The 72,089-nt window shown below is 38.9% G+C and overlaps 3 protein-coding genes and 4 pseudogenes across 4 annotated transcripts; 1 reads left to right on the plus strand and 6 right to left on the minus strand.

The window, feature by feature from the left end:
* Positions 1–12,958: 12,958 nt before the first annotated feature.
* Positions 12,959–15,649, minus strand: LOC125220095 (gallate 1-beta-glucosyltransferase-like). The gene is made up of 2 exons (XM_048122230.2): positions 14,668–15,649; positions 12,959–13,629 (listed from the first exon to the last, which is right to left on the minus strand). The coding sequence occupies exons 1-2, from the start codon at positions 15,568–15,570 to the stop codon at positions 13,078–13,080; spliced, it is 1,455 nt and encodes a 484-aa protein (XP_047978187.1). The 5' UTR covers positions 15,571–15,649; the 3' UTR covers positions 12,959–13,077.
* Positions 15,650–17,295: 1,646 nt separating this feature from the next.
* On the minus strand, positions 17,296–19,485 carry LOC125217803 (gallate 1-beta-glucosyltransferase-like). Its single transcript, XM_048119346.2, has 2 exons — positions 18,552–19,485; positions 17,296–17,983 (listed from the first exon to the last, which is right to left on the minus strand). Exons 1-2 carry the CDS (start codon positions 19,443–19,445, stop codon positions 17,429–17,431), a joined length of 1,449 nt encoding a protein of 482 aa, XP_047975303.2. The 5' UTR covers positions 19,446–19,485; the 3' UTR covers positions 17,296–17,428.
* A 12,635-nt stretch (positions 19,486–32,120) lies between these two features.
* On the minus strand, positions 32,121–32,753 carry LOC148933897 (uncharacterized). Its single transcript, XM_089061964.1, has one exon. It carries the CDS (start codon positions 32,751–32,753, stop codon positions 32,121–32,123), a length of 633 nt encoding a protein of 210 aa, XP_088918090.1.
* Positions 32,754–39,843: 7,090 nt separating this feature from the next.
* Positions 39,844–44,650, minus strand: LOC148933898 (uncharacterized; annotated as a pseudogene).
* Positions 44,651–50,239: 5,589 nt separating this feature from the next.
* Positions 50,240–50,756, minus strand: LOC148933899 (uncharacterized; annotated as a pseudogene).
* Positions 50,757–59,167: 8,411 nt separating this feature from the next.
* On the plus strand, positions 59,168–59,482 carry LOC148933900 (zeatin O-glucosyltransferase pseudogene; annotated as a pseudogene).
* A 678-nt stretch (positions 59,483–60,160) lies between these two features.
* LOC125220118 (gallate 1-beta-glucosyltransferase-like) lies at positions 60,161–62,762 on the minus strand (annotated as a pseudogene). The gene is made up of 2 exons (XR_016128981.1): positions 61,668–62,762; positions 60,161–60,842 (listed from the first exon to the last, which is right to left on the minus strand). The product of XR_016128981.1 is annotated as a gallate 1-beta-glucosyltransferase-like (transcript).
* Between the last annotated feature and the right edge of the window lie 9,327 nt (positions 62,763–72,089).

The following is a 72,089-nucleotide window of genomic DNA, read 5'->3' on the forward strand; positions in this document are numbered from 1 at the left end:
TGTAGTTAGCTTCCTTTAAAATGACACTGTTAATTGAGAGTGGGGACTTTTCAAGGGTCTTAGGAGCTTTTTGGAGTTACGTGTTAGGTTTGACAACCCTAATCTTGTAATCAGCGTTTATATCGCATGAGCATAAGCTAGGTGACTCATTCTATCAAAGTAATAACTGTGCTAGGGTATTGTAGTTGGAATTTTGTATAACCATAACTGTGAACACACATCCATCTCTCCAAATTTGTGGAGATCTCAAACACTCTCAAGTTGAATGGTGTCGATGACGATGCTATAAGGGTAAGACTCTTTCCCTTTTCATTAACTGATTCGAGTGGTTTGAATGTATGCCAAGAGAAAAGGTCTCCACATGGAAGGACATTGTAGCTGCCTTCCTCGACAAGTACTATCCGCCGGGCACAATTTTGAAGCTCAAAAGCGAGATCTTCCAATTCATACAAGGTCATGACGAACCCCTCTATGAGGCAAAGCCCTTCTCCAAAAGTGCCCTAACCATGGTTTTACCGTGGACCATCAGGTAGGAATTCTCTATAATGGGTTTAACGAGAAAATTTGTGCTATGCTTGATTCAGGTGCAAATGGAGGGTTCTTAAGGAAGTCAGGTGAGGAAGCCATGGTGGTGATAGAGTAATTCACCACCAACAACAGGGGGTGGTCGAAAGAAAGGCATAACCTAAAAAGGATAGCTGCAGTTGAAGAAGCCGAGGAAAGCTCTTTTGCAAAGGAATTGGCCGAGCTTCGAGTTAGGGTAGACCAAATGGATTCATCAAGGAAGGAGGACCCGATTCCACCAACCTCTATTATAGCAGTCTCTAAACCCGAAACTCCTACCCCGACAGTGGAGGAAATCAACTACATGCAAGGAGGCGGTTCCAATAGAAATTACAACAATAATTATCGCCCTAACCAGGGGGGTGGTAATTTCAATAATTATAATGGAAACCGACCTCATCCTAATCTCTCTTATTCTAACAATAATTACTTGCAACCCCCCGCAGAATTTAATGTTAGCAAGGGAGGAGTAGTTGAGACACTCAAGAAGGAGGAAAATTATGAACAAGGGATCACAAGGATCTTGGAGATAATCGCGCAAGACAGGAAGGTTAATGACACCAAGATCGGAGTGGTCGAAGCTAGAATAAACAACCTCGAGCAGGAAATGAACACGATCTCAACTGCCATAGCCAACATCAACACGCAAATGGAGCAAATCCAAAAGAAGTTAGATGAGGACAGGGCAAAGGCAGCCGCAGCAGTGGACGGCGTCAACAAAAAGTGGGTGGGAAAGCAGAAAATTGGAGACTGCCCAGTCGCCGGCGGACCACCGCACACCACGCGGCGGACCGCCACTGAAGCACAGAATGAAGTCTGCCCAGCCGCCACAGAGAAGGCAGAAGCACCCGCTCAGCAGGGACTCGTGCGCAAAATGGGATTGTGCTACCTTTCCAGCCAAAGAGGAAGTTTAAGCTCGAAGAGCAGTTCAAACATTTTTTGAACATGTTTTGTAAAATTCATACTAACATTCCTTTAGTTGAATCGTTGCAGGAAATATCCAGGTACGCAAAGCTACTAAGGGAGGCGGTGATGAGGAAGAGAAAGCCAACAAAAGCCGACCTTAAGTTACCACATCATTGCAGCGAGATCATCCAAAAGGAGAAGGCATTGAAGCAGAGAGATCCAAGCCAAATCATTATCCGATGCCGGATTGGAGAGGGAAAGGTTGACAAGCCCCTATGCGATCTAGGATCTTCCATCAATCTCATGCCGCTGAAGTACTACGAAAAGCTCAACATCGGGCCACTCAAAACTTCAGACGTAACACTCAGGTTGGCTGATAACTCGACCATAAAAACTTTTGGTATGATTGAGGATGTCTTAGTGAAAATAGATGATTTCATTTTCCCCGCCGATTTTATTGTGCTTGACATGGAAGTAGACAAGAACGTCCCTCTATTCTTAAGGAGACTTGCCACTTGCAAAGCTTTGATTGATGTAGGTCGTGGCGAGATCACAATTAGCGACAACCATAGTCAATCCACCTATAAGATCGAAAGCGAGATGCTCAAGTTTGAGGAAGCAAAGCGGGCAAAGATGGAACAACAGTGTAGGGCAGTCATGATCACGGATTTGACCAAACCTCAAGACCCCTTTGAAGTGAAGGATCCTACTACCTCCACTATTTACAATGTCAACAAGGTAAGACGTTCTCCAAAAAAGGACGATACTAATCCCTCCACCTCTATCCCGCAGAAAAAGAAGCAAAAGAGGAAGAAGGCAACCAAGGAGGACCCCGAGATTTATGTTATCAAAACAAATAAGGGGAAATACAAGTGCTGGAAGAAACTAGGGACCAAGTTGCTCCCTATGCCCATTTTCAACACTCGGGTCGCTGATCCGCCCAATTAGTGGGCCACTTCAAGTCGAGCTAACGACTAAAAACAAAAGCGTTTGTTGGGAGGCAACCCAATTTTTCGTTGATTTAGTTATTTTCTTTATTTTCGTTTTTTGTTTTTGTTTAAAAAAATATATATATTTTACGCGTGGCGGTCGCCGCACTAAACACGGCGGTCGCCACACGTGTTTTCACATGTGCAGGATAGGTCGGGCTTAGGGCAGGCTTAGGGCGGGCCGGATAAACCGCTGAACGGCCCGCCACGAACCGCTGTTTTAAACGCCCGTGCAGCGGCCCACTGCGCGCAGTCCAGAAACAGGAATGCAGTTATAGAAGGTATGTTTTCCATTCATTCTCCCATTCCTTCTCAAATTCCTTCCTTGCACACAACCCCCACCTTTATAAACCACCAATTTCACACACCCACACCATAATTCTCTCAATTCTCTTCAAGTTTAGAGTTCTTCATCTCCAATTCTCAACCAACACAAGGTATGCATCCTACCTAAATTTCTGGGTTTTGTTCTACTTCTTCCATGGATATTAAGCATGTTTTGGATGAATTGTTCGGTGAAAACTCTTATTTTATGATGGGGGATGATTGTGTATGCTTATTTGTGGATTTCCATGGTGATATTGTGTTTTGGTGATAGTTTTGAAGCTTTGTGAATAGTGATTCCTTCTTGTTTCTACTTGTTTTAATGTTGCAATCATGTTCATAGCATTGTGAGGCTATTATTATTTCCATGAATTGCAATAATTTAGTATCCTATAGAGATTGTTGATATGTATTGATCTATTGTTGATACGTCTCTGCATGGGGGATGAATTCACGTTGGGGGATGGATTTGTGTTTCCTAGTTTGGGTGTTTATGTCCTACATGTTTCTATGCTACCATCTAGGAAGTTTTATTCAGATAAGCTTGCACTTACATGTCTTACATTTTGATACGTTGGTTTTGTCTATAAGAGTGCAAGTTTGGGGGAACCTTTGATTTTCCCATTATTGGTACACCATCTAATTGTTGTACTTTCCGTTTGTAGGAAAATGGGATCAAAGGAAAAGACCGAGAACGCGAAGAACTATGGCATTAGCCTTGCCTCGGACGAGCAAAAGGCTATGTAGAAGAAGTTGTCAGCGCGAGAGACGGCGCCCTCAAGATACCCCCACGATTTCCCTCTTCAAACTTTGGGGATCGCGGAGGACTTTTGGGCGTTAGGTGATGTAGGTGACGGGAACGGCCTTCGATACATGTTCGAGAGGAAGTGGCCGTCGTTTAGAAAGTAAACTCTCGAGTTCCTAAGCTCTTTGAAAGTCACAAAGGATCGCCGGCAAAACTTTCCGCTTAGCATTGATTTCCGCCTAGGCAACCGATGGCACTCGCTCACCATGGAGGATCTTTGCGGAATCTTCTATTGCTTCAACCCCAACCCCGACACCGACAATGAATATGACTTTGATGAGGTTTGGGGTGCGATGACGAATGAGCACGAGCACGCCGCGGGCTATGTCAAGTCTTCCTCAATCCGTAACCCAGTTTTGCAGTACCTCCACCGAGCCATGACCCAACTTATGTTTGCTAGGGTCGACGGGGGAAGTGTCTCCCAAACAGAGTTAAATGTGATTTGGTGCCTCCTCAACGAGAAGGGATTCGACTATGGAACCCTTTTTACTCTCTATGTGGATCGGATCACGAAGAAGGATGGCGGTGTCATATGTTGTGGTGGTTTGATCACGACAATCGCCGAGCATTTGGAGGTGTCTTTCGCGGGTTTGACCGAAGATGGCGGGGAGCGCTTCATCACTTATGAGGTGTTATTTTCGGTGGGGCTCTTGAGGACTGACTCTTGGGGGCAAGGATATTTCCTACAAGTGGCGGGGGATCACTTCCCCGTTCCCATCCCGCAGTTGACGAAGGTCGACGTTTGGGCGAACCAAGCCAATTAGAAGCTCAACACCCCGGCTCACCGGAGAGCCATTGAGGCTAACCCCGTCAATGGGGAGTTTAGGAAGAGGAATGTCCGGGCTCGCTTCCCCATTTTTGAGGCCGATGAGGACTCCGCCTTCGATGCTATCGATCACTATACCGAAGAAGGGGAGCACTCGCACACCCAAGAGAGTCAAGTGCCGCCGCCACCGCCACCCCAACGCCGCCAAGAAGAAGAAGAAGAGGAGGAAGTCGAGGGGCATCGCCGCCGGACTAGAGCAAACCGCCACCGCGGAAGGCCGAACCCCGATGAAGAGTTTCAAGCAAACACCTCCGCCCAACTAGGAGATATCTACTCCTACATGCAAAACGTGTCCAACACTTGGGACACCCGTTGGGCGGAGCAACAAAGGGAGAACGCCTACAACCGCCAAGGATGGACGGCTCAAGGCGATTGGCGCACGGCGGTGCAACAATTTTGGGAGCAACAAAGGCTTGAAGACGTGCATCGCTGTCGTGAGATTGAAGAGCTCCACCGGATGGCCACCGAGGCTCGACAAGAGCGCCAAACAATGAGTGGTGACATCGCCTATCTTATTGGTGCGTTCGACGACCTCAACGCCCGTTTCCCTCCTTCTCCTCAAGATTGAAGAAGTTAAGCTCAATGATTTTAAATGAGCATTTGTATCATGTTTTTGGATGTTTTTAAGACAATTTATTTTCTTGTTTTGACAATTTTTGCTTTAAGTTAAGTATTTTTTTAGTTTTAGTTTAATTTTGTGCATTGAAATTTTTTTTTTTTTTCGCAGGCTCTGACCTCTCCACGGCCGCCACCTGCTCGCTAGAACATTCTGTTGTCGCGCGGCGACTGCCGGACATGCTGCGGCGGGCCGCCGCCTGGGCGTAATTTCCAGCGCGATTTTTTCGAAGTTTCTCAACTTTCACCCGGTCAAGCCTCGACGCAAGAATTTTCAAGGTACGTTGTTTTTTTTCAGTAGCTCACTCACGTCCCTAACGACTCTGCAAACTTATTTTACACTTTGTTGTAAATAAGTTTGGGGGGATGAAGTGGTGGACCATGAGTTTAGGATTTTTGTTTTAAAGTTTTTGTGTTTTTGTTTTCAAAACCCGGTAGGTGAATTTTGTGTTCTAAAAGTGTTTTCTTGAATCCATGTCGTGAACTTAACATGAAGAACTTAGAAACACGCATGCTTAGGGACACACTTTAGATCGAGTTGCCAATGATATTACATTTCATCTATGTTTAAGTGTGGCTTAACGTTTTGATTTCATGGTTTGGTGAAAAGGTGCATAATTAGTGAATTGCTTGTTCGCCTTAAATCATGCTTTATACCTTGTGAGGATTTGAGCCTTAAATTCATTCTTGTGTGATTTATCTGCATTCATGTATATGTTTCTAGAACTTGCTCCTAGTCTTGCCTAAGTTTACATAGTGTTTAAGTTGATTTAGGAGGATGATTGGTCATCTTTTCTTAGCCTACTTTTGTCCAAAGTTTTGACCCTCTCAAAAATTTTAAATAATTTTTCCCTTTGCAGCCAATTTTGAGCCTTTAAGCCTTTTCTTTGGAAGCCAACATAATGGGGACAATTTCTTGGGTTAGTTAGTTTTTGCTATCTTATTTTGTAAAGGAATTGGAGAGATAAGGAGAAAGTATAAAAAGTGGTGTGCTTAATGTAAAGAAAAGTACAAGTTGTGAAATTGAGAAAATTTCCAAATATGTGCTTGATCTTAGAAAAAAAAAATGTGTGAAAGGTTGTGAAAAGAAAAGAAAATCAAAGGATTGGAAAGTGAGTTGGAGGAGAAATAAATAAAGTGTTAATAGTGTCTTGGGTTTAGAAAAGTGGAGTTATTTTTACTGTACTTGGGATATTTTTATTTTTAAGTCACTTTTTAGCCAAATATTCCTCACCTACCAAAGCGCCTACATTACAACCAAAGATAAAGACCTTTCGGACTTTTGATGCTTAATCACATTTAGTAGATGAGGGGTTAGACTTTGAGCAAGCATATGGTAAACTTTGCATGATGCATGATTTGAGTGCTAATATACACATTATCCTTATACACTTTGAGAGTGAGAGAACACTTCCCATCTTTGGAAGTTTGTCACATGCGAGGGCTTGAATTCAAGGTGTTCCACGAGTTAGTAATGAAAGTGCACTAATATGCCTTGCTTGATTTGATTGCGTTAATACATGTTTAAACTGTTCTTCCATCTTTTGAGGAAATTATGACATCTAGTCCTTATGCATTCCGTGCGTCTATTCTTGTGTCTTTATTGTTTTGTTCGAGGATAAACAAAAATGTAAGTTTGGGGGAGTTGATACGCTCGGATTTTGCACTGTTTTAAGGCCATTATTTGGTCCGTTTTTTATGTCAAAGTCACTCTACACGTCCATTATTTGCATATTTTGTCTATTTTGGTATTTTAACGTGTTTTGTGAGAAATGTGCATAATTGGGTCGAAAAGGGGAGCCAAAACACCAAGTTTGGACATCTGGAGTCAGACAGCGACCGGCGACCGCCGCGGATGTGTGCGGCGACCGCCGGCGCCCGGCGGGCAGATCAATGCAGCGGTCCGCCTCGAAAAAATGTGCTTGGAAGAGAAGTCTCATCTGGCGACCGCCGGAAGACGTGCGGCGGTCTGCCGCCGAGGGAACAGACTCTCCGGACTCCAACACGGCGACCGCCGGCCAAGGTGCGGCGGCCCGCCGGAGAAAGGCGGCGAATTCGAGAAGCCCTAGATTTGCGCCAAGATTTACCATATTTTGGAGATCTTTTCCTTCTACAACAAGGAATGGCTTTCCCCTATAAATAAGACCTCAAGCTTCATCAAAAAAGGAGAGAACTTTTACTTGCAAAATACTTCATAGAGATCAAGACCTAGAGTACTTCATTGGTGCAAGGAATTGGAGGAGGATTTCAAGAACATCAAGAACGACAAGGATTCAACCTACGGGTTTTATTTGCTTTAGTTTTATGTTCAAATTTTCTTCCCTTCAATCTATGTTTTTAGTTTATTCAATTATGTTTAACTAAACTCATAGGATTCTAGGGATGTGTTAGTAACGACTTTGGTTATACAAATTCCTTTTTCTATTTAATATCCGTTTTGTTTTTACTTTGTTTCTTCCCTAAGTAGTTTTGATGCTGCAAGATTGAGTGACACAATCGTGTATGATTTAATATAACTTGCTTCATAACCGTGACAGAGTTCTAGCGAGTTAGATTCACTTAGTAGACACTACAGTTAGCTTCCCTTAAAACGGCATTGTTAATTGAGAGTGAGGACTTTTCAAGGGTCTTAGGAGCTTTTTGGAGTTACGTGTTAGGTTTGACAACCCTAATCTTGTAATCAACGTTTGTATCGCATGAGCATAAGCTAGGTGAATCGTTCTATCAAAGTAATAACTGTGCTAGGGTATTGTAGTTGGAATTTTGTATAACCATAACTGTGAACACACATCCCTGGGATTCCCTTATCTCTATCGTCTTTCTTCGTGTTTTTTTCGCTTTTAGTTGGTCTATGCTTTCTATTTTTTTAGTTTTCCAAAAGTTTTCAAAACCCACTTGTTTTTCCAGATAGTATTTGATTCTTAGTAGAGGATAGACACTTTGCGTTCGTCTTCCCCGTGTTCGATATCCGGTACTAACCTTTAGCTATACTATATATACTCTGTATGCTTACAGCTTTATTTAGTGCTAATAAAAAGTGCATCACCAAGTCGGCGAGGCGGCAACCGAGGCGGAGGAGGGGGTTGGCGTGGCCTTGTCCCGGGAAGGAGACCATGAATGCATGGATGTTTTTCCCGCTGTTTCCTGCCATATCTTCTTCTTCTTCTTCTTGGGACCAACAACACAACCACTAAAATAAATTATTGAAAATTCATATTTTTCTACTGAGGTGGCGATTTTTCCATATCCAGCTCGATCCTAAAGGATATTTAGGCTCTCCGGACGGCCATGAGGATGCGGTCGCCCCCTATTGCCCACTACCACCCCCATCCGCCAGTTGCTTGGTGGAATTTGCAAGGCCGAGAATTTAGGGATATGTATAGTCTACGAAAATATGGGATTCAGTTTTACCTCTAGTCGTAGAAGAGAAGATAGTTTCATATTTTCAACTACCTTCGGCACATGTGGAAAATTGTCACAACACACTGTCCGTGAATAGAACTCACATTTGAGTTTGATGCGGATTTTAAGAAATAAACAACGATATCTTCTCTATCGACACACTAATTCAAGAAAAAAAACATTATCTTTACTTGGCAAATTAACCCCTTTTTAGATATTATATAAATATTTACTCGATCATAATAATTATAGTAGAAAATTAGTTACATCCAGGATGTTAACATGTTCACATGATTCTAACGGAAACTGTTTTTAATCTCTATAGTGTGTGGGCAATGATCTTTTACTGTACACAACAGGTTTGTCCTAAATATGCACAAACAACAATTTAAAATAATAAGAAAAAAAGATAATATTAAAAAAATACTTTCTCTATCCCACTTAAGATGATTCACTTTCCTTTCTAAATTGTCCCAACCAATATGACTCGTTACTAAAACTGGAAACATCTTTAATTTCTACTTTAATCCATCTCTCTTACTTTACTCTCTCCACTTAATAAACAAAATTGCATAAAATCTCGTGCCGCCCGAGAAAGGAATCTTCTTACTTGGAACATGAAGGAGTATTACCTTATATATACAGGTGGAGCATATTTATCGTGAAGTGAATGTCGTCGCAGATTTCTTGGTGAAACAAATGGCCTTAGGTCTCTCATTCAAATACAACCGTGCTTTTATGCTCCCCCACACTGCAATAGGTTTGCCACATCTTGATAATATTTCCCACCCATACTTGCGAGAAAAAAGGGGCAACGGCTCTAGTGTGACCTCCCAACATAGAAGATAATGGTGTGAAGATACTCAAGTTGGATTTTCCCCTTTGCATCAGGGAGTGGAGCTGGGGAAGGAGAGGTGATGGTGATGGTTAATGATAGCATGATTATGATGAGTTTTACCATTTGAATGTTGGTATGCAACCGAAAATAAGGATCGATAGTTTAATAAAAGGAAGGTTAGAAGTAAGTTGAAAAGTTGAATCGCTATCTTTTATTTGAAACTATTAATGAAAATGGATATTGTGTTAAAAAATAATACTCCATTCGTTCTATAGTAGATGTCTACTTTTCTTTTTAGTTTGTCCCACAAAAGATGTCACATTTCCTCTTTTAGAAAAAGTTCCTTCCCACTTCAATTATAAAATTATATTTTCTCTCACCACTTAAGAGCATCCCCATCTGTGCTCTTATTTAAGAGCATGGAGGTGGGCCCGGACCCACTTTTATTCCTTATTAGCTAAGAGCAACACCCACATCCGTGCTCTTAGCTAAGGACAAGCTCAAGGGTCCCACCATTCCACTATTTAATTTAAATAAAAACATTTCCACAATATTAAAATTCATTAAAAAAAATCGCAATACTATTACAAATTATAAAAAAAATTAAAATTACATAATTCAAATCCTAAAAATTAAAAAATACATAATTAAATTCATAAAATTAAAAGTTCCGAATTTCGCCCAAAGATGATTGATTAGATCTTTTTGTAGCTCAATGTGGGCTCTTGTATCGCACATTGTGTGTCTTCTTTCGATCTGCTCGTTCACCATCGTATGCACACCTCGGCGTGGGGGAGACCTCGCGGTTGAGCTTCCGGCTTCATCCTCGTCGTAAAAGTTAGCCGCCCTTGGTCCTTCTTCGGCTATAATCATGTTGTGCAAGATAATACACGTATACATTATGTCGGCGATATTCTTAACGTACCACAGCCGAGACGAGGCCTTCACAATACTAAATCGGCCTTGAAGGACCCCAAAAGCTCTTTCGACGTCTTTCCGAGCAGACTCTTGACGCTCCTAAAAAAAAGGATCCGTCTCGGGTCTTGCGGATTGCTGAATGTCTTCACGAAAGTCGACCACCTTGGACAGATACTATCGGCGAGATAGTAACCCATGTGGTACGCATTTTCGTTGATGGTGAAGTCGATCGTCAGTGCTACACCATTCAAAACATCATCGAAGAGTGGTGAAGAATAGAGCACGTCCAAGTCATTGTTGGATCCGGCAACACCGAAATAAGCATGCCAAATCCATAGGCGGTAGTCGACGACCGCTTCAAGGATAAGCGTTGGGCCGCCGCCTTTGTGGCCGCTTAAGTATTGCCCCCTCCAAGCAGTCGGGTAATTCTTCCACTTCCAATGCATGCAGTCAATGCTGCCTAGCATACTGTGAAAACCGTGGACTGTTTCTTGAAGATGAAGCAACCGTTGACAATCTTCGGTGGAGGGTGCTCGAAGGAATTCGTCACCGAAAGCAGAACGAACGTCGTCGCAAAAATATTTTAGGCATAGGATTCCAGTTGACTCACCTACATGCAAATACTCGTCGAATAGGTCAGCCGTTTTTTCCAGTAACAATTTGTCGGATGGCATAAGTACACTTTTGCAACGCCGAGAGACTTTGTCGACCGGTTGCGTCTACACCTGATTGAAAGTATTCAACATGGGTGGACAATGTGTTGACAATACGCATAAACAAATATTTTGACATGCGAAAACGGCGCTGAAAGTAATCTTCTGGATACCGTTGCTGGTCGGAAAAATAGTCGGCAACGAGCCTTTCGCGGGCTCCCTCCCGATCACGATGGATGTAGCAACGTTTTGATCTAGTTGGTTGAGGAGGAGGGGCGGGGGTATTGGTGGCGACACAGGCTTCATAGGCGGCACGATATTGTTCCTGGTATGCTTGTTCTTCGCGCTCCACTTCCGCAATGAGATCGGTGAAATCCATTTTTGAATTTTTTTAGAGAGGGTTTGAGTGAGAGAGGAAGATGAAGATGATTTAGTATGAAAAAGTATGAATGGGAGATAATTTGATGTGAAAAGTGGATGATGAATGCGTGTATTTATAAATGATTTTGGGATTAAAAAATCAAAAAAATCCAAAAAAAATCCAAAAAAAACGTCCGTAAATGGCTCTATTTTTTGGGAATCCAATTTTTTTTTTTTTATTTTTGGTATTATTTCGAATTATTTCTGAAATTTAAAAAAGAAAGAAAAATCAATTTTGCCAACGGCTTAGTCGTGACACGTAGGGCTGCTCAGCGGCACGAACGTGCTTTAGCTAAGCGCAGCGCCGTGCCGCTGGCACGGACGGACGGACGGCTTTTTCCCTACCGCTGCGGATGTTCTAACATAGAAAATAACATCTCCTAAAATCTCGTGTTATCTTCCAAGTGTGACATCTACTATAGGATGGAGGGAGTAATAAAGAGTGAAAGTAAAAATACAATTAATAGAGTTTTATTTTTTAAAAAAAGAAAAATAAACACCCTGCATTTTATCGTCTGAAGGCAGCATTCAAAGCACAACACCTGCTGCGTAGCAGGGATCTCATGCCATAGTTTGGATAGGCACGCAATTCATGGAAAGGTACAAATGTAATTTTCTAAGCCATCTTATAAAATAAATAAATAGTTTGCATTTCACGTAAATGACTCGGGAAAACAATGAATCAGTGAAAGCATTATAGCTGGAAAATGACTTGCACAAAAATGAACATTTTGGTAAATAATTAGGCCCCTAAGATTTTACTTACAGAGAGTTAGTTTATTGACTGACAATCTATCAGTCCTCAACATATATGATTTTCTTGAAAATTGATTGATTTTATGAAGAAAGATAAGTACTACAAAAGTTAGTGCAGTGTGAATAATACTTTTATATAGCATTATTTGAATGAGATTCATCCAAATAACCAAATAAGAAAATATGAGTCAAGTATTTAATAGAAAAGTATATATAACAATCATTTGAATGATTGATTTCCTTACTCTAAGTTATTTCAAAAAATGTAGTTTTTTCCAAATTTTATTATCGACGGCTCCGTAGAGTCACATCGTAGTAGAAACATTATTAATCAATGTTTATATATGTCTCTCGAAAATATTTATCGTTATCGGTTGTGGTTGTTACTCTCTCTGTTTCTCAAATATTGCCCCACTTTGACTCGGTACGAGTTTTAAGAAATGTAATGAAAAGTAACTTGAAAAAGTTAGAGCAGTGCGTGTCCTTCCTTTATATATTAGTTATATAATAAAATGTGAGTAAGAATGAATTAGTGGAATATGAAGTACACTATCGAAAATAGTAAAAATAAAATGAGACAAATTTTGTGGGACGAACGGAAATAGAAAACTGGGACTAACTTTCAGGGACTGAGAGAGTATTAAAACTGAGTCCTTCTCACCTTAAAAGGCACCATAAGGGGATAGGATTATTCACTCGAATATAGATGAGATTAGATCAATATTAAGTCGATGTGGGATAAGATTTGAGATATTTAATACATCACCAAATCTTTATTCTCAACTAAAATTAGAAAACCGAAATGAAAGCGTCCTAAAAAGCAAAAGATTAAATTAATTTGTCACTCATTTAGAAAAGCCAATAATTAGGAGTACTACTGTCATTAATTTTAAAACCAAACGATGCTGAAATCGTTAACATGCACACATTAATACACACAAAAAATGAAATCAATTACTCCATAAACGAAATTAATTAAGTAGTACAATAATAATCAATAACAACACATACGATCAATAACAACACTTCCAACATAGTACTACTAGTATTTACCTTTCATTTTAATTTGGCACCAAATCAAAGCTTGCAACCTCCTCAACAAAACACTGCATATTCATATAAGACGAGCCTCTCTCCGCCACCGCCGTCTCCGCCGCCTTCTTCCACTTAAGCGCATTCGCCCTAATCTCCTTCGCCCGGGGCCCACGGACCACCGCCTCCAGAACGCTCGCCACCTCATCCCGGGGAACCACCCTCCCCTCCACCTCCCCTCTACACATCCTCAACCCGACCTTGAAAACATCAACCATAAACTTGGCATTGGTCACTTGATCCCCCCACTGAGGGAACGCCATCACCGGCACCCCACTCGCCAGCACCTCCATAGTCGAGTTCCATCCACAGTGCGTCATGAAGCATGCCATGGAGAGGTGGGCCAGCACCTCCTCCTGCGGGCTCCACTGCACGATCCTCCCCCTCTCCCCCACCATGTCCAAAAAGCCATCCGGTAGAACATGCGGCTTCCAGTTCTTCTCCCGCGGCAGCGGCCTCACCACCCACAGAAACGACACCTCCGACTCCGCTAGCCCGTTTGCTATCTCGTCCACCTGCTCCTGCAAAGCAATTGGGGACCCACAAATATAATTTGGACTACAGAGCTCTGTCCCATTAAATATAGTAAAACGTATGTTTTTTCAGCATGACATTTTTTATATAGTGTTGTTAATTAATTGAGAATAAAGTTTGAGGAAAAAATTTCATTTTTAATATGACAATCCAAAAGTGAAAATATTTCATTTTTAATACTTCTATACCAGTAGAATTGTTTTTCTATTTCAGACATTTCAGGGTAGTAGAGTTATTTTCCTTTTTAGTAAAATATAAAACATTTTCTTACTCTTTTTTTCCCTCTTCTTATTTTATTCTATCTATCTTTTCCTCTCTCTTTTTTTAGGAGTACATTACCTATTATTTTTCTTTAATTTCCATGGAGAAAAAAAATATGTCCACAGCTATAGAAAGGATGGATCAGTAGACGGTAGGACATAGAGGAATAAGATAGGGGTCCAGAAATTAATGAACAGTGGTCCAGAGGTACAGTCACAAAATTAAATTAAAATTCTTTTTATGTCATTCTTTTCACATGTTTATAATAATTCCTCCGTCTACGAAAAATAGTCTCATTTGCAAATACAATGAGTTTTAATGAAAAATATTACTTCCTCCATCCATGAAAAATAGGACACATTGTGAATGATACGGATTTTAATGTGGAATTGGTAAAGAGAGCGACAGAAAAAAGTAAGAGAGAAGTAGTGTTAGAGAAATGTGATATCCATATTATTAGTGAGAGAGAAATAGTTTTAGTGGAATGTAGGGTCCATATTATTAATAAGAGAGAAAAAAAGTAAGAGAGAAGTTGTTGAAAACTTTCCTAAATCAGACCTACTTTTGTTTCACGCAAAAAACCTAAAAATGCCATATCCCTACTACTCCCAATCACTTGGACTTATCGATCGGCCACAATCAAACACCAATCGACACAGAGAGATAAAATGGAGAGAAAGGACAAGGAGGAAGAGAGAATCTCACCAAAATAGTGATACGTACGTATAAAAATACTAGAATTTGTAATAGTATAAAAAATCAACCTGCCGCAAGTGCACGACGCTCCCGAACGAAATGTAGACGACCAACCGCGGCGGCTTCGAATCAAGCCACTCGATGCAATCCTCCGCCTTAAAGAAGTCCGCGCGCAACGCCTTACATTCTGATTCCAAATCCAGCTCCTTACACAGCGGGCCCACAGTTCGGATGGGGCGGCCGATAACTCGCGACATGTACTCAATGTTGTCACGTTCTATCTCGTCCAAAGTATCCATCAATACGCAGGAGGGTATCGTCAAATTACGAAACTGCCCCAAGATTGCATCCCGTAGAAAAACGTACGGACTCCTCGGATGCAAGAAGTCAGGAAACTCATCGTGCCTGAGCAGCGGCATGCGCGGGAGCTGAACGTCCATCTCTGGCTCCTGCGCGGTCGGGAAAGGCACGAGGCCGTTGTGGTAATGGTAGTATGCGGAGAAGCATGCGCACGACTGAATCCAGAGGACGGCGTTGGGGATGGAGAGGCTCTCTGCCACGTCGGACACCCACGGGATGAATGGGTTGTTGATGAGGCACGAGACGGGACGGCCTGCTTCGGCCTCTTTATGGATCAGTTCCGGGAGCTTCTCCCTCCCGGCTGCCTCCATCTGGGCGAGGTAGGCGCGGAAGTCGTCGCAACTGGGACTGTTGAAGTCCCAGTCATCGTCGAAGAACTGGAAGCGGATGGCGCCGCGGCCGCAGGGGGTAGGGCGGCTGTCGTCAGTGATGCTGTTGTTCTTGCGGATGCTGGCGCCGGCGGCTTCGGGGGCGCAGAAGGTGACGAGGGCGCCCAAGGCGGCCAGGCGGCGGCCGAGGCGGAGGAGGGGGTTGACGTGGCCTTGTCCCGGGAAGGAGACCATGAATGTATGGATGTTTTTCCCCCTGAGTGTGTTGTTGTTTCCAGCCATATCTATTGTCGGTTTTGTTCTTTTTCTTTTGTTTTTATTCTTGTTATTATTCAGTAAGTGCTTGTGTGATAACACAATATGGGGAGCGAATAGGGGAATCATTGTCAAGAAAGTTAAAATGGTCCACGCATCCTATTCAATGCTGCAATACATATCGGAATAATTAGGAATAAGACATATTTATGTAAGGGTGGGAATACGGATATCAGGTATTGGATTTACCCATACCCGACCCGATATTCGCAGGATTTAGATACCCAATATCCAATTTTATGGGATTGGGTATAGAATTGGGTATTGAAATATAAGATAAATCGGGTATTGGATAACCCGAATGGGTATCGGGTATAACCCGAATATCCAATTTATTATTTAAAGCATATTTAAATTAGGTTTAGCCATTTTGCATTAAATATAATCTTATAGATGAATTTCACAACCTAGATGGAATTTGATTATCCATCGAGAAAGGTTGCAATGTCAGTCCGCATATTTCTAAGCCTTACTGAAATAAGATGACATTGGTGTGGTATAGCACTGAACGGATCTAACAGCAAGACTTGTCCTTGGGCTATCTACTGAAAAGTGAGGTCTTGATAATATTTGTTTCTTAATCAATATAGGTTAGCATTGAGCATACGGTATTGATTATGCACTACTTTGACTTATCAAATGGTGCGGGTTTTTCGTAACCCAATTATCCTGATATATTGGGTAGTGGTGATCAATATCTAGCGAGTGCTAGGATTGCTATTATATTGAATCGTGCACGAGGAGAGTCTCGTTTGATAATGTCCTCAAGAGGAGCGCGAAACAAGGTTTTATTATTCGGAACCTAGCTAGTTGGAGTTTAATTACTCTATGAATAATAAATAAGTTTTTCATGTTAAGTCCACTCTTGGAATTAATAAGAAGTTAATTAATTACGTCAGTAGCAGACATTAATTAATTAATGGACATTTTAATCTTAAGCACGGGAAATGAAAGTTAAACGGAAACCTGAATTACTTGTAATTTCGGATTTGGATGGGGAGAGTTCAATATTACTTCTGTAGTGGCTGCTCGTAATATTCCAATTATAACTTATATTAAATTGTGGGTTCAATTTAATTAGTAAAAAGTAAATTGGATGAGCCCATATCCAAAACCTTCCATAGATCCTTGTCTGGGCCCAAAATGAACTTAATATAAATAGGAGAATAAAGGAGACAGAAATAACACAATTTTCATTACTGAAATTTTTGAAAATATCAGCCCCATTAGCTGTAGGAATTTTTGAATTGCTCTCTTATTCCCAAAAGGATTTCTTCTGTCTTCTTTATTTAAGTCCTAGTATTCTAGTAAGATCAGCCAACACTGATATTGTGATACAGTTCGGGAACCAGAGAGAAGATTTGAGGTCTAGTACTCAAAGCATCACGTGGAGAAGAAGCTAGCCATATTCAATTCTTTGGAGAATTAATTAGGCATTTTTCTGCTCCATAGAAAAGCATGTTTTAGGTTTCAATATTCTTAAAGCATGATTAATTCAAGTTATGAGTATGATACATGTGATAATTACGAGAATAGATTTTGTCTAAATAATCTGCTAAATAGATCTGATTATTATGTAATTGATTTATGTGAGCGCTTCCGCTGCCAGTTCCATCAAATTTGTCATTCGCAATCGCTCTATAATTAATTTTGAAACCAAACGTGCTGAAATCGTTTAAATGCACACGTTAATACACACAGAAAATGAAATCAATTATTCCATAAACGAAATTAATTAAATACAATAATAATCAATTACAACACATGCGATTTTATTTAATATTCCAACACTTCCAACATAGTACTACTACTATTTCCCTTCATTTTAGTTTGGCACCAAATTAAAGCGTGCAATCTCCTCAACAAAACACTGCATATTCATATAAGACGAGCCTCCCTCCGCCACCGCCGCTTCCGCCGCCTTCTTCCACTTAAGCGCATTCGCCCTAATCTCCTCCGCCCGGGGCCCACGGACCACTTCCTCCAGCAAGCTCGCTACCTCATCTCGGGGAACCACCCTCCCCTCTGCCTCCCCCCCTTTACACATCCTAACCCCGACCTTAAAAACATCAACCATAAACTTGGCATTGGTCACTTGATCTCCCCAATGCGGGAACGCCACCACCGGCACTCCACTCGCTAACGCCTCCATTGTCGAGTTCCATCCACAGTGCGTCATGAAGCAGGCCGTGGAGGGGTGGGCCAGAACCTCCTCCTGCGGGCTCCACTGCACGATCCTCCCCCTATCCCCCACCTTGTCCAAAAAGCCCCCCGGTAGAACATGCGGCTTCGAGTTCATCTCCCGCGCCGGTGGCCTCACCACCCACAGAAACGCCACCTCCGACTCTGCTAGCGCGTTTGCTATCTCGTCCACCTGCTCCTGCAAAGCAATTGGGGACCCACAAATATAATTTGGACTAGAGCCAGCTTGACTCAAATTTTTTATATAGATTTTATGTAGTGTTGTTAATGAAGAAAAAATAAAGTAAAAGAAAGAAAAAAATTAGAAATTGTGTTGTTTCTATTTTATTAAATATTTCATTTTTAGTGACACATCCAAAAGAGAAAATATTTTTCATTTTTAATACTCCCTTCGTCCTATAGAAAAAATGCCTTTTGGAGTTGGCACGGGTTTTAATGTGTAATTAATAAAATAAGAGAGAATGAGAAAAAGTAGTTAAAATTGTGTAGTGGATGATGGGTCCATAAGTGAAAAAGTAAAAAAGAAGGAGAAAAAGGTTGCCACAAATGAATATGTGACTATTTGTATGGGACGGACGAAAAAGGAAATCACAAAATTGAACTGAAATTTGATTTTATGTCATTGATTGACTGTAGTATTGCATATATATGTTAATAATAACTCCTCCATCTATGAAAAATAGTCTTATCTGTGCACGTTTCAGTGAGAAATAGTAAACTAAGAGAGAAGAAAGAAAAAGCAGTACCTGCTGCAGGTGCACAACGCTCCCGAACGATATGTAGACCACCGACCGCGGCGGCTTCGAATCTAGCCACTCGATACAATCCTCCGCCTTAAAGAAGTCCGCGCGCAACGCCTTAGATTCCTTTTTCGATTCCGATTCCGATTCAAGGTCCTTAAACAGCGGGCCCAGAGTTCTGATGGGACGGCCTAGAATTCGAGACATGTATTCAATGTTTTCACCTTCCAACTCTTCAAAAGTATCCATCAACACGCAGAAGGGTATCGACAAATTACGAAACAGCGCCAAGATGACGTCCCGTATATAAACGTGCGTATTATGAGGATGCAAGTTTGCAGGGAGCTCATCGTGCCTGAGCAGCGGCACGTGCGGGAGCTGGACTTCCATCTCCGGCTCCCGCTCCGTGGGGAACGGCACGAGGCCGTTGTGGTAGTGGTAGAAGGCGGAGAAGCACGCGCACGACAGAGTCCAGAGGACCGCGTTGGGGATGGAGAAGCTCTCCGCCACGTCGGATACCCACGTGACGAATGGGCTGTTGATGAGGCAGGAGATGGGGCGGCCCGCTTCGGCCTCTTTGTGGATCAGTTGCGGGAGTTTCACCCTCCCGGCTACCTCGATCTGGGAGAAGTAGGCGGGGAGGTCGTCGCGGTTGGGACTGTCGAAGTCCCAGCCGTCGTCGAAGAACTGGAAGCGGATGGCGCCGCGGCCGTAAGGGGTGGGGCGGCCGTCGTCGGTGATGCTGTTGGCCTTGCGGATGCTGACGCCGGCGGCTTCGGGGGTGCAGAAGGTGACGAGGGCGCCCAAGGCAGCGAGGCGGCGGCCGAGGCGGAGGAGGGGGTTGACGTGGCCTTGGCATGGGAAGGAGACCAGGAATGCATGGATGTTTTTCCCTGCCATATCTATTGTCGGTGTTGTTCTTCTTCTTTTCTTCTTATTTAGTAAGTGTATTTGTTTGATTTAAATAGGGGAGAGAATAGGGGAATCATTACCAAGAAAGTTAAAATGGTCCCACGCATCATCTCAAGGGATGTCCGTGTTAGGTAAATCTGAGGAGCGAAATTTGAAATGGTCCCACGCATCATACAAAGGATGTCAGAATTAGGTAAATCCGACGATGACTCGCTGCCTTCGGGTAGGTAGATTAACAAAGTCACCTGGCCTTTTGAATAATTGATGCTTGGTGAATTTAATTATTATTTGAATATTTGGAATTTTTGGTACAAGGCATGAGAACGTGTTTTACGAGTTGAAATCGGTGAAATCACAAATTCGAATACTATTATGACTAGTGTAATACATGTGCTACTATGCACGGACCATTAATTTATATAGTACTTTGTCTAAATTTTAAAAAGTTAAGCATTACCTACATGCTATAAGAAATTAATACAAATAATAGTAATAAATTCAAGAAATTCATCAGTAATATAAGACACAAATATTGTGTATGAGTATTAAACCTAAAATTAAATTAAATTAAATTTTGTATATTAATTACATAAAATTAAAAATTTAAATTTCATAAACTCATATTCAATTTGTCAGTAGAATTGAAATATAAATTATAGTTTAATTCAATTATCACTATAAATAATGTACACATATTTGTCCTTAAAGTTTATCAGATTGATAATTCTAATCACAGGTTAGGCAATGTCCCAATCCATTTGTATAATAAAAATTTGAGATTTTATTCTCTTTCTTATGTTATATATTTATAATTCTATTTTTTATTATATAATTTATTTTTAATTGATTTCTCATTAGTCACCTATATAAATAGGTCATTCTATATTTATTTTGCATTAACTTATTTTTTTAATTTTTCTATATTGCTCCAACATTATTTTGATATATTTCTTATGCGTGAATAAGATATCCATACAATATGTACTTTATTTTTAGTATACGTCACATAGAAATACACTGAATAAGATATTTAGTAAATGATTTAATTATATATATTTATGTATTTTATGTGATTTTAATATATAGTAATATTTAAAAGTAATATTACCTTTTATTACACCTAGACTCCTATTTTTTCCAAAATATTATAATTGGGTTCCATATGATAAAACTCAAAACTTAAATCTATATAGAAAATTATGGAAACCCAAAACTCTAAGACCTAATCCTTCTACAATAATTTCTTAGCATTAAATAATTTAGCCGAATACAGTTATACAAATATAAATTGAATTGAATAAATTGAGCCAATTTATATTGAAACCCACTAATTGAATTAAGTTAACTATCAAATTGACCTATTTCTATTTAATAGAGTCAATCAGGTTAAAAAAAATGATAGCTTCCTTTCTTCACGCTCGTAGCGCCTTCATCTTCTGCTTCACGTTGAATTTTCTACAATTTTCAAACGAAACATGAAATAGCCTAAATAAGATTATGATAGAATTTGCAAATAATAGAAAGCTATATAAGATTTTCAAACATATAATGGGTTGATAGCAAAGGGAAACACAATAAAATATGAGCACCATATCGACATCATGGATCCATGAATACATTGCACAAATCTTGTTCGTGTTGTTATCCCAACTACTGACCTTGCAAGACCTTGCCGTTAAATGCTCATTTTTCATTATTGTCTACATGGAGTGCATTAATGATAAAGTTGAATTTAATGATTAAGGTATTAGTGTATAATGATTAAGTTGAATTTAATTTTAAAGTTAATGTAGTGTATAAAGAAGTTTTAAAAATGATGAGTAATACTTTATTGTGATAGATTTTTATCTTCTGCTCTATGATTTAATGTTTATACATTATATTATGTGAAATATATGATTTGTTTCAAATTTATTATTTGATTTGTATAGATTCTTTTTCTTATATAACTAAAATTGTTACTCATTGTTTATTGTTAATATTGATTCTAATTTTATTTAATTAATTTAAAATTAAAAATTAATGTGTTAAAAAATATATTAATCTGTGCATAGCACAAGTGTGATACTAGTTTTAATTAGTAGGGGAGTAATTTTTTTTTCCATAAACGGCTAATTTGAGGTGGGACAAATTATGTGGGACGGACCGAAAAGGAATATTGGGACGAATTATCCAGGACGAAGGGAGAAATTAAAATTCCCTCCATCCCACTTTAGGAGTCCCGGTTTATCATTTTTGGGTGTCCCACTTTAGGAGTCCCGGTTGGAATATTCCATAAATGGTATTAGGCCCCACATTCCACTAATATTTTTCCACTCACATTTTATTACTCCCTCCGTCCCGCTTAAGATGACACGTTTTCCTTTTTAGTTTGTCCCAACTAAGATGACACATTTCCTTTTTTGGTAACTTTTTCTCTCCAATTAATACACTCAACTACTTTTTCTCACTCCTATTAAAATATCCATCTTTCTTCATCTCTCTACTTTAATACCTACACTCACCTTCTCTCTCTCCAATTAAACATTTAAATCAATAACTCATAAAATCCCGTGCCGGCTAAGCAATGTGTCATCTTAGCCGGGACGGAGGGAGTATAAAACTAATATAAAAAAGTAGGACTCACATTCCACTATTTTTTTTCAGCAACTTTCCTTTACATTTCTTAAAACACGTGTCGAACTCAACCAAAACTCCTAAATGGGACGGAGGGAGTAATTAATATGCAATTTATATCTGATTGAATTGGGCATTACTACTACATAATATTAATACAAATTCCTAAATGCATGATTGAGATTAATTTTTTTTACATTGTGGATTAGTGCATATGAAACTGCCGTATGTGATTTTAAATTTCTAAATGCATTATATTCATATTAATTGCAATAACACTCAACACAAATATATATTTAAAATTATGCCCCAAAACTCGTCTTTTATATATACTAGTATCACACCCGTGCGTTGAACGATCCATTCTATTTTCCTCAACTTATTTTACACATTGAAATAATTTTATGAAATGATAAACAATATTATCATACGAAATCTAAAAGCATAAAAATATATAATAAAAAATCATTATACAAATGTTAAATCAAATGACATTCAAAATCAATAAATTTGTTAAAATATATTGCTTGGTAAATTCTGAAATAAATTCTCAATAAAATAATATGACCAACTAATTGTAATAAATAAAAATTTTCATTAATTAAGAATTAATCTGTCTTCGTCTCTTCTATTCCAAGTACTGTTCCATCTTACTTCTAATCTCTCCCAGCCTTTTTTTATCCGCTTGTCTCTATCTCCAATAGCCCAACCTTTTTCAGTCATAATCTTCAACACTTTCATGGTCTCGTGCCAATGTCATCTTCTCCATCATGTCAAATTGCCTCCATCTATATAAAAACTTTAAACAAAATATAACAATAGTAAGTACATATTAACAATGTACATGTTATAAAGACATATTTAAATTTGATTCTAATTAACAAAATTGTTTGATGAGAAAATGAACTTATGTCATAATAACAATAATAATGTTTAAATATATACTAAAAGCAAAAACAATATGGTTGAGAATTAAGAAGAATACCTAAAATCAAGCATATTTTTTGCAAAAAATAAAGCATTGAGTGAATTATAAACTATCAACTATCACATATTTATAGTCCAAACAATAAATTGGGGGCTATTCTAAAATCTTTCAATTTCCTCCATTTATAATATGAAATTTAAAAAAATTTCAACTTTCATAATATTACCCTACAAACAAATAAATTTTGAAACAACAATTTTGGTAGTCCAAATGGAAATAAAATTAGGAGTATTAGGTATAAAATGTTTAATAAAGTTAAGAATTCTATTATATAAACAATTATCTGTATAATAACTTTTAGAAAATGGAATGGGCAACAATTTCTATCAAATGAATGAGTCATGCACCAATTTAACAATATAATAATACTATTATATTTCTCCTACCTAGTAAGTAATTCACATTTTATATATGCATAGTAACTGGATTCATATATATAACCAAAAATTCTTAATAAGATAAGGAACGGCAAAACACATATATTAAAGGATCATGGCAAACACATTCTAAGGCGGCAACATTTGGTTTGTCTCCAAGCTTCGTCAATTAAAATACACGAACACAAATAACTCACAATTACAAAATATTGAAACATATAAAACATATATTGTACCGTTAGAAATATCATACCTTGGCAAGGAAATTTAATCAATCTTATCACAATGTCCACATGTGAACATATTCTCAACCTTCATCGTCCTTTTAACGGATCTTTTGCATACCATATAGAACCACTTTCCGTAATGGCATTCTATAGTTTCAATCTTCCCAAAAATCCAAAACAATCCTTCCTGGAAAAAAATCCAATAATTTTTATTCAAAACCATCAATTTTTATTCAAAGAGAAATGGATATATTTAGATAGAACAAAATATATTTCAAACGAAATCATCGCAGAATAAATCAACAAATAAAAATTTAAAAATTACCTCAAGCTACTAAACATCCTCAATAGATTTCCCCTTTAATTAAGCAAATTCATTAGTGACCTTACTTGAACAAAAATGATCAATTGTTCTTTGGCATGCAAATTTGGCAAAGGTAAGAACCATTCTGAAAATATGCAATAGGGAAGGCAATGAGAGAGAGGTATAAGATAACAAATGATAAATATTTATAGACAAAAAAATAAAGAAATATTATCATAAATGTATGGAATTGTAGCATGATTAGTAGTAATAAATTTATATTGAATTATCGTTGACTACATCTTGAAACGCAAGTTCTACAAAAATTAGTACAATTTTATTCACGCTAAACGCAATTTTCATCAACCATATAATAGAATAAAAATGCTATATTTTATAACTGCTATTCATATTTTTCATTTGAATAGGATAAAATATGTTTTAACTTAATTATTTCAAATAAAGTCAGAAAAATAGTTGCCCATATACAATTGTGGATGGTTACAAATTTTTAATAAGTGGTCGTTACAAATATGCATGCCTGAATTATAAATGCAATAACAGTTTCAAAAAATACTTATAATAGAGGCTTTGAATCCTAATAGGAGATGAATGATTATTACAACCGTAGAGAGTGGATAATTATGACAATTAATTCATAATCAATTTTTATATTTGAAGATAGAAACTGCCGGGTGAATTTCAAATTGTGCTTCCGAAATTTAATGAGTTTCCAAAGTGGAAGATATAATATTTTAAATTGCATTTACATCCATTGCATAAAATGACTATTCAAAACGGCCAAAAACTCGCCTTTTATATTAGTATAGACTAGTATAACGTCTGTGCTATGCACAGATTAATACTATATTTTTAAAATATTAATTTTCAACTTTAAATTAATTAAACAAAATTAGAATCAATTTTAATAAATAACAATATGAGTAATAATTTTAATTATATGCGAATCATAAATTAATAATGAACAATATAACTAACAATTTTAGTTACATGAGAATTAAAAATCTATATAAAAAACTAGAAGCATAATAAATCGCCTTAACAAATTGAATATTTTTAATAAAATTAAAGACAAATTAAATTATATTAAAGTTACCCATAACCCTTACGTTTGACTGAACCTACTTATAGATATGTATATCAAAATTAGCTAATTATAATTTCAACATAAAATTTTTAATATGGATCAACTATAAAGTAATATAAATGAACTAAACTAATCATTACTATTAAAAAAAAATTATAATTACTAAAACAAAAAAGAAAGAAAATGAATATAGTAATGGATAAAAATGAACGGAAAGAAACGAAAAATATAACTAAAAAATACCAATAAGTCATATAATATTAAAAATAAATACGATGTTGTATCAAAATTGATATATAAAAACGAATAAGAAAATGTTAAGAAAAGAAAAATATAATTAATAAAATGAAATGGAACGAAAACATAATTAAAAAGAACAAAATTAGTCAATCAAAGAAATTGAGGAAGTCTCGAGCCCACTGAGCATGGTGTGAAATAGTTCCATTGTGTCAAACTTTCCTCCTCCTATGATAACAACAAAAATGGTATACTTGAATTCTATAAGGTAGGTAGGTATGCGTGGATATCTAGACATATTTATAGGCTAAACCCAACGTCGGTTCACTTTTCACACTAAGCAAAAAATGTCAATTCATATGGATTGAGGTGATATTGGTGTGTGTGTGTGTGGCAGGGATGTGGGCTATGATGAAAAGAGAGTGAACTTGGTGAGGAGGATTGTTACGGACTCAATTTCCACATCGGTTGTGAGAACAACTGGTGTGGGGTATATAGACTAAATGGCTCTCGCTCCTAACAGGCTAGTCTTTTGGGATGAGTTCTCCTGTTTGGTCTGTATCAATTGGTGCTTTCATTGAGAGCCCAAACGGTTCGGAGTGGTGGCCGGGCAAAGAACTCGCCGTGACCAACGAGTACGTTTGGGACCGACTCGGAGTGGTGACCCACGGAGTGGTGGCCGGGCAAAGAATCCGCCGTGACCAACGAGAACTTGGAGTGGTGGCCCACGGAGTGGTGGCCTGGCAAAGAACCAGCCGTGACCAACGTGGCCGTGACCAACGAGGACATTGCCCTTAAATGAGGGTCGAATGTTACGGACTCAATTCCCACATCAGTTGTGAGAACAACTGGTGTGGGGTATATAGACTAAATGGGCTCTCTCTCCTAACAGGCTAGTCTTTTGGGATGAGTTCTCCTGTTTGGTCTGTATCAATTGGTGCTTTCATTGAGAGCCCAAACGGTTCGGAGTGGTGGCCGGGCAAAGAACTCGCCGTGACCAACGAGTACGTTTGGGACCGACTCGGAGTGGTGACCCACGGAGTGGTGGCCGGGCAAAGAATCTGCCGTGACCAACGTGGCCGTGACCAACGAGAACTCGGAGTGGTGGCCCACGGAGTGGTGGCCTGGCAAAGAACCAGCCGTGACGAACGTGGCCGTGACCAACAAGGACGTTGGCCCTTAAAGGAGGGTCGAATGTTACGGACTCAATTCCCACATCGGTTGTGAGAACAACTGGTGTGGGGTATATAAACTAAATGGGCTCTCTCTCCTAACAGGCTAGTATTTTGGGATGAATTCTCCTGTTTGGTCTGTATCAATTGGTGCTTTCATTGAGAGCCCAAACGGTTCGGAGTGGTGGCCGGGCAAAGAACTCGCCGTGACCAACGAGTACGTTTGGGACCGACTCGGAGTGGTGACCCACGGAGTGGTGGCCGGGCAAAGAATCCGCCGTGACCAACGTGGCCGTGACCAACGAGAACTCGGAGTGGTGGCCCACGGAGTGGTGGCCTGGCAAAGAACCAGCCGTGACCAACGTGGCCGTGACCAACGAGGACGTTGGCCCTTAAAGGAGGGTCGAATGTTACGGACTCAATTCCCACATCAGTTGTGAGAACAACTGGTGTGGGGTATATAAACTAAATGGGCTCTCTCTCCTAACAGGCTAGTATTTTGGGATGAATTCTCCTGTTTGGTCTGTATCAAGGATAGACTTTGCCAGGGCAGTAGAAAGAGATGATCCCAGCAAGAAGTGGAAGAGTGAAGGTGCAACATCCGGTCAGCAGCAATGGCAATGGCAGAGGTTAGTGGAGAATCTGCAGTTAGCTCATCAAGAGCTCTCAGTCGTAAATGATCTCATTAATCCCCTTAATCACCCTTTAATTATACATGATCATTTTTTAACTCCCACACGTACGCGTACTTATAAAGTATACAAAGACATTTTAAAATATTTTCATTGTAACTACCCCACTAATTTTATTTTACAGTTTCTTTTTTAAACCTCCAAGGCTCCCACTAACTCCACTTTCATAATTCCTATAATTTTAGCTACTCTTTAATTATAAGTATATTTTTAATTTAATTTTTCTAAAACTTCCTCAAAACTCTTCTTTTATATATTGTATAGATATATATATATATATATATATATATATATATATATATATATATATTGGGGTGCACTATGGTGCCACCATAGATAGGATAACACCATACCACCAGTCCATTAGATCTCATTTATGGACGCCTAGGATTAAGTTTCGTGAAAAAACACGGGTTTGCAGTCTACTGTATTAGATATTACAGTCGTGGTAAACTGCAATATTGTTGTGATAAGACTGTAATATTCAATGAACAGCACTGCAATCTGGTAACGTAAAATTAGAAACTTCCTATTTTACCCCTCTATGTTTTTACACGTGGCAGCATGACAAGCACACGATTTGCAGATCCAATGGCCTAAACTGGTGTCATAGTGTTACAATAAAGAGGGTTGTCATCTTAATACATCCATATATATATATATAGTTAGATATTCCGTTCCTTGAGGATTTATTTATTGAACTCAATTCCATGTGATACAATAAACTAAATAAAATACAAGGGTTTGTTTTGAGTCCAAATTAATTAAATTAAATGTTACTCTTTTACCTTGTGCATCACGTGAAGAGAGGAGTAGCCGAGAAGAAACAAAGTCCAGCCCTTTCACTCTTTTGACGCTATGTTTGACTAAAGAGGCAGAGAGTTAGATCGTCTTTTTTCAAGCTACACTCAATTCGATCCTTTGCTTGTCTCGATTGGGTGTATTCTCGTTGAATATTTGTTTATATATTCATTCAAGTGTATTTCATAGTGAGGAGAACACACGCCTAAATAGGCTGAGGATTATTTACATATGGTATGATTTACCCTAGCTATAAATCAGGAAAGAATAATTTACAACTAATTTGAGATCATTCTAATTGATCCCCTAATCTTTGTGTATCTTCCTTGATTTCTTCCAACACTCCCCCTCAAGTTAAACAATGGGATCACCCATTTTTAACTTGTCCAATACTTCATGGAAGCTTCATGAATCCACAGCCTTTGTAAGAATATCCGCTAATTGGTCTTTTGAACGAACAAAGGGAAGGTCTACAATTCTTGCTTCTATATTCTCCTTGATGAAGTGTCGGTCTACTTCAACATGTTTCGTTCGATCGTGTTGAACTGGATTTTCAGACATGCTTATTGCTGCTTTGTTGTCACAAAAGAGTTTGCACGGCTCCTTTGACATTAAGTCTAGTTCTGTCATTAACTTCTTCAACCATAGGATCTCTGTCAATCCACTCTTGATCCCACGAAACTCTGCTTCTGCACTTCATAGAGCTAATACCTTTTGTTTTTTACTTCGCCAAGTCACGAGATTTCCACCCACGGAGGTAAAATACCTTGCAGTCGATCTTCGACCATTTGGGTTCCCTGCCCAATCCGCATCTGTGAACCCACGCACCTCCAAGTTCCCATGATTTTCAAACAAAATTCAATGTCCTGTTGTCCCGTTCAAGTAACGCACAATCCTCAAAGCCACTTCCTAGTGATCGACTTGAGGCTTATGCATAAACTGACTAACTATCCCCACTGCATAGGCGATATCCAGTCTGGTATGAGATAGATAGATAAGCTTACCGACCAGATATTGGTATCTCATTTGGTGCGTGAGTTAGGATCCTTCATCCAGTCGAAGACCATGGTTCTGCATCATTGGAGTTTTTGCAGGCTTGCAATCTAGCATTCCTGTTTCAGCCAAGAGATCCAAAACATACTTCCATTGGCTTATAAATATCCCATACTTGGATCGCATCACTTCAATGCCCAGAAAATACTTCAAGAGACCCAAATCCTTCATCTCAAATTCAGCAAAGAAGTTCTTCCTTAGCTGGCATATCTCCTCCTCATCATCCCCAGTAAGGATCATATCATCCACATAGATAATCAAACATGTTCTTCCCTTCTTTCTTCTTGAGGAACAGAGTATAATCTGAATTACTCTGTTGGTATCCATATTTCTTCATTACTTTAGTAAATTCCCAAACCATGCCCTCGGCGATTGTTACAAACCATAAAGAGTCTTTTTTGGTTTACACACCTCTCCTGCCTTGAATTCCCCCTCAAATCCTGGTGGAGCTTCCATATAGATTGGTTTAGTGAGTTCGCCATGCAAGAAGGCATTAGTCACGTCAAACTGATGTAGCAGCCAATTGTTCGTTGCAGCAATAGAGAATAGTACACGAATAGTACTCATCTTGGCCACCGGTGAGAAGGTCTTTGCATAATCGACTCCATAGGTTTGAGTATAACCTTTTGCCACTAACCTCGCCTTGTAGGGCTCAATTGAACCGTCTGGTTTCCTCTTGATCGTGAACACCCAGCGACATCCCACTAGTCTAGACCCCTCTGGTCTCAGACACACTTCCCATGTTTTGCTTTTCATTAGTGCCTTCATTTCTACCAGCATCGCCTCCCTCCAATGCTGGATTTTCATTGCTTCCTCCGCAGTTCTAGGGATCTCCTCTTCATCATATAAAGCTGCAGTGAAGGCCCTCGCCATCTCCGTCAGATTTGCTTTAGCCAGATTTTCCACTAAATATCTACTTTTCTTCGAGATACGCTCTGGGCTATACCTCTTGGGTGGAACACCCCTTGTGATCCGATAAGGGAGTATTGTACTGCCATGTATCCCCATCAATTACAACATTCTCTACTGGTTCTGGATCTGTCACAGAGTCATTGGGAATATTTGTACTATTAATTCCAGATTCAGTAATTACCTCAGATATCATTGGAGAAAGACTATCGGGTGAAGGCGAGTGAGGAGGCTCTACTGGTGACAAGACAGGCTTGGCGACAGTACTAACTGTCTCTGTTGGTTTCGCGGCAGAGTTTCTTGGTGGCGATACAAACCAACTTAGGGTCCACTCGACCTATCAATAATTCCTAGATGATGGATCAAAGCACCTATAACCCTTTTGATTGATTTTATACCCAAAAAAACACATTTGATAGCGCAAGCAGAAAATTTGGTTCTTTCGTGTTTGGGAACATGGACATACAAGGAACACCCAAAAAATTTAAGTGGTAGGGTAAGCGGTTCGGGTACTTTGGCTAGTGAGGATGAAAGTTGTAAATGAGTTTTCACATTTAAAATTTTTGTTGGTAGACGGTTCACTAAATAAACCGATGTAGCAACAGTCTCAGGCCAGAGAAATCTTGGAACATTATAATCAAAAAACAAGGCACGAGTAATTTTAAGAATGATCCTAATTTCCTTTCAGCTACTCCATTTTGTTCGGGAGTATATGGGCAAGAGGTTTGGTGAACTAACCCTTTATCCACGAAAAAATTTGACATTTCCCGATCGACAAACTCCCTCCAGTTGTCAGACCTAAAAATTTTAATGGTTGTCTGAAATTGAGTTTGAACCAATTTGTAAAAAAGGACAAATTTTTCGTAAACTTCAGATTTGTTCTTCAAAAAATATACCCACGTCATTCTCGAACAATCATCCACAAATAACAAAAAATATTTAAAACCATGATCTCTAGTAACAGGTGCATGAACCCAAACAACAACATGAACCAAAGAAAAAAGACTCTTAACACGAGTTTCAGTAGACTTAAAAGATTGTTTATGGCTCTTCGCCAAAACACAAGATTCGCAATCAATATTCTTGAAATGAGAAAAATTAGGAAAAAGTAGTTTAAAATAACCATGAGAAGAGTGACCAAAACGTCTATGCCACAACCAAGCTTCTCGAGTCGCAGATCCGTGAGCCAACATTGTGCCACTTCCTTGGTGAGCCATCTCGTCAACATAGTAGAGGCCTTGACGCTCTGTGTCACGCCCAATTATCCTTATCGTCCTGATATTCTGTAATACACAGAAATTAGGATGCATTAGTAGGGTAAAGTTTAATTCCTTCGTCACGTGACTAATAGACATCAATGTGTGTGATAATTTGGGAACATAGAGACAATTCGAAAATTTTAGCGTTGGTGAAATCTCAATTGTTCCACTCCCCTCTACTGATGTTAATTCCCCATCCGCAGTCTTTATCTGACTTTTCATAGTACTACAAAAATCCACAAAATCCCCTCTATCATGAGTTACCATATCAGTCGCCCACAATAAAAAATCTACCCTTTATCTTTTTCACTAGACTTATGTTGTACAGTACATGCAATAGGCAATTTGTGCAGAATTTCAAATCTATTAGGACTGACCAACATATTATCACACAATATGGGGTCAATTTTCGGATTACTCAAAGTATGGGGGGCAAAATGGGAGGCATGGGGTATATTATGTAATTTCTGAAAAATTGGGGGACTGGGCATCAAATTATAAAGTGAGTTGGGTTTGCAAAAACCTAGCCCATTACCTCCCGTCGAGAATGCGCCGCTGCTCCCTTCTCCCCCGACGCAGCCGGCGAACGCCGCCTGCCCTATCTCCTCACCTCGCCTGCCGCCGCCGCCGCGTGGTGTCTCACCGCCAACGCCTCTCCCACGGAGGTTGGCCTCTGTTCCACCATTTTCCTCCACTCCGATGGCCGATTTTGCCTTCCCCTTTTGAGTTTCATCCCACCATTCCGGAAATCTGACTAATTTGAAGCAGGTTTCCTTGGTATGCTTGTTCATCCCGCAATAAGAGCACCACAACTTGGTTTTATTTGGCTTGGTTCCACCGCGGCGGTTGTTTGTGGCAGCGGGGTATGGTGTCTGCTGATTGGGACGGGGCGGCGCTGGCTGGGGTGGAAATCGTTGGTTTCAGGCTCCGAATCCGAAGCCCACTCCACCAGATGCTGGTTCTCCATTCGTCGCGCCGGTTTGGCCGGGGTTCGCCGGCGGCATGATCTTCTGCCGTGTGGCCTCCCGTTTCACCCAACCGTATGCGACGTCCACTGGAGGCGTCGGGCTTTCCTTGAGGATATCTCTTCTATTTCCTTCGTATTGAGAGTTTAATCCGGCCAAAAATTTGTATAGTCTTCGTGTGTTGATGATTTCTCGATACTGACATACTCCTTTGTCGCAGCAGGTGATGGTTTTGTTCTGGCATCGATCGATCCATACTCCGTGCACGGTTCTCCAGTACGTTTCCAGATCCATGTCCCCTTGGACAATTCGACTGACTTTCTCCTCTATGTCGTATATCAGATATGAATTCGACGTACTCTGATACGTCACAGCCAAGCTATCCCAAATCGCCTTCGCTTTTTGGTGATGTGCGAAATCTCCGAAAATATCGATCTCCATATTGTCAACGATCCATGAAAAGACCACCAAGTTGGTCTCTTCCCACTCCAGATAGTCCTTGTCTATTGAGTTTGGGGGCGCCGGTCCAGTGATGTGCCTCAGCGCCCTTCTACTTCCGATGGCTACTCGCATAAGTCGAGCCCACATTGGACAATTTCTTCCATTTAGCTTGAATGCTACTGTAACATTCTTGCTGGTTTAGAGTTTGATGTCGTCGGTTTTAACGTCTTCTTCTCCTCCTGACATTCTGCAGGTTTGTTATCCATCGCCTTCTGGTCGGGACAAGGTATATTGACGATGATGAATTTATTTTCTGAGCCTTTGAATATCCTACTCTGAAGCCATGTTGAATATTTGTTTCATATATTCATTCAAGTGTATTTCATAGTGAGGAGAATACACGCCTAAATAGGTTGAGGATCATTTACATATGGTATGATTTAGATATGTATGATTTATCCTAGCTACAAATTAAGAAAGAATAATTTACAATTAATTTGAGATCATTCTAATTGATTACCTAATCTTTGAGTATCTTCCTTGATTTCTTCCAACAATTCTATTTGAGGAATGAGAGTTTGGTTCTGTGAGAGAAATTGAGAGAGTGAATGAATTGAAGGACTGATTGTTGTACAAACTGTGAAAAAAATAAAACAAAAGAGGGAAAGGGGTATACCACTGGAATTGGGGATTTGTGTCTCTTTCTTTATTTATTCTAATTAGTATTACGGGGCATATGATTTTCAGTTAATGAATACTTCTACAAATTATAAATAATTCAATAGAAATAAAAACTTACTCTCTTTGTCCCATTAGAAATGAAGCGTTTTCCTTTTTCGATCGTCCCATTAAAAATGAAACGTTCTTAAAATGGAAACATCTCTATTTTTTTACTTTATTCTTTCTTCATTAACTTACAAAACAACACTACATAAAAACTCGTGCTGATTCCCAAATATTGCATATTTAATGGGACAGAGGGAGTATATCTTATGTACACTTTAAAAAAAATGTACTTCTCCCTTCTCACTCTAAGTGAAATGCATTTTCTATTCGACATAGAATTTTATATTTTTATTTTGTGAGTTGAGTAGATAAGGAATAAAGTAAAACATGGAGTATAACTTAGAAATAATTATGTTTTTTAGTAAATATATTAATTGGAATAAGACATATCTCATTTATATACTAACACTTTATTAAAATCCATATTTATTTTTTAAAAAAATTAGTTATTTCTGATATACATAAGTAATTACTTTCAGTTTATACATAAAATTACAACTAATAAAATAATTACTTTTGTTATATAAAAAAGTAAAAAATTATCATTGAAATATTCAAGTACAGTATGATATACATTAATGTATTAAAAACTAATTGCAAATTATACATTCTATACTTGTGAACCATAAAATTATATAAAAATCAAAAATCAAAAAATATTGTCCCAAATGATTTTTTTCTATTTTATTACTGCAAATAAAATATTTTTATAGATGGAATAAATTTTGATATTTAAATTGAGATAGTTAATCGTGTAAAGTAATACTTTATGTGGACTAAAATGTATTTTTGTAGAATTAATTTTAATTAATAGTACTCGTATTGTTTAATCAAAATTTAGGGTAGATTAGGTAGAAATGATAACTACTTCATGAAACCATGTATTCCCTCCGTTCTGGCTAAGATGACACATTTCTTGATCGCCACGAGATTTTAGGAGTTATTGATTAATAAGTTCAATTGGAAAGAGAAAAGATTGGTGTAAGTATTAAAATAGAGAGAGAGAGAGAAAGATGAATATTTTAATAAGAATCAGGAAAAGTGGTTGGATGTATTAATTGGAAAGAGAAAGTTTCCAAAAGAGGAAATGTGTCATCTTAGATGGGACAAACTAAAATGGAAAACGTATCATCTTAAATGAGATGAGTAATTTCATTCAAGTAATAAGTTTATAGAATGTATATCAATATATATTCATATTAAGTTTATTGAGAAATAAAGGAAAAAAAGAAGTCCATTACCTTCATTTTTCTTCATTAAAACGTCAATATAACAATTTTGTCCTGTACATAAGTAAATAAATAGGCTTTCGTTATTTACTCTTATTTGGGCTTTGTTAGAAACACCAACTAGCCCATAACCGTAGCAAGTATATATACCAAGTTTGAGTTGTAATCAATGGAGAACTTTTAATCTAATTGAGAATTGAGATCTATTTTCAGCTATTCAGTTTTATTAAATGAGTGGTCCTAAATTTGCCACATAAAAAATATTTTTAGATTAATTAAGTAAAAAATGGCAGATTGGTAATTCACATCCCTTTCGTTCATCCTCTGGTTTTCTCCTTTCACTTTCCTTCTTTCTCTTTCTCTTTCTCTCCTCCTCCTTCTCTCATCGCCGCTGCAATTCGCCACAGTCTCTGCCCGAACCACTGCAGCTTCAGCGCCGGCCATCGCCTGTTTGTTATGGATAATTTCTCCTCCATCAGCCATCTCATCGACGGAGAAATTGCGGCGACAAGAACTCCGACGGTCTGAGTTAACAGAACGAGCTTCGTCGACCATCCGTGGCTCGAATTCGTCGGATCTAGGATGTTGAGATTGAATTCCTTCGCCATTCTGAACTCTGATTCTAGCAAAACCAGAGCAATCATCAATGTCAAAAAATCAGAAGCGGTACAGGTGACTGACCTAGCCAGCACAAAATGGGGATTTCCGGTTTCTGCAATCATCTAGTGTTTTTTGATACATAATCTCAATTTATCAGCTGTAATCGCTCTCTCCGCCTCCAATTCGTCATCTCCGTGTCCATCGCCGTCGGGTGGTGGAGGAGCTTCAGCATCGCCCACTCGATCGTGTTGCTCGTCTTCTCCGATCCGGCGAGGAACACCTCCTGCGGTGAATTGAATCTCAAATTCGATGAATTAGGAATTTAGTTAATCGTTTAATTCGATCAATTACCATGATGATAATGTGTAGTTGATGATCTTCATGATTAGAAGCAATTAAATCCATCTAACAATATCTCAATTTCATCAGCAACAACTGCTCTCAATTTCAGATCTGTTTCGCTGATTTTAATTTTTGAAGGTATCCAATGTTTTCAATTGAATACTTCTACAGTAAAGAGATGTTTTGTTTCAGCATAAATTTCTTAAATCTGAGGCTTCTTTATACGAGTTGTTGACATTTGATAATCTGGCTATTGATATATGAATTATAAGTGTTATTTTTTAGTTGTTGACATTTTAATACGAGTTGTTGACATTTGATATTCTAGCTATTGATAGGTGAATTATAAGTGTTATTTTTTAGTTGTTGACATTTTAATACGAGTTGTTGATATGTGAATTATAAGTGTTGTTTTTTAGTTATTGATATTTTAATACGAGTTGTTGACATTTGATCATCTGGCTATTGATATGTGAATTATAAGTGTTTTTTTTAGTTGTTGACATTTTAATACGAGTTGTTGACATTCGATATTCACGGTTTTGATATGTGAATTATAGGGGTTATTTGTTAGTTGTTGACATTTTAATACGAGTTGTTGATATTCGATATTAACGGTATTGATATGTGAATTATAAGGGTTATTTGTTAGTTGTTGACATTTTAATACGAGTTGTTGACATTCGATATTAACGGTATTGATATGTGAATTATAAGGGTTATTTGTTAGTTGTTGACATTTTAATACGAGTTGTTCACATTCGATATTAACGGTATTGATATGTGAATTATAAGTGTTATTTGTTAGTTGTTGACATTTTAATATGAGTTGTTGACATTCAATATTCATGATATTGATATGTTAATTATAAGTGTTATTTGATAGGTATTGACATTTTAATACGAGTTGTTGACATTCGATATTCTCGGTATTGATATGTGAATTATAAGTGTTATTTGTTAGTTGTTGACATTTTAATACGAGTTGTTGACATTCGTTATTCCTGGTATTAATATGTGAATTATAAGTATTATTTTTTAGGTGTTAACATTTTAATATGAGCTGTTGACATTTGATATTCTAGCTATTGAAATGAAATGACTATAATACCCCTAGTTGACATAATCCACTTACACTTGACATTTGGAAATGAGTGACTGAAAATGATCTTATTTCTCAATTAATCTAAATAATCTCAACTTAACAAGACCCTACCAAACTTTATATATTATGTTCTTATCAATTCTTACACATTTTTGGTTAAATTTTGCATTCGTCTTTTGTAAAACGAATTTGTAACCCTTCAAACTCTACGCCCAAAGTATATAATTTGTCGTATTACAATGCCCAGAAACATAGAGCTAAAAATTAATTACTTACTTATTGAATTGTTTTTCGTTTAATTAGGATATTATTTTTCATTTTATTGTATTTCATCTATTAGGGATTCGGGATTTCTACTGTATTTATATATTCCCTCCGTCCCGCTTTAGCAGTCCCATTGACTTTTCTGTCCTCTTTTTGTAAAAATGATAAAAAATAGTTAAATAGGAGAAATGGTAAATTAAGAGAGAGAATAATATAGAGAAGAGTCTTATCTACATTATTGTCTCTCTTACTTTACCATTTCTCCACTTTAACTATTTTTTATCATTTTTACAAAAAGATGGCAGAAAAGTCAATGGGACTGCTAAAGCGGGACTGAGGGAGTATTTGGAATCACTATCTACAAAAGAAATTATATTTTTATGGAACTTGGCAACTAATGCCGATTAAAAGTAGATCTATGGAGCCATCTCGATCATAAAATTAATTTTTAAATATACAATATAATTTGATCTGTATATCTATTGATTTTGTTTCATTCAACTCAAATCTTTAACTTATTATTTAGAGTTTCGATCAAGCCTTGCACTATAAATTGTGCTACAATTTTGCAGTGATTAGACTCAATTTTTTTTTTTTTTTCATATTTCTCTTTATTTTCATAGTTTTTTATATAATTTTTATGTTTCTACTGTTTTTTTATCAACAATTTATTTGTGCATGTCACTAAACTGTATATACCACGATTTACACTTCATTCGCAGTCGATCAGGACAAACAAATCTTGTCACTCTCAATAGCTCTTCCCTTTGTTCAAAGTTAAGTTTTTTATTTTATATTGTCATTTAATTTTCATTCAGATATACTGTATAGTTTTTCAATTTGAAAAATTCTTGTTTCATACTTGTTGAAAACTTCTTGTTTCATCCTTGTTCTCTTCCAAATAATCTTTTATTCTTGTGGGGTTATTGGTTTTTGAACTTACCTTACATGATGGATGATTTTATTCTAAAACCTGTCATGGTGGTAATTGTTTTAGCCATTCTTCCCGTTAGGAAAGAATTTCTTTTCATAGAATTGTAGTGGAAATATTCTTCCAGTTGGTAATGAATTTCTTTTCATAGAATTGTAGTGGAAATGAGATTATTATAAATACTCCATTCGTTTCTTAAAACTAGCAACTCTTTTCATTTTAGTATGTTTCTTAAAAATAGTCATTTTTAAATTTTTTATTTTAGAAAATCTTTACACCCCTCTACATCAAGAGAAAAAATTCAGCAGTCAGGTATACCATGTTGGCACGATGACATAGTATGTCCGGCAAACAATATTTTAACAAGTGGAAGTAGATCCATGTCATACACTAACTAATGAGACACAATCTTTGATGGAAAAATAAATAATTTTAATATATGGTAATGGTTAAACTTTCCATATATAATATTGATACATCCATCCATGTATAACTATCTTACATACTAGAGTACTTACTACGCAAGGAGCTACACTATTTTTGAATAACATAATAATAATTCATTTAATAAATGATGAGCAATGATAAAAATAAAACAAGAGCTAATCTATATAATTTACTTTTAATTAATGATGTGCAACGATTAAAATAAAATATAAGAGCTAAACTATATAATTTTCATTTAACTAATGATGCAATGATAAATAAAATAAGAGCTAAATTATATAATTTTTATATATTAATATCAATATGGAATGCTAACAAATTTAAGTTATAATTTTTCTTGGTGAATTTTCTGTACATAAAATATACTTCACTCAAGTAATATAAAAGCAACAAATTTAAACTATGATCATACTTTTTAATTCTCATTTTTCACACATTTATATACTGCATATAATAAGAGAGAAAGCAATTTCATATAATTTTCAAATTAATGGCACAATATAAATACTCCATTTTAGATTATTACAAATCGTCACATATGCGGTTATATTGCATAAATGAATATGTGTGTGTATAAATATAGTATAGGAGGTAAACAAAAAATGTTTCCATATTAGAAATTTAGAAGTGAATCTACATTTAATACGAATATTTAATTGAAAGTAAATCTTCTACAATTCCATAGGTCAAATTGTCATTAGTGAGACATACCATGTAATCATGCCAACATGGTGTACCTAGACCATTGACTTTTTTCTCCTACATCAATTTATTTAGGGTTATTTGCCTACAAATACATAAACTTTCAATATTTTTTGAAATTTCCTCCAAACTTTATTTTTTGGAATATAAATGCATGAACTATGAATTTTTCTGATTTTTTCCCAAATGATAAAATTGAAGCTGATGTGGCAACTAAAATTTATGCAATGCATTAAAACGACGTAGTTTTGAGTTAACTAATTTTAAAAATTAATAAATAAAACTCCACTTCATCAGTTTTCTACTAAAAACCATTTACCTCATATCTTTCTCCTTTATTTTCTCAACTTAATTGACACTCATTCCGGCAGAGACAGACGACGGCGCACCTCTGTGTGAGCTTCGTTAACCTCTGTCATCCAATTTCGACAAATTGTTATTTAACGCTGCCACTAATGCTAATCACATGTTTGCGATGATTATAGTTATAGTTACTGTTGATTTTCATATGTTGGAAGCAATAGTTTCTGTTGATTTTGATCTTTGAGTTGGATGGAGGAATGATAACGCATGAAGGAGGCTGTTAATTTTTGAAATTCTGACTTTGACCTCATGATCTGAAAATTCGATTTTTTTTAGAGTAAAGGTCAAAATTGGTCATAAACATATATCTATTTTATCATTTTGGTCATAAACTTTATCTTTTGAATTTTCTGGTCTTGTACATTTCAAATTGGATCACAATTGGTCCACCGTTAACAATTCCGTTAATATTTAACAGTCAGCAATTTTAATAACAATTTTGACCAAGTTAAAGCAATTTTAATGGAATTACCAACTCCTAATCATAACCTTAAAGTTGTCATTAAAAGCCCATTTATGCGTCCTCGCCGCCGGCGCTGCCACACAGTCGTCCTCCATCTCCTTCTCCCCACTCACTCCCGAAGCTAATTCATCACCATCAGCCTCAACATCGGGCGGCGGCGGCAGTGGCGCGGCGGAGGAGATGGGAATTTCTTGATTTTCGGGCGGCGAGGAAATTAGGGGTTTGTTGCGGCGGGCCAATTTGTCCCTGTGCTTGGTCTTGGGGGAGTTGTTGACAGAGTCGCCGGAGTTCAAGTGGTCCTCGAAGGCTTCGATGGCTTGGTGGATGAGCTCGTGGTTGGAACCAGAAGCTGGTGTAGCAGTGGAAGCAGTCGCAGTCGAAGAGGGGCAGCGAATTGTGGCGGCACTGCTTCTTGGAAGGGGGCTTCTTGTTGGTTGATTGGAGGGATCTGGTGAGCATGTAGGCCAGGACCTCTCGTTCTTCTAGAGAGAGAAAGGTTACTAGAGTGAGAATGGTGGCGGGAGGAGAGGGAAGACGGTGAAGAGGAAGGGGAAGAAGATGAAGTGAAGGGGTGGATGAAAGTAGGTTTGTGTTTACAGTGTGTTCAAAAGGAAATAACAGGTTCCCTAGGTCCAGCAAATCCACTAGATCACGCGGTCTAGGAACTCGTTGGTCGCAGGAAATCCTGGTCGTCGGACACACAGAGCACTTCTTTCAAAAACCCTCAACCACTTTACTAAACCTAGTACAGGGAAGTAGGGATCGATCCCACAGAGAAGGATGCGTAATACTCATGTTCAAGGATTTGGGTTTGTTTTTGGTGTTGGCTGCTGCCACGCATTTTTTTCTTGGGTTGAAGAAAACAAATTAAACTTGACTTGGGAATCTTAAAACTCCTAAGCTAATAGCTAAACCTAGGCGAAATTATAAGAAAACGTTGCAAAGGAAATTAACTGCTCAACACTTGATTTAAGAAAACTACTCTAATTATCTAGACCTAGGAAACAAACTGACTGTGGGGACCATGACTGAAAAAGCAGAGTACGTACGAAAAGCTGGCAGAATAACTAACTCTAGTACTAACTAACAGCGACATCATCTTCTACAACCAAATTGCTTAAAAACTCATAAGGAAATCAACATGAACGAAATCAAAACAGAGCAAACTAAATCTCGGTCAAATTTATGCATAATCAACGAAGAACTAAACAGATCTGTAGACGCTAGACGAAGTAAAACAGAAAACAAGAAGAAAACTCAAATCCATCTATCAACTTCCTTTTCTCACTTCGGATCCAACCTCAGACGCTAAATCCACTCCGGATCCAAGCGTCCAACACAAACTCCAACCAACAGAAACACTTCATCACTTCAGATTCGAACAACAACCTCCAATCAGTCAATAAACCACAGATCTATCACCGAGTTCCCATATCAAACACCACAACATCAAAATAAAACAGAGATTGACATAATACTTGTAAAAATAAACTTCCAGCAACGAGATCTACGTAAATCAACTTGAAAATTAACAACTAAACGCAAATCAACCAAAGCGAAAAGGTAACGAGTATCATCAACAACCAAGTGGACTCCCAAAAGTGAAGTTCGACAGCAAAACGAGTAAAACAACTGAAATTAAGAGAGATTGTATCTTCGTCCACACTCGGACGGTGTTGCAACTGCGAAACTTCTAAAGAAAAGTAACCCTTCGTACCCGACTACCCCAGATCTCCCATTCCCAAGTGTGTGTAATGTGTGTGAGCTAAGAAGAGAGTGAAAAAAGTGATATGATGTGCGTTGCATGCTCTTCTATATATAGGCGTTGGAGTGGGGCCCAGCGAGGTATAGATTGACTTTGTTGCCCTCAGCCACTGGCTCCCTCCGTCACGCCTTCTTTTCTTTTGAATTCTGCTTACTTCGCTTCATTCCTTTGCTAGACCATCTCCTTCAGCATTTCCTCGATCTAGCGATATTTTTCACACACCTGGCTTAGGAAACGTGTTAGACCCAGCAAATTATAACGCTTTTCACCATATAACCAATGCATGAAAGTTCCTCCTTCCTGGGTCAGGCTATTATCATCCCTGCCTTCTAGACCATTTCCCCCTGGACTTCGTCCAGCTTATTCCTCCTCTTTTCTATGTATATTTTTTTTCTCCCTTTTTTTTATACATTTTTTTTTTCTTCTGGACTTCGTCCAGCTTATTCCTCCATTTCTCCTTTCTTCTGGACTTCGTCCAGCTTATACCTTCATAACCCAATTCCCATTTTTTTTTTCTCCTTCACAGCTCTTCTCCATAAGCATTCAGTGGTTGCCCTTAATCATGTGTTAGCTCGAAGTTAATTAAGGCTTGTAACTTACTATTATAGTAGGGCTTCACAACTAAGTAGGTAGAGGCATCCTCCATCATTCTCGCTTCACTCAGATTAACTAGATTTATTTAAGGAAAAAGCTTCTAAGTTGAAATGCCTCCTATCTTCAATTACTTTCACTAAGGGAATCATGCCGTATTATATTCATTGGCTCATGCGACACAAACAAAACTTGGACCTAAAGACTCTTATCATGCTGACAAAGTAATGCATTGACTCCTCTCCCTCTCCCACTTCACTCAAGCTTGTCCCCAAGCCATCGTCGTGAAGGGGGGAACAGAGAGATCAATGCAAAATAACAAAACAGGTTACAAAAACAGAAACTTCTCACACTTAGACCAAGCATTGGGCTAAGTGGGAGAAAAACACAATAAAACAGAAAACACAAGAAAAGCACAACAAAACAGAAAATATAAACTTCTCACACTTAGACCACGCAGTGGGCTAAGTTGGAGAAGACACAACAATTATAAAACACACGTAGATGACAGGAATAATAAAAAAACTAAAGGAACGAAAAAAAATAAAAGTTACTTGGTCAAGAGATGGTGGTTCACTTCTAGGGCTGGCTCCCTCGAGAGCCAGACTGGGGCGGAATTCCGGGTCGGGTCACTCTGACTTTCTTCTTTGCTGGCTGCTCCAGCTCTTCTTCCTCCTGTGCTGCTTGTTCGGGTACTGGCTTCCTCACTATAGACTTCGGTTTAGATGGGGCTGGAACTTGTTTGGGAACGGCCGGGGGAATCAACTGCTTGAGCGATTGCTGCGATTGCCTGACGGAGGGACTGCTCTGAGTGGGTTGCTTGACTTCACTGCTGGACCCAGGAGTTGTCCTCGACTTGGTCAAGGGGACCGTCTGCTGCAACCACTTTAACATTTTCATTGAAAGCTCCACCGCTTCCGTCATTCGCTCATTTTGTTTGGCGCTCTTCACCGCCAAATCTGCAATGTTACCCATCAGGGTCTTCACTTCCTCCCGACTCTGCCTTCACCTTGCTCCTTAATCATTTCTCTCTTCATCGACTGCATTTCCTTCTTCACGTTCTGGACTTCCTTGCGTAGCTCTTCAATCTCTTCACTTGGCATGGCTTCCTCAGCTTCCTCCGGCTCTGCCTTCACCTTGTCTCCCAACGAATAGAAGAGAGTCTTGGTGCCTTGAGTCTGCAGCAACCCCTTATTGAAGAAATAATCAACACTAAACACCTCTGGGGGTTCGCACATGACTACCAACGGAGCGGTCTTGGCAATTTTCATTTCTATGTTTCTCTGGAGGTAAGCGCCGATGAGGTGGCAGGTGTACATATGACGCGCAGGGTTGCTCGTCATTTGGTGGCACGCCTGCGCCAGCCAATATCCTAGGTGCACCTTTACACCTTTCGCCATGCACCATGTGAAGTAGAGGTCGGTAGTGGTGAGAGCTGAATTCGCGGTACCCATCAAGTTATAACTGACAAACGTCTGAGCAAAGCGGAGAACCCGGTCTTCAATGTGGGAGGCCTTGGAGTAGCTGGACTTAAACGTTCCCGACTTGTGGTGCGTGATCAGTTCCCATGCCGTCTGTACTTTAAAACCTGGTGTGTTCTTCGGTACTCCAACCATCCGATCATTCCACGCCCCCTTTTCATCCTCGGCCTGGGTACACAACCCCATCCGCAGAGACCACTCCCGAATACTCATCTCATACTCATCATTAAAAAGCCTGAACGTGATAGAATCCGCGTCGAGATCAGTGGTATTCTTCAAACGAAAAGTGGAGAAAAACTCCCTTGCTAGATCCACTGGCACCCTCTCCTGACTGTGCTGTAACAACCACTCGAATCCTATCGATTGGATACAAGCGTGGAATTCCTTATCACATGCAATCATCTTAAGCTCCCTCGAGCTGTATTGCTTCCCTGACTTGGCCATCTTCCCGGCACTACATCTTTCCTTGTACACTGCGATCCTCTTTTGGTCGTCGAACTGCCTCATCTCCTCTAACAACTCTTTAGTCAGCCAGACTTCCGGACGTCCTGGAATCGGCTCTTCTTCAGCTTCCTCAGAGTCATAGATGGGTTCAGGGATGGGCTCGTCTTATTCCTCGACAGAGGATTCCTCGGTTACAGGGGAAAGGGTCTCCTCGACCTCCTAGACGGAGGGAGCTTTCCTAGACCGGGTGGATGAGGTCGCCGCCGCCTTTCCTTTCCTCGCCTTCTCCTTGGCCAAGCGACGCTCCTCTGCCTCTGTTGCGTCAGGAACTAAGTCATCGACTTCATCGAGGAGGCTCCTCCTGGTGCGCCTCCTTTCTGCCCTCTTATCAACCTTTGACACATCTTCCTCCTGGTCATCAACCAGGTCCAGAATCAATTTCAGCCCTCCTTCGGGCTCCGTTACTCCAGTCGTGAGTAGATCTGATTCCTCCAAAAGCTTTTCCGGGGTTTCCCACTCACCAACCAACATCGGGGTTGCTCCCTCAATATAAATGGGGTTCTCCCCCCTGACATCTCCTGGGGTTGCCCCCTCTTCCACGAACTCAGGGGTCGCACCCCTGAAATCAACTGGGGTCTCATCCCCCGTTTCCATAGGGGTTTCCCCTCAGCAACTTTCTCTAAAATAGGGGTTTCCTCCTCAGCAACTTTCTCTAACGCAGGGGCTTCCCCCTCAATCACACTATCCACAATAAGGGTTACCCCCTCCACAATTTCATCTAACACAGGGGTTTCCCCCTCACGAACTTCATCAGAAACAGGGGTTTCCCCCTCACAAATTTCCCTACCCTCAAGATTAGGGTTCTCAGTTTCTTGCCTTTCCGTCTCCACCATGGTCTCGTCGTTAGTCGGTTCATCACCCTCCGGCCGTTCGTATGCTGCCCCCTCTTCCTCCGCTTTTTGTGAAGCGGTTTCTGCATGTTGAGATGTAGAATCTCGCGGTCCTTCTTCAGGAAGATTCGCCGGTTTTGCAGCCGAGTCTGCCTGAATCGTCAGTGGTGGTACGACCGGCGCAGACGGCATCAGGCTAGCGGCGAATAGGGCATACACCTCCTTTGCTTTCTCGACGCTCCCCATTTTCTGCGTCAATTCTGCCAGCAGGGTCGGGTCGTACACAGTGCTTTGGGAACTTCCGGTGCGTTGGGTAGAATCCATCGGTGCAGATCTGAAAAATGAAAGAAAAACTGGTCGAATTTGGTTAGGGTTTAGTTTCTAGAGAGAGAGAGAGCAAAAGTAGAGAGAAGGGAGAGTAAATCAGATTTTCGTCGATTTGGGATAATTGGAGAGAGAAGGACGACGGTTGCTTTTCTGATGAAAAGATGGTGCGGTTGCAGGCATGATGTAAGCAACCGTACAACTTCCATAATTATCGGCCAGATTTTGAAATTCAAAATATCTTTTCCCTCCTTGACTCCTTCCTCCAGGCTTCCCTTGACTTCTCCCCTCAGGTTCTTCTCGAGCTGATTCCCTCGACCATGTCCTACATAACAAAGAAATGAAGGCTCCAGACTCCTAGGTCAAGGTTAGAGTATAAAATATCGGTTCCCTTTGGAGTCTGGTGCTTCGAAAATATTTTTGGATTTTCCAAGTTTGAAAAGCAATTAAACTATTTACACACTTTTTTGTATTCCCGAGATTCTCTGGTTCAGTTTGTATTTTCAAAATTGTTAACTTACTCCTTGGCCCAGGAATTCATCGGGAATATCCCTTTGTCTGTTTAGGCGATAGTAGGGAGTGCATGTAGTGGAACTTCGTCCACAACACACAGCTCGGAATTGTCCCTCTAGACTTTCACTCTATGACCATTGACAAGGAAATGAATAGAGTTTGGAGCACTTCCCTGGATCTCCACTACTTCGTTTGCTCGGATGCCGATGATGGTATATGGGCCGATCCATTTAGACTTCGGTTTTCCTGGCATTAGCTTGAGCCGGGACTGGAAAAGGAGCACTTTCTGTCCCACATGAAGTTCCTTGACCCGGAGATTTTTATCATGCCATAACTTCGTTCTTTCTTTGTACCACATGGCAAACTCAAATGACTTCAGCTGAAGTTCCTCCAATTCTTGCAATTGTAACTTCCTTTCTTCTTCGCAAGTTGTCGGCTTCATGTTCATTTCTTTCACTGCCCAGTACGCCTTGTGCTCAATACCAACAGGTAAGTGACACATCTTGCCAAACACAAGTCTGTAAGGCGACATTCCAATAGGCGTTTTAAAAGCAGTTCTGTAAGCCCACAATGCGTCTCCGAGTCTCTTGCTCCAGTCCTTCCTTGACGGATTAACTGTTTTCTCCAATATCTCCTTGATCTCGCGATTAGAAATCTCTGCCTGGCCATTAGACTGAGGATGGTAAGGAGTCGACACTCTATGGTGAACACCATATTTCTTCATCAAAGCCTTGATGGTGCGATTACAGAAATGAGTCCCTTGATCCGAGATGATGGCCCGAGGAACTCCATATCTGTTGAAAATGTTGGCCTTCAAAAATTTTGCTACCTCCTTCGATTCGCATGTTATGGTGGCCTTAGCTTCTATCCACTTAGACACATAGTCCACTGCAACCAATATATATGTATTCCCACAAGACGATGGGAACGGTCCCATAAAGTCCATTCCCCACACATCAAAAATTTCACACACGATCACCGGGACTTGAGGCATCTCGTCTCTTCTTGAAATTCCCCCCGTCTGTTGGCACCACTCGCAACCTTAGCAGAAATCAAAAGCATCCCTATTTAGCGTCGGCCAATAAAAACCGCTATCTAAAACCTTCCTCGCTGTCTTCCTTGGTCCAAAGTGGCCTCCACATGCTAGCGTGTGGCAATGAATTAACACTTCTTTTTGTTCCCATTCAGGAATGCAGCGTCTAATCACTTGATCTGAGCACATTTTCCACAGGTAAGGATCGTCCCAAAAGTAATATTTAGCTTCACTTCTAATCTTCATCCTCTGGGCCCGGGAAACTTCGTCTGAATTTGGCATCTCTCCAGTGACCAAGTAGTTGGCTAGATCAGCAAATCACGGTTCTGCATTCAGTGTGCGCTTCCCCTTATCTGATTCCCCTAGACCGGTCAAAGCCAAAACTGCTTCCCAGTTAGGTGGTCTAGGCAATCTCTCCAGAAGATACAAATGCTCCTCGGGGAAGGCATCGGGTATGGCCTCTTCTGTTTCCCCCTGATGTATTCTGTTCAAGTGATCAGCCACTCTATTTTCCGTTCCTTTCTTGTCTCTTACTTCCCAATCAAACTCTTGCAAGAGTAACACCCAACGGATTAATCTCGGCTTAGACTCTTTCTTAGCCAGCAAGTACTTAATCGCCGCGTGATCCGTGAAAACTATAACCCTTGACCCAAGGAGATAGGGTCGGAATTTTTCAAACGCGTATACGACAGCCAACATTTCCTTCTCCGTGGTGTCATAATTTTTCTGAGCCTGATTCAGCGTCTTGAAAGCATAGAAGATCACATAGCTTTTTCCGTCGATTTTCTGTCCTAGGACGGCTCCCACAGCAAAATCGCTCGCATCACACATTATCTCGAAAGGATGGCTCTAGTCTGGTGCCCTGATAATTGGTGCTGATATTAAACTATCTTTAAGCAACTGGAACGCCCTTTCGCATCCTTCGTCAAAGACGAACTCCACATCATTATGTAACAACCGAGTGAGTGGTTGCGCGATTTTTGCAAAATCCTTGATAAACCTCCTATAGAACCCTGCATGGCCTAGGAAACCTCTCACCTCTTTTTGATTCGTAGGGTATGGTAATTTTGATATCACATCCACCTTTGCTTTGTCTACCTGAATACCCCTCTCAGAGACCACGTGACCCAGGACAATGCCTTCAGTCATCATGAAGTGGCACTTCTCGAAATTCAACACTAAATGCTTCTCTTGGCATCTCTGTAACACTAGATCAAGGCTGGCTAAACAAGTATCAAATGAGTTCCCATATACAGTGAAATCGTCCATGAATATCTCAATGCATACTTCCAACAGATCCGAGAAAATGCTCATCATTCACCGTTGGAAAGTTCCCGGTGCATTGCACAATCCAAACGGCATTCTTCGGTATGCATATGTACCAAAGGGGCACGTGAATGTGGTTTTCCCTTGGTCCTCTGGATTAACGTAGATTTGGAAGTAGTCGCTGTATCCATCAAGGAAACAAAAGTACTGTTTGTCTGCCAGTCTTTCCAGCATCTGATCAATGAAAGGTAAAGGAAAATGATCCTTCTTTGTGGCTTCGTTCAACTTCCTGTAGTCGATGCACATCCTCCATCCTGTCACTAATCTAGTGGGTACCAACTCATTCCTTTCATTCTTGACAACCTGTATTCCAGATTTTTTTGGCACCATATGGACAGGACTGACCCACTCGCTGTCAGTAATGGAGTAGATAATCCCTAGAGCAAGCAATTTTAACACCTCCTTTAGGACCTCCTCTCGCATGTTCGGGTTCAGTTTCCGTTGTGCATCTCGATGAGCCTTCGCACCTTCTTCTAAACGAATGTGGTGCATACAAAGATCTGGACTTATTCCCACCAAATTTGAGAGAGTACATCCTATTGCTTTCTTGTTTCTTTTGATGACTTCCAATAACTCCTTCTCTTGCTCCTTGGTCAAGTTGTTGTTGACTATTACCGGAAATGTCTCATCCTCCTCCAAGTAAGCGTACTTGAGGCCCGGTGGAAGTGTCTTCAGCTCTTTTTTTTGTTCCATTCGTCTCCTGGGGCAAGGGATTTTTGTCCGTAATTTCTGGTAACGTCTCCTTCCCAGATCCAGGAGATTTTTCCAGACTAGCCACATAAGCCGATCCCTTAGATCTAGCTGACTCAGGGCTTTTGAAGAATTCCATAATGGCCTCTGCGAATTCTTCATCTGTCAATTCTGCTGTGTTCATTGCTGCACACCATCCTACAACTTCCCTGTCAATCGAATGGCTCAACTCCGAGTTGTCGATTTGTTCCTGTATCAATTCCATCTCAAGATATTCTTGGACTAAAGGGTTAATAACATCAATAGCATAGAGATTCTCAACATCTAAAAGTCTTTTCATCCCTTCATCTATGCTAAAGGTATACTTTTCCCCATTATAGTCCAAGCAAATTGTTCCATCAAAAACATCGATAATGGTCTTAGCAGTACGCAAAAATAGTCTCCCTAAAAGTACCCCACTGGACTCAGCAGACTCATTATCATTCATCTTGATCACATAAAAATCAGCAGGATATAGGAAATCATGCACCTTGACTATAACATTTTCCAACACTCCTTCAGGGCAAATGCAAGTTCTATCTGCTAACTGGATCACTACCTTGGTAGCAACCATTCTCACCCTAGTCAACTTCTTATAGATCGAAAGTGGTAAAACATTTATTGACGCCCCTAGATCACACATAGCATGCTCAACCTTGATATCCCCTAGAGAGATGGGTAATGTGAACATACCTGGGTCGGTGCATTTTGAGGGCATCCTTCTCTTTTGTATCACAGCAGACACAGTCTCCCCGATCACAATCTTCCCATCTGGCTTGGTCTTCCCTGCAATAAACTCCTTGATAAACTTACTGAAGGCGGGCATTTTCAAGGCTTGGAAGAATGGCAGGTTGATTTCCAACTTGCTAAAAATCTCCATGAGATCCTCTGTATCATCCTTTTTCTTCTTCGCCTCCCCACGATATGGAAATGGTTTTGCTCGCTTTACTGCATTTGTGGAAGTCCCAGCCTGGGTTTCATCAACTCCCTTGTTTCCTTCCTTACTCACTTCTTCAAGTTCGGGGTCTAGGAAGAACGGGTCCCTTGATCAAGGTAGGGATCCCCCTAAATCTCCCTTCTGGAGGTCACCCTGAACAAGGATTTCCCTCGGTCTAGCGCCTTCCTCTTGATGTTGCTGACTCTGTTTCCCTTCACTAGCCTACATAGGCACTTCCTCATCAATTTCCAACGTCGGCCCTTCATAACCCCGCCAGACCTCAAGGTGATTTGACTAATGTTTGCTCGGTCCGGCGGTTTGACGGTTTTAATAACAATTTTGACCAAGTTAAAGCAATTTTAATGGAATTACCAACTCCTAATCATAACCTTAAAGTTGTCATTAAAAGCCCATTTATACGTCCTCGCCGCAGGCGCTGCCACACAGTCGTCCTCCATCTCCTTCTCCCCACTCACTCCCGAAGCTAATTCATCACCATCAGACTCAGCATCGGGCGGCGGCGGCGGTGGCGCGGCGGAGGAGATGGGAGTTTCTTGATTTTCGGGCGGCGAGGAAATTAGGGGTTTGTTGCGGCGGGCCAATTTGTCCCTGTGCTTGGTCTTGGAGGAGTTGTTGACAAAGTCGCCGGAGTTCAAGTGGTCCTCGAAGGCTTTGATGGCTTGGTGGATGAGCTCGTGGTTGGAACCAGAAGCTGGTGTAGCAGTGGAAGCAGTCGCAGTCGAAGAGGGGCAGCGAATTGTGGCGGCACTGCTTCTTGGAAGGGGGCTTCTTGTTGGTTGATTGGAGGGATCTGGTGAGCATGTAGGCCAGGACCTCTCGTTCTTCTAGAGAGAGAAAGGTTACTAGAGTGAGAATGGTGGCGGGAGGAGAGGGAAGACGGTGAAGAGGAAGGGGAAGAAGATGAAGTGAAGGGGTGGATGAAAGTAGGTTTGTGTTTACAGTGTGTTCAAAAGGAAATAACAGGTTCCCTAGGTCCAGCAAATCCACTAGATCACGCGGTCTAGGAACTCGTTGGTCGCAGGAAATCCTGGTCGTCGGACACACAGAGCACTTCTTTCAAAAACCCTCAACCACTTTACTAAACCTAGTACAGGGAAGTAGGGATCGATCCCACAGAGAAGGATGCGTAATACTCATGTTCAAGGATTTGAGTTTGTTTTTGGTGTTGGCTGCTGCCACGCATTTTTTTCTTGGGTTGAAGAAAATAAATTAAACTTGACTTGGGAATCTTAAAACTCCTAAGCTAATAGCTAGACCTAGGCGAAATTATAAGAAAACGTTGCAAAGGAAATTAACTGCTCAACACTTGATCTAAGAAAACTACTCTAATTACCTAGACCTAGGAAACAAACTGACTGTGGGGACCATGACTGAAAAAGCAGAGTACGTACGAAAAGCTGGCAGAATAACTAACTCTAGTACTAACTAACAGCGACATCATCTTCTACAACCAAATTGCTTAAAAACTCATAAGGAAATCAACATGAACGAAATCAAAACAGAGCAAACTAAATCTCGGTCAAATTTATGCATAATCAACGAAGAACTAAACAGATTTGCAGACGCTAGACGAAGTAAAACAGAAAACAAGAAGAAAACTCAAATCCATCTATCAACTTCCTTTTCTCACTTCGGATCCAACCTCAGACGCTAAATCCACTCCGGATCCAAGCGTCCAACACAAACTCCAACCAACAGAAACACTTCATCACTTCAGATTCGAACAACAACCTCCAATCAGTCAATAAACCACGGATCTATCACCGAGTTCCCATATCAAACACCACAACATCAAAATAAAACAGAGATTGACATAATATTTGTAAAAATAAACTTCCAGCAACGAGATCTACGTAAATCAACTTGAAAATTAACAACTAAACGCAAATCAACCAAAGTGAAAAGGTAACGAGTATCATCAACAACCAAGTCGACTCCCAAAAGTGAAGTTCGACAGCAAAACGAGTAAAACAACTGAAATTAAGAGAGATTGTATCTTCGTCCACACTCGGACGGTGTTGCAACTGCGAAACTTCTAAAGAAAAGTAACCCTTCGTACCCGACTACCCCAGATCTCCCATTCCCAAGTGTTTGTAATGTGTGTGAGCTAAGAAGAGAGTGAAAAAAGTGATATGATGTGCGTTGCATGCTCTTCTATATATAGGCGTTGGAGTGGGGCCCAGCGAGGTATAGATAGACTTTGTTGCCCTCAGCCACTGGCTCCCTCCGTCACGCCTTCTTTTCTTTTGAATTCTGCTCACTTCGCTTCATTCCTTTGCCAGACCATCTCCTTCAGCATTTCCTCGATCTAGCGATATTTTTCACACACCTGGCTTAGGAAACGTGTTAGACCCAGCAAATTATAACGCTTTTCACCATATAACCAATGCATGAAATTAGCCTTATCAGTGGACCTTGCCTTTGTTTCTCATCTTCGTAGTTGAGTTGGAAAGGGGATAATTACCCAAGTCGAAAATTGCTTAATTTAGTCAAAATTGTTATTAAAATTGCTGACGGTTAAATATTAACGGAATTGTTAACGGATGATCAATTGTAATCCAATTTGAAATGTACATGACCAAAAAATTCAAAAGATAAAGTTTATGACCAAAATGATAAAATGGACATATGTTCAGGACCAATTTTGGCCTATACTCTTTTTTTTTATTGTGGTGGATCATTTTTAGTGGGAAACTGATGAAGTGGGTTTTTTTTTAAAAAAAAAAATAGTTAAATCGAAACTACGTCGTTTTAGTGCATTGCCTTAATTTTAGTCACCACGTCAGCTTCAATTTTATCATTTAAGGAAAAATCAGAAAAATTCAAAGTTCATGCATTTATATTCAAAAAATAATGTTCGGAAGAAATTTCAAAAAATGTTGAAAGTTCATGTATTTAGAGGCAATAACACATTTATTTACAACTTATACCACTAATAAAGTGAGCCCCATAATCCACTAACATTAATTCTATTACTTTTTTTTCTCTCTCTTACTTTACTAATTTTTCTCATACTCTCTCTTACTTTACCAACTTTTCCTCTCCTTTTCTGTTACTTTACCAAATTATGTATTAAAAGCTGTGCCGTTTTAAACCTCCTTATTTTTAAGAAATGGAGGGAGTATATAATTTCAATTCTATTTATTTGAAAATGATCTTTCTTTACCCTTTCAAACTTTATAATGTTATTAAGTTTGGCGGCAAAAGTGAATAGCTAAAACTGTGACTTTATATATTTATAGATTATAAATTATAGATTATGGATAGATTTATAGACAGATGCTAAACTCCTTAGGTGTTTGTTTCGTTATAATAAAAAATGAATGGGAGGGTACGTGTATAGATTTGGGAAAGGGAGTATTTGACTCTCTTGTTTTAAACCCTTTATTATTTATTTTAAAAATGGGATGTAAGGTGTACGTATGATTCTAAAAGAGGAGTAATATATCTAACTTGAATTTTTGGTTATGTAATTTGATCTTGGGCCAAATTTCTTTGTGTTGATTTAAAAGTGGAAGATGGGGGGTGTACGTGTATTTAAAGAGGGAGTACTTGTCCCCTTATTTCTTTTGGGCCAGCACTTTTAATTGTTTTGGGGCTGAGAGGTGGTTGTTCTATTTTTTTGTTGGATTAATTTTGTGTTCATTCTTGGGTTCTTATTCGAGTTGAGTTGATTTATTATAATTATTTTTGGGCTGGAATGGAGTTAATTAAATCCGTGTGAACCAAGTATTTTTTTGCAAAAAATTGTTGGGGACATGTGCGGCCGAAATTAATCGAAATAATTTAGTTTCTAATCGGAGAAAATTCGTAATCCAATTGATAAAAATAATCGAAGTCTTAGGACGTATGCATCTTATTTATTTACTTGATTCCTTATATTGATTTATGTATTATTTTAAATTCCAGAGATGATATCTTGCAAGTGAATCGTGATCGCAAGGGAATGAATATATTTCGGATTAAGTTCTCGAGGTGGGCTCTCTTTTAAATAAGGATAATGTCCTAACTAGTTTATCAACGGGAATGAAATGTGAATGTGTTTATCATGCCGTATTCTTGGTTTTAACGTGCCTATCTGAAATGGCTTTGACATTTACTATTTAAATCGAATTCGGGTCCTTGTAGGGCCGCAAACCCTACTTGGATTAGTGTACACCTATGGTAGACCGTGTGCTAGCGTACGGGTTGCCGGTCTAGTGACTTGGTTTGTAGCCACATTCCAAATCATGTATGAGCAGATATGGTAAACGTCTATGGGAAAATGGCTGCGCAGCGGCGATATTTGAATGATGAAATATTTTGGTGCCTCGGGCCTTTCAAAAGCTAAAACCCTGATGGTTACCTGACAATGGCATGATAATAAATATAACTATTTTTTATAATTGTTTTCAGCATGAGTCCACTGAGTACTTTATAGTACTCAGTCCTGCATGTGTTTTCCCTAGGTTGAGCAGCGACGAGCTGGGTGGTGTTGAGCTTGAATTGAAGACTTGTTGGTTTTTATTTGGATTTTGAGTGTCGTCGTGTATGAAGACACGATGGCACTCTTTCTCTTGACTGCTACCGTTGAACCATGACTATTTTTCTAAATTATGTTTCGAGCACCTTTTACTTTTGGATTATTAATGATGATAAGTATCGACTTTGGATTAAATGCCAAGTATCACTCTGATTTTTCCTCTGATATTTGAATATTATATATTTGGTCATACTCTTTTGTTGAAACCCTAGATTGTTTCCCTTTTCTTAAAGTCCCTTTAGTTGCGACCACTTGCATTTATCAACCGTAAAAAGGATGGTAGTTGATACGCTCGGATTTTGCACTATTTTAAGGTCGTTATTTGGTCCATTTTTTATGTCAGACTCTCTGGACTCCAACGCGGCGACCGCCGGCCAAGGTGCGGCGGCCCGCCGGAGAAAGGCGACGAATCCAAGATGCCCTAGATTTGCTCCAAGATTTACCATATTTTGAAGATCTTTTCCTTCTACAACAAGGATTGACTTTCCCCTATAAATAAGACCTCAAGCTTCATCAAAAAGAGAGAGCTTCTACTTGCAAAATAAATCATAGAGATCAAGAGCTAGAGTACTTCACTTGTGCAAGGAGTTGGAGAAGGATTTCAAGAACATCAAAAACAACAAGGATTCAACCTACGGGTTTTATTTGCTTTAGTTTTATGTTCAAATTGTCTTCCCTTCAATCCATGTGTTTAGCTTATTTCATCATGTGTAACTAAACTCATAGGATTCTAGGGATGTGTTAGTAACGACTTTGATTATATAATTCATTTTTCTATTTAATATCCGTTTTGTTTTTACTTAGTTTCTTCCCTAAGTAGTTTTGATGCTGCATGATTGAGTGACACAATTGTGTATGATTTAATATAGCTTGCTTCATAACTGTGAGAGATTCTAGCGAGTTAGATTCACTTAGTAGACGCTACAGTTAGCTTCCCTTAAAACGGCACTGTTAATTGAGAGTGGGGACTTTTCAAGGGTCTTGGAGCTTTCGGAGTTACGTGTTAGGATTGACAACCCTAATCTTGTAATCAACGTTTGCATCGCATGAGCATAAGCTAGGTGACTCGTCCTATCAAAGTAATAACTGTGCTAGGGTATTGTAGTTTGGAATTTGTATAACCATAACTGTGAACGCACATCCCTGGGATTCCCTTATCTCTATCGATTGTCTCTGTGTTTTACTCGCATTTAGTTGTTAATTGTCTTCTATTGTTTTCTGTTTTCAAAGTTTTCCAAAACCTTCTGTTCTTCCAAATAGTTACTGAGTCCTAGTAGAGGATAGACAATTTGTATTTGCCTTCCCCGTGTTCGATATCCTGGTACTGACCTTTGGCTATACTATATATACTCTGTATACTTGCAGGTTTAATAGTGCTAAAATATAGTGCATCAGTCGTGACAGTTATACTTCGACAACATGTGATGTTCGGTTTCCTGGATAAAATAGTACCAAAATGGTCTAGGATTGAGTTGTGAGATTATTTTAGTTGCAGGGATTAACTATGACTAATTATCCCATGATTGTCCATCTAGGATTGCGTTGTGGGATTGAATATCATGAACCAAACACACTACATATATAATCCCGGGATAAAATCTTGTAAACCGAACGCCCTCTAAGGGGCTTCTTGGTATGACGGAATGGAATGATGAGAGAATGGAATGAAGATATAATAGAGTGACAATTTCATTCCATTCTTGTGCTTGGTATGTGCATCAAGGAATACAAAGGGAATGAAATTGTTATTACTTGATTTATTACATTCATATGCTTGGCAACTACAAATGATATAGGAGTGGAATGGAATATGAATAATTTATATGTTGATTCAAAACAAGAGCATGCTTCAAAACAAGATAAACAATGCAAATTTAAGCTATGAATTACTGGATCTAAGCTAACGGACTAAGCGAAAGGACATACGAACAGAAACAAACCATAATTATGCAGATCCAAAACTAAGAACACCAGATTTGATAAATTATAACACGAAATAGTATGGATCCATGGAATTAAATGTTAAACAAGTTAGATCTACTAGATCCTAATAACTACCAGCTGCGAGAAGCATCTAACAAACCCAAATCACACTCAACATCATTAAATCCACATAGAACTTCGAGAGAAACTTCGATAGCATCATTAATAAAAATAGAGTAGTATATTGAATGAACTTCATTTCTCTTTAATTTATATAATATTTATTTTGTCAACAACGATTGATTTCATTACTCCAAGTTATTTCAATGAAAAAATCAAGTAATAAAAATGCAGTTTTTTACAAATTTTTAATATCGACGGCTATGTAGAGTCGTTCACATGCTAGTTGGTAGAAACATTATCAAATCACGGTTGGACAAGATTTAAGATATTTAATAGTTGTCGTTGGTTAATTATCGTCCAGACACTACAGCAAAAAAATTTGCTAAGGACATTTGTTAGTGCAAGCAAGGACGCTATTTTGTATTTCCAAATATACCACCAACACTTTCAAAAACGTCCTTTTTATTAGTATCCCAACTAAAATTAGAGAATGCAAATGGAAGCGTCCAAAAAATGTAAAAAATTGAATTAATTTGTCATTCATTTAGTAAAACAAATACTTCTTGCGTCCCAGATTAAGAGTTACACTTTGACCGGGCACGAATTTTAAGAAATGTAAAAAAGAGTTGGTGGAAAAAGTTAATGGAATGTGAAATATTTTTTATTTGATTTTATAATAAAATGTGAGTGAATTGAGTTAGTGGAATGTGGGACCTACTTACTATTTATAGTAAAAATGAAATGTGACTCTTAATTGGAGACGGTCTGAAATGAAAAAGTGTGACTCTTAATTAGGGACAGAGAGAGTAATTAGGAGTATTAGTGTAAACTAATATCACACCCGTGCGTTGCACGACTCATATTATTTTTCTTATTGTAACTTTAAGTTATGAATTAATTAATCGAATAGAATGAGAAATAATATGATTACATAGACTCTAAAAATCACAAATACATTAAGATAAAAATAAATAAAATAAAATTAGCATATAATAATAAAATATTCCTAATAGTAGTATTAATTTTGCAAAAACTTCTTTATAATCAACAAAATAAATTAAAAATTTTAAATATTCACTACTCATAATAACTATTTCTAATTGTCCATTTATAATCTAATAGTAGATGAATATGTTTTAAGAAAAATAAAAGTAAATGTATTTGACTTGCACACGCATAAAAGGTCAAAACACGAAGCCCCTAATTTCTAATGGCCCGCTACAATTGGCTGGACAAGAAAATAAAGAAGACCAATTATTGTTTTAGGGTTTCCAACAGAGAAGTTGATAAAAAAAAATTAAATTAAATTCTAAACTTTGTTTACTCGTGAAATGGTACCATAAATAAAATAATAGAAAAAAAATTATTCACTATTATATATAACTGAAACTTTGTTTTATTAAATTGATAAATAGTGGCACGAAACTTTCCTCTGCATAAAGTAGAATTTGTGTAAAATACCATCAACAAATAAATGAAATAATGCAAATGTCAAATACAATTTATTAAGAACTAATTCAGTAATAATTATTTGTAAACACAATACATGAATTACCACAAATTTAATGAAAATGTGTGGCTTATTACAATAAATCAGAATTAACCATTGAAATTAATAATTACCACAAATAAAAAAATGTACTCCCTCCGTCCCCCATTACTTGACACGGTTTGACCTGGCACGGGTTTTAAGAAATGTAATGGAAAGTGTGTTGAAAAAGTTGGTGAGATGTGGGTCCTATTTTTAAAGTATTAGTTTTATAATAAATGTAAGTAGGAATGAGTTAATGGAATATGGGGTCCACTACCAAAAATGGAAAAGGTGAAGTGTGTCAAGTAATGGGGGACGGACCAAAATGGCAAACAGTGTCAAGTGGTGGCGGCGGCGGCGGCGGCGGCGGCGGCGGCGGTGGTGGCGGTGGTGGTGGTGGTGGTGGTGGCGGCAGTTGTGGTGGTGGTGGTGGCAGTAGGAGTAGCAGTAGCAGTAGCAGCAGTGGTGGTGGTGGTGGTGGTGCCGGCGGCGGCGCAGTAGCAGCGGCAGTAGCAGCGGCAGTAGCAGTAGTAGTAGTAGTAGTAATAGTAGCAGTAGCAGCAGCAGGTACCGTTTTATGGAATTTATTATAAATTAAATTAATAATAAATGTGTCATAATTTATTTGGCCTTTCAATATAATAATGGCAAATTTTAGATGTCCATTAATCAATAATTAATTTTCAATCATGGAAAACGATTCATTTCATACCAGTTATTCCTCTCTCTTCCAAAAACGTTCATTAATCAATAAATAATGTTCGGTCATGGAAAATGGCTCAATTTATACCAATTATAAATATACCGAAATTAAATCGGTTAAAAGTTCAAAGGCATTTTAATGATTTTAATTATTATATAGAGTAAAGGTCAAAACTGGTCCTGAACATATGACCATTTTACGATTTTGATCCTAAACTTTATTTTTCGGATTTTTTGGTCCTGCATATTTCAAATCGGATCACAATTGGTCATCCGTCAATAGTTCCGTTAATCATATAACAGTCAATGGGTTTAACCCAATTTTGACCAAATTATACTTTTAATTCTGACTTTTAAGTTACTAATTAATTCCCTAATTATTTTAGTAAATATTCGATTAAAATCAGAAATATATAAAAGAATTAGGGTTCTTAGCATCCAGAGATCTTAGCGCATCCCTCCACGGGCGGCTTCATGAGCCACTCTGGTTGGAATTCGTGGAACGAGAGCATCAAGATGGGAGTTCCGATCGCCGCCTGGCCGATGCATTCAGATCAGCCCATCAACGCCGTTCTCGTCACGGAGGTGCTCGCTGCCGGTGGGCGAGGTTGTGACGGCGGAGATGGTGGAGGATGCTGTGAGGAGGCTCTTGCGTCGGAGGAGGGTGACGAGATCAGGAAGAGGGCGGAGGAGATGGCTGCCGTCGTCCGTGGGGCGACGGAGGAAGGCGGCGCGTCGCGGCTTGAGATGGATGTGTTATTGATCATATTAGGCGAACATGAGCTTTAATGAACTTACAAGCTTTCTTGTTTGAATCGATTTTTTAATTGTCTAAGTTGTTTGGATCGATTTTTTCAATTGCTATGTTGTTTGAGTCGATTTCTTTTAATGGTTATGTTGTTTGAGTCGATTTCTTGTGTGAATCCATTTTGTTCTTCTTCTTTTTTTCTTTTTATTTATAATCATTTAACTGTAATGAGTATTTAAACAATTTTTATTGTATGAGATTCTATTATATATTTCTGATTTTAAATGAATATTTACTAAAATAATTAGAGAATTAATTAGTGGTTTAAAAATCAGAATTAAAAGTCTAATTTGGTCAAAATTGGGTTAGACTCGTTGACTGTTATAAAATTAACGGAACTATTGACAGAGGACCAATTGTGATCCGATTAATGTGCAGGACTAAAAAATCCAAAAGATAAAGTTTAGGACCAAAATCATAAAATGGTCATATGTTCAGGACCAGTTTTGGTCTTTACTCTATTCTATAACTAAACGATAATTATAAATAATTTAATTTAACATGTTAAATATGGCCGTTACTAACTTTAAAATTTAATAATTTTTTCAATTCATAAACTAGTTTTTCAAAATGTCCCAAAATTCATCTTTTATATATATAGAGATTTTATAACCAAACGTGCTGAAATCGTTTACATGTACACATTCATGCACACAGCAGAAAATGAAATCAATTGCTCCATTAACGAAATTAATTAAGTAGTACAATAATAATCCATAACAACACTAACGATTTTATTTAACATTCCAACACTTCCACCATAGTACTACTAGTATTTACCATTCATTTTAATTTGGCACCAAATCAAAGCGTGCAACCTCCTCAACAAAACACTGCATATTCATATAAGACGAGCCTCCCTCAGCCACCGCCGCCTCCGCCGCCTTCTTCCACTTAAGCGCATTCACCCTAATCTCCTCCGCCCGGGGCCCACAGACCACTGCCTCCAGCACCCTCGCCACCTCATCCCGGGGAACAATCCTCCCCTCCGCATCCCCTCTACACATCCTCACCCCGACCTTGAAAACATCAACCATAAACTTGGCATTGGTCACTTGATCACCCCACTGCGGGAACGCCGCCACCGGCACCCCACTCGCTAACGCCTCCATAGTTGAGTTCCATCCACAATGCGTCATGAAACAGGCCGTGGAGGGGTGGGCCAGCACCTCCTCCTGCGGGCTCCACTGCACGTTCCTCCCCCTCTCCCCTACCTTGTCCAAAAAGCCCTCCGGTAGAACATGCGGCTTCCAGTTCTTCTCCCGTGGCAGCGGCCTCACCACCCACAGAAACGCCCACCTCCGACTCTGCTAGCCGGTTTGCTATCTCGTCCACCTGCTCCTGCAAAGCAATTGGGGACCCACAAATATAATTTTGACTATAGAGCCAGCTTGACTCAAATATTTTATATAGTACTTCCTATGTTCTATAGTAATAGAGTCACTTTGTCATTTTGGTATTATTTGGTACGTTTCATAGTAATAGAGTCATTTTCTTTTTTAGTAAAAGTCAACACATTTTTCCACATCTACTTTACTCTTTCTTACTTTTTTCTCTCTTTCATCTCTAACCTTTTTTTGTTTTCCACTTTATTCTCCCTTTAATTAACTCACCTAACACAATTTTTCTTAATCTTCGTGCCGAAAAGAAACGCCTCTATTACTATATAACGGAGGAAATACTAGATATTTTGTAGTGTTGTTAATGAATGAAAAATAAAGTAAGAGAAAAAAAAATAGAAATATATTGTTTTCATTTTATTAAATATTTCATTCTTAATGACACATTCAAAAAAGGGAACATTTCATTCTTACATAGAGTAATAAGATGTGGTCGAGAGATTAATGAATAATGGTCCATGAGATACCATCACAAAATTAAACTGAAATTTGTTTTTATGTCATTGATTGACTATGTTAATAATAATATTACTTTATACATTATGTTAATAATAATTCCTCCGTCTACGAAAAATATTCTCATTTATGGACCTGATAAGATTTAGTGAAAAATAAGTAGGAGCAGTAAACCAAGATCCATGATTGTCAATCTTAATACTGTATGCAACCCCACCGCGCCTAAAATATTACTAATACTAATAAAAGTTTAATTCCAAAAAAGAAAATTAGAATTTGTAATAGTAGCAGAGTAGTTAAAAAAATGTACCTGCTGCAGGTGCAAGACGTTCCCGAACGATATGTAGACCACCGACCGTGGCGGCTTCGAATCTAGCCACTCGATGCAATCCTCCGCCTTAAAGAAGTCGGCGCGCAACGCCTTAGATTCCGATCCCAATTCCATCTCCTTAAATAGCGGGCCCACAGTTCTAATGGGACGGCCAATAATTCGAGACATGTATTCAATGTTTTCACCTTCCATCTCTTCAAAAGTATCCATCAACACGCAGAAGGGTATCGACAAATTACGGAACTGCCCCAAGATGGTGTCCCGCAGAAAATCGTGCGGACTCCTCGGATGCAAGCTTTCAGGAAACTCATCGTGTCTTAGCAGCGGCATGCGCGGGAGCTGGACGTCCATCTCCGGCTCCTGCGCGGTCGGGAAAGGCACGAGGCCGTTGTGGTAATGGTAGTACTCGGAGAAGCACGCGCACGACTGAGTCCAGAGGACCGCGTTGGGGATGGAGAGGCTCTCCGCCACGTCGGACATCCACGGGATTAATGGGCTGTTGATGAGGCACGAGACCGGACGGCCCGCTTCGGCCTCTTTACGGATCAATTGGGGGAGCTTTACTCTTCCGGCTGCCTCGATCTGGGCGAGGAAGGCTCGGAAGTCGTCGCGGCTGGGACTGTTGAAGTCCCAGCCGTCGTCGAAGAACTGGAAGCGGATGGCGCCGCGGCCGCAGGGGGTGGGGCTGCCGTCGTCGGTGATGTTGTTGGCCTTGCGGATGCTGACGCCGGCGGCTTCGGGGGTGCAGAAGGTGATGAGGGCGCCCAAGGCGGCAGCCGAGGCGGAGGAGGGGGTTGACGTGGCCTTGTCCCGGGAAGGAGACCATGAATGCATGGATGTTTTTCCCGCTATTTGCTGCCATATCTACTTTTTTGTTTTGTTCTTGTTAATAATTTAGCAAGTGCTTGTATGATTTCACAATATGGGGAGAGATTAGGGGAATCATTATCAAGAAAGTTAAAATATTGGTCCACCACCAGCTATAGGGTTTGTGGTGGAGCTGCATGAGTTGGAGGCAACTTAGAGGGAGACAACACCTAAAAGGCTTCTTCGTATGATGAAATGGAATGAAATGAAAATGAGAATAAAATGACAATTAATTCCATTCTTGTGTTTGGTAAGCGCAGCAAGGAATACAAATAGAATGAAATTGTTATTCCTTAATTGATTCTACTAAAATAGATATTTATTCACAAAGACTTTTGCCAAATATTTTGGATCATATTTCTTTTGTACAATACACGTAAATGAGTGTGTGCATATGTGGCGTGTGTGTTATTTTTTACAATTATTAAAAATTTTAATTTTAATTTTATTATAAAACTGAGATGATATTAAATTTAAAATAAGAAAATAAGATAATATGTTTAATTTTGTTAAAATTTAAAATAAGAAGAAAGGAGAATGAAATGGAATGGAATGATTATTCCTTAGCTAATGGAAGGATCAGAATGACTATTCTCATGTGGAATGGAACAATGATTCCTAAGGCCTAAGAGGAAAAAAAATACTACCAAGCATGAGAATGAAATATAGATAGGAATGTCATTTCATTGTCTCATTCAGTGTTTTAAAAATCGGATCGGACCGACCGATTCGGCCACAAATCGGTGTACTGTCCGGTCCGATTGAGCATGTTAAACCGTCTTGAGGTTGAGCCGTTTTGACTAGGTTAAGCCGCCCAGCCCAGTTTGACCGGAAACCGGAAATCGGTTCAGCCGGTACATTTAATTTGAATTTGTTGCAATCCTGTCGCAGTGCTCTCCCTCGTCCCCCTAAGCCTGCTCCAGCCCCAAACTCAATCGCCAGCCCGCCGCTCCAGCACCATCCGTTTGCTTGATCGCCGCTGGAGAACCCCTCCATTTGGCAGCAAAAGAAGCTAGAACGGTGCTTCAGTGGTGAAATGAGTAAAAGAGTAGGAGCATCTCCAATGCCGGCTAGCCGATTCACGTCGCTAGCCGTTCGGCTAGCCGAACCATTGGAGGCGGCAAGCGGCAAATCGGCAAAATTTTCGGCGTGGGCTAGCCGGTGGCGTGGCGCTGGCCGATGCGCTGGCCGCCATTGTGGCGGCCCGAAAGGCCAGCGCCGATTTTCGTTTTTTTTTTTTTTTTAAATACCTATATAAACGCGATTTTAGTTTCATTTTCATTTGCACCGCTTGTTTTAACGAGTTTTCTCTCTCTCTAACTTTCTGTACAAGAGCATCATCGAGCAATGAGTAACGCGGGTGGTAGCAGTGGTGGTAGTGGTGGGGATGCTGAGGAGTACGAACGGAGGATGAACGAGGCTATGGAGGCCTACATGAACCGCGAGATGGAGCGGTACATGCGTAGGGTGGAACAGCAGGCGATACCCCTCCCTCCGCGGGTTGTCCACCGCCGAGCAATGATTGATCGGGATCACGTAGCTGCACATCAGCGGCTGTATGACGACTACTTTTCAGAGAACCCGCGGTTTTCCGCAAACATGTTCTGGCGGCGTTTTAGAATGCGCAGGGAGTTGTTTATGCGTATCGTTGACGCTTTGGAGCGTCGATATCTGTGTTTCCGCTTCAGGCACGATACGGTTGGCAGACCCGGCCACACCCCTATTCAAAAGTGCACGGCGGCAATCAGGCAGTTGGCCTACGGAGGCACGGCAGACATGTGGGATGAGTACCTCCACATCGGTGAGTCGACAGCCCTGGAATGTCTGAAGTATTTCTGTGAGAGCATGATAAACATTTTCGGTGAGGAGTACCTTCGAAGCCCTACTCCCCAAGATTGTCAGAATTTGATGCAGATGCACGGGGAGAAGCATGGGTTCCCCGGGATGTTAGGCAGCATAGATTGTATGCATTGGGAGTGGATGAACTGTCCGACTGCCTGGAAGGGGGCCTACACGACCGGCTACAAGTCAAAGAATTCCACGGTGATCCTCGAGGCCGTAGCTGATTACCGGCTGTGAATCTGGCATGCGTATTTTGGGGTAGCCGGGTCGAACAACGATCTCAACGTCCTGAACTCGTCTCCCCTCTTCAACGAGAAGTGCCAGGGCGTCGGTCCAGCCGTCTCATTTGTGGCCAACGGCAACCGGCATGATATAGGCTACTACTTGGCGGATGGGATATACCCTAGGTGGCCTGTCTTTGTGAAGACAATCAGGCACGCAAGTGATGAAAGGAAGGCCTACTTTGCGGAACGACAGGAGTCGGCGCGCATTTGGTGTGCTCTAGTCTCGATGGGCGGCAATTAAGGGTCCAACGCGTTTGTGGGATGTCAGATGCGTTTCCCAAATAATGTACGCCTGCATTATCCTGCACAACATGATCGTCGAAGACGAAGGCGTACAACCGACTAGTTGGGCCAATGACGATGAAGCCAGTCCAAGCCACGAAACGGCCACCCCTAGCGTTCGACGTGGGGTACCTCTCGATGAAGCCGGCCTCCTCAAGGAATTTGCCGACATGCGCCAAATGGAAGCTCATATTCAACTACAAATGGATATAATTGAAGAGATGTGGGCACGGAGGGCTGCACGCCGTTAGTTTTTTTTCTGTATTATGTAATTTATTTTTTTTATCTATGTACCTTTTTTTTAATGCAATTAATGAATTTTCCCGTATATGTGTCGTAAATTTAATTCCGTAATTTAATCGTAATTTTAATTCCGTAAATATAGTATATTTTGAATTATTTTTATTGCGGCTGGCCTAAATCTGATGTGGCAGGTGGATTTTTAGTGCTGCTGACGTAGCAGGTGGATTTTAAGCCGCCCAGCCTGGTTTGACCGGAAACCGGAAATCGGTTCAGCCAGTACATTTAATTTGAATTTATTGCAATCCTGTCGCAATGCTCTCCCTCATCCCCCTAAGCAAGCTGCTCCAGCCCCAAACTCAATCGCCAGCCCGCCGCTCCAGCACCATCGGTCTGCTTGATCGCCGCTGGAGAATCCCTCCATTTGGCAGCAAAAGAAGCTAGAACGGTGCTTCAGTGGTGAAATGAGTAAAAGAGTAGAGAGATATTGATGTGAATGGGAATTGGAATTACATTAATGTGAAATGACTAAAAGAGTAGACAGAGAGACATTGATATGAATGGTGAATAAAAAGTTTTTGATATCTGTGCACATTTGCATTTTAGTTTTATATTAGGGTTAACTGCTTTTAAAGTCACCAACTTTCCATGAATTCCGGTTTTTCCCACGAACTTTAAAAAGTTCGTGTAATGTCACGAACTTTATTATCGGTTGCTATTTTCCCATGTCAGGTTTTTCGGTCTGATTCAAACTGTTCGTTTCCTATTAAGACAATATCCAAATTCTTTTATCTTACTATCATTATCTTCGTCTTTGAAATAGCTTCGCGTGGGTACCTTGTACGCCTCAATCGGAACTCAGATGAAGAAGTTATGGCCATTATGATGGTACAAGGTCGCACAAAGGTCGCAGCCTTCATCAAATGGCCATAACTTCTTCATCCGAGTTCCGATTGAGGCGTACAAGGTATCCACGCGAAGCTATTTCAAAGACGAAGATAATGATAGTAAGATAAAAAAATTTGGATATTTTCTTAATAGGAAACGAACAGTTTGAATCAGACCAGAAAACCTGACATGGGAAAATGGCAACCGACAATAAAGTTCGTGACATTACACGAACTTTTTAAAGTTTGTGGGAAAAACCGGAATTCATGGAAAGTTGGTGACTTTAAAAGCAGTTACCCCTTTATATTATAATTTTAGTTTCATATTGTATCTGCAAATTACTCCCTCCGTTCCACTAAAAATGACTCACTTTCTTTTTTAGTTTATCTCATCTAAGATGATCCATTTCTATAAATAGAAATATTTTTATTTCTATTTTATTTCTTCTCTCCACTTAACATACAAAATAAAATTGCTTAAAGCTTCATGTAAACCATAGAAGGGATCATCTTTCTTAGGACAAAGAGAGTACTTGGGTAGTAGTGTATTTTACTTTATAATTCATTTTTTAATATCTGAAATTCTTTCCATATTTGGATTTAGATAATATTTACATTCAATTTTTTAAAAAAATAAATTTTTACCTTATTTAGAAAATTATAATGTTTTTATACTATATATTTAGTTATAAATATATTATATTATACTCCTTCCGTCTTGTGTTACTTGAGGCTATCATTTCGGCACGAAATTTAAGAAAGTTGTGTTTAGCGAGTTAAATAAAGTAAATGAGAGAATAAAATACTCCCTCAGTCCCTTAAATTTTGGCATCATTTGACCCGGCACGAGTTTTAAGAAATGTAATAAAAAATGGGTTGAAAAAGTTGGTGACATATGGGTCCTATTTTTATATATTAGTTTTAAAATAAAATGTGAGTGAGAATGAATTAGTGGAATGTGGGGTCCACTATCAAAAATAGTAAAATTGAAAGGTGACAAATTTTTAGGGACGAACAAAAATGGAAATAGGTGACAAATTTTCAGGGCTGGAGGGAATAATAGAAAGAAGAGAGAGTAAAGTAAAAGAAAGATTAAAGTGGGTGAGATTAAATGTTTTATTTTTAACCATAAAAAGAAATGACTCAAATAACTTGAGACAACCCTAAATTGGAATATGACTCAAGTAACTTGAGACAGAGGGAGTACTATAATAATAGTAATCCGGTCCGACCAATGGTTGAACAGATTGAACCAGTTGGACCGTGAATTGATAGCTTCATCGATTCACTCATCGGTCCGGTTTTTAAAACATTAGTCCTATTTCATTTCAACGTACCAAGTAGCCCCTAATGGATTAGGCATGATACGGAGGAAGTATTGTTCTGTGAGACAACAACAGTTGTACTATATTCATCCATAACAATAAATTTATTTTTCTTTCTTAGTCATCCACAAAAATAAGTTAGTACTTTTTTTTCTCAATAATAACGTGAATTTTATTCTCTAATAACGTTATTTTTAAATATATTTTTTTTTATCTTTTTCATATTTTACCACTTTCATATACTAGAGTACTAACTTTGTATTATCTACTATGAAGAATATTAATAGTGAGACAGATGTGGTAGTACTATATTACAACGAGACAACTCAATATTGATAGTGTACGGATGTAGTGTATTACTGTATTTCAATGAGACAACTCTTGGAAAACGGCTCTACAGAGTTAGATATTTTTCTCGTTCAATATTAAATTAAATTAAATGATCAATGGAGGATCCAGAAATTCATAACCGTGAGGTCGATTTGAACAAAGTCTATAAATATAATCTCTCTGTCCCATAGTAGATGTCACGCTTTCATTTTTAGTTTGTCCCACAAAAGATCTCACATTTCCTCTTCTGGCCAAAGTTCCTTCTCACATTAATTATAAAATTATATTTTCTATCACCACTTAACACACAAAATAACATCTCCTAAAATCTCGTGTCATCTCCCAAGTGTGACATCTACTATGGAATGGAGGGAGTAATATTTAAATAATTAATTTTTCAACAAAAATACATAATATATAAATGTCAATATCTTATACGTGCGAGATAGTTGGCTTCTATGAGTATACATTACATAAAAAAGTCAGTTTACCGACGGAATTAGCAACGAAAAATTTTCGCTACAAATTAGCGACGGGATTACCGATGGTATTCTCCGTTGCAAATTTTTTCCTTTTTAATTACTGTATTTTCCGTCGGTAAAAAATTTATCGATGAGTTTTTTACCGATGGAAATGTCCCTACAATCCGTCGGTAACAACCTCGTCGGTAAAGTTTTTTTACCGACGGAAAATACATTAATTTTAAAAGGGAAAAAAATTTAGCAACGGAAACTTCCGTCGGTAATTCTGTCGCTAATTCGTAGCAAAAAAATTTTGCCACTAATTTCGTCGGTAATCTGACATTTTTTTTTAGTGATACATACTTTGAAACGATTCAAAATTATTTCGTAATACATATTTTCTACAAATACGATCTCAAATGTTTACATCAAAACTATTAATAGACTTTCGTAATTCATGATCGACCTTTATTTCTCTTTCATCAATACCAATGTCGTTGGATTGTTATCAACTCCCACATGATTTTCCAATTATTACTAGTAGAGACTCGAGGATTTTTGGATTTTTTTTTTCATTAATCTAAAAGTGAAATAACATAATCAATACATTAAAATTTTTAAAATAAATCACTTAAATTATAATTTAAAAAAAAAATCAAATTCAATTATCATATCTATTTAAATTAAGACAAATAGTAATTACGAAATTACTGAATTTAAAATTTGATCCTTACTATAAAGTGAGAGAAAATAACAACAACAACAACAACAACACCAACAACAACAGCAACAACAACAGCAGCACCAGCACCAGCAGCAACAACAACAAGAACAACAACAACAACAACAACAACAACACCACCAGCACCAACAACAGCACCAACACCACCACCACCACCACCACCACCACCACCACCACCACCACCAACACCACCACCACCACCAACACCACCACCACCAACAACAACAACAACAACAACAACAACAACAACAACAACAACAACAACAACAACAACAACAACAACAACAACAACAACAATAATAATAATACAATTCTTTGATTTCTTATGACATATACTCAGTGGCGCCCGCTAGACTTAAAATTTGATTTTGCATAATTGCATTAACTTAGTTTGGAATTAATAATGGAACAAATGTAATAAAGACTAATTTCATGCATTGGTTATGGGGTTAAATTCTGTAATTTCTTAGGTCTAACACAGTTTGTAAGCCAGGTGTGTAGAGAAAAATGCCAGATCCATGAAGAAAGAAGAAGATTGCCTGGAGAAGGAGTCTGACAGAGAAAGTGAGCAGAAGGAAGAAGAAAATCACCAGACGGAAGAGGATTCTAGACGAACGGCAGAATGGAGAATTCAAGGAAGGATCTAGAAGCTCCACTCCACTCCTATAAACAAGAGCACGCAACAAGCCTGAGAGCATCATCTTTAATCGCTCCATCATCCATTTCGCTCTTAGCTCACTTCTCACACTCTACACACACATTAGGGGTACCAAGTTGGGGTTTCGGAGTTCGTGTTTAGTGTCATCATTGTGCACCACCGTCTCTACGCGAAGCGAAGATACAATTTACCGCTTTTTCTGTTCTTAATTTTCTGCTGTGGTTTTCCCGAGTCTTCGCTGATCGAAGTTCGGCTTTATTTGGTTGAATCTTTGTTGAATTCGTACTATTTAGCTATGGAAATTTTTGTTGTGTTATCGTTTCATGCTTGTGTTGCTTTTCGTTTTACTAGACTGCTTTTCACACTTGATCTGAGTTGTTTGAGCTGAACTGTGTTGGATTGTAATTGATCGGTTGAGTTTGGTTGAATCGGCATAATCGGAGATGGGGATTGCTGTGGGTTGTTGTGGATGGCTTGGATCCGGAGTGGATGAAGCGTCCAAAGCTTAGATCTGTTTAATTCTGCATGAGTTTTGATGTTTAATTTCTGTTTTCTCATTTACCTCGTCCAGTGATAGTAGATCTGTTTTAATTTCTTAGGTAATAATGGTTTGAAGGTTTAATTCGATTTGCTCTGTTTCGATTTGTTGTTTACTTGTTTTCTGCATTTTTGTGATCGAGAATTGTTGTTGAAGATGAAGATAGTGGTTAGTTAAATCCTTAGTTAGTTAATTGCAGCTTTTCATCCGAACCTTTACTATTTTTGGAAATAGTCCCCATGGTCTGTTCTTCAACCGTCTAGGCATTTTTAGGAATTTAATTCACTAGGTCTGATAAAGTTCGGAGTCTTGATATGTTTGCATCTTTGTTTTCACCATGCATGCTTTGTTATGTTTTCCTAGATCTAGCTAGTAGAATAGATCATCTAAATTTTCCAAGTCTAGTAGTAAGTTCTCAACCCAAAAATTTGCGTGGCAGCAGTCAAACCCCTTGTCCAAAGTCTCTTGAATACTTTCTTACGCTTCCATATCTGTGGGATTCGATCTTTTCTAGCCTACTTTTATCCCAAATTTTCGACCTTCTCAAATTTCAAAAATTTTCCCTTTGGAACCAATTTTGAGCCTTAAGCATATTCTTTGGAAGCCAACATAATGGGGACAATTCCTTGGGTTAGTTAGTTTTTGCTATCTTATTTTGTAAAGAAATTGGAGAGATAAAGAGAAAGTATAAAAAGTAGTGTGGTTAATGTATAGAAAAGTACAAGTTGTGAAATTGAGAAAAATTCTAAATATTGCTTGATCTTAGAAAAGAAAGGATGTAGAAGAAAAAAAGAAAAGAAAAAATGTGAAAGGTCGTGAAAAGAAAAGAAAAGAAAATCAAAGAATTGGAAAGTGAGTTGAAGAAGAAAAATAAATAAAGTGTTAAAAGTGTCTTGGGTTTAGAAAAGTGGAGTTATCTTTACTCTACTTGGAATATTTTTATTTTAGTCACTTTTAGCCAAATATTCATCACCTACCAAAGAGCCTACATTACAACAAAGATAAAGACCTTTCGGATTTTTGAAGCTTATAGTCACATTTAGTATAGGAGGGATTAGACTTTGAGCAAGCCTATGGTAAATTTTGCATGATGCATGATTTGAGTGCTTATATACAGTGGCGGAGCCAGAAATTTACCGATAGGGGGCCCAAATTTCTAATTGAAAATTGGCGAGACCCGATGATTAATAGCCACATAAGCAATACGAGATCGTTGAGAGGAACAAATAGATAGTGAAAATAATTAAAACATGGACAATAAAAAATAGTATAGACATATTTGAAGACAAAGTCAATGTGATTTAATTTAGTAAGTATTTTCTTAAATTATAAATATATTAGTGTGTAAAATGCATTACATAAATTTACTTAGTTGTGAGAAAATCAACAAACCCTATAAATGAAAATTAAAGATGCAAGTATTTACATATTTATAGGATAATAAAATATTTTTTATTCATAGATTAAATTTACGAAATGAAAGAATATACGATATGCAATGGCGGAGCCAAATATTTACCGATGGGGGGCCCAAATTTCTAATTGAAAATTGGCGAGACCCGATGAGGAATAGCCACATAAGCAATACGGGATCGTTGAGAGAAACAAATAGATAGTGAAAATAATTAAAACATGGACAATAAAAACTAGTATAGACATATTTGAAGACAAAGTCAATGTGATTTAATTTACTAAGTATTTTCTTAAATTATAAATATATTAGTGTGTAAAATGCATTACATAAATTTACTTAGTTGGGAGAAAATCAAAAAACCCTATAAATGAAAATTAAATATACAAGTATTATATGTATTTAAAAAATCGACAATATTTGTGCCCCTGAGGGGTTTTGAACTAAGCATCTTTCGGATGGTAGACTGGTCTCGAAACCAGATGAGCTAGAAATATAAATGAAATATATTATATACATATATTATATATAAAC

This window comes from Salvia hispanica, chromosome 1 (assembly GCF_029641045.1).
Source record: "Salvia hispanica isolate PSC_SH4W2 chromosome 1, Shi_PSC_v1, whole genome shotgun sequence".
NCBI lineage: Eukaryota > Viridiplantae > Streptophyta > Magnoliopsida > Lamiales > Lamiaceae > Salvia > Salvia hispanica.

Coding starts and splice junctions, on each gene's coding strand:
- LOC125220095 (XM_048122230.2), bottom strand. CDS start 15,570: ATGGCTGGAAACAACAACACACTCAGGGGGAAAAACATCCATACATTC. Junction 13,630..14,667: donor GCGTCGTGCACTTGCGGCAG/GTTGATTTTTTA, acceptor ATTGCTTTGCAG/GAGCAGGTGGACGAGATAGC.
- LOC125217803 (XM_048119346.2), bottom strand. CDS start 19,445: ATGGCAGGGAAAAACATCCATGCATTCCTGGTCTCCTTCCCATGCCAA. Junction 17,984..18,551: donor GCGTTGTGCACCTGCAGCAG/GTACTGCTTTTT, acceptor ATTGCTTTGCAG/GAGCAGGTGGACGAGATAGC.
- LOC148933897 (XM_089061964.1), bottom strand. CDS start 32,753: ATGTGGGCTCGACTTATGCGAGTAGCCATCGGAAGTAGAAGGGCGCTG.